The sequence below is a fragment of the Falco cherrug genome, chromosome 7, assembly GCF_023634085.1.
Source record: "Falco cherrug isolate bFalChe1 chromosome 7, bFalChe1.pri, whole genome shotgun sequence".
NCBI classification, from domain to species: Eukaryota; Metazoa; Chordata; class Aves; order Falconiformes; family Falconidae; genus Falco; species Falco cherrug.
This window is the reverse complement of record NC_073703.1, coordinates 71653739-71716585: the sequence shown is the minus strand read 5'-3', so window position 1 is coordinate 71716585 and position 62847 is coordinate 71653739. Positions and strand designations below refer to the sequence as shown.

The 62847-nt window shown below is 49.3% G+C and overlaps 2 protein-coding genes across 2 annotated transcripts; both read right to left on the bottom strand.

The window, feature by feature from the left end:
• Positions 1-3838: 3838 nt before the first annotated feature.
• CHAC1 (ChaC glutathione specific gamma-glutamylcyclotransferase 1) lies at positions 3839-6159 on the bottom strand. The gene is made up of 3 exons (XM_055717173.1): positions 5881-6159; positions 5748-5783; positions 3839-5639 (listed from the first exon to the last, which is right to left on the bottom strand). The coding sequence occupies exons 1-3, from the start codon at positions 6127-6129 to the stop codon at positions 5202-5204; spliced, it is 723 nt and encodes a 240-aa protein (XP_055573148.1). The 5' UTR covers positions 6130-6159; the 3' UTR covers positions 3839-5201.
• Positions 6160-34561: 28402 nt separating this feature from the next.
• Positions 34562-46824, bottom strand: DLL4 (delta like canonical Notch ligand 4). The gene is made up of 11 exons (XM_055716758.1): positions 45931-46824; positions 45526-45789; positions 44952-45009; positions 44076-44345; positions 42995-43055; positions 42756-42886; positions 41167-41336; positions 39881-40100; positions 38700-39408; positions 37883-37991; positions 34562-36445 (listed from the first exon to the last, which is right to left on the bottom strand). Exons 1-11 carry the CDS (start codon positions 46396-46398, stop codon positions 36440-36442), a joined length of 2466 nt encoding a protein of 821 aa, XP_055572733.1. The 5' UTR covers positions 46399-46824; the 3' UTR covers positions 34562-36439.
• Between the last annotated feature and the right edge of the window lie 16023 nt (positions 46825-62847).

Here is a 62847-nt window from a genome sequence, read left to right as displayed (position 1 = left end):
CCTTCCGCCCTCCCTGCCCTCCCTGGCCCGAGGCTCTTCCAAAGCCGTACGGGCTTCTCTCATAACTCTAATACAGTGTGTAAATTAGGGAGGTTTTCCCTTAAGCCAAGGCAACTTGTTAGCAGGAAACCCCAAGGTCTGCTGAGCAGCTGCTGGGTTTGCTGCAAGTGTAGTTTTTCCATAGCTTGACTGTAAATCTGGGGGTTTATCCCCTCCTGTTCCTCCCGTGTGCAGGGAAACGTGCTGGGCTGGGCTGCGCACCGGTGGCACGGCGCTGGGACTGCGCTTACTTTATGTTGCATCTGCCCTTGAGTTCTGAACAAAACACTCTCTGGACTTGGTGCTGATGACGTATGTGCCGTGTCGTGACAACTGGCAGTACCAAAGTCAGAAGTCTGACTCGGGGGAGGGGGGGGGGCGTGAAATCTCCCACCCGAATTCTGCTCGTTTGTTTTCCCCTCTGCCTTTGGGATGAGGTTATTGCACTGAAGGTGATACCTGATTTAGAGTTTCACGAAGGACTTCCAGGCCCAGATTGACTCCCAGGATTTGTGGTGCGCTGGCAGTGCTACCATTCTTGCACCTGAACTGGAACATGTTATATGGGGAAGCACCAAAGCGCGCAGGTGCCCATGGCCATGTGTGTTGTGCCGGGTGGGTTCTGCACAGTCAGTCTTGCTTGTCCTGGTGCAGCTGTACACCCAGTGCACCCTCTGTCCTTCCCCTGCTTCACCATCCAGTCCTTCCTGGTAGCAGGAGCAGAACACGAGCTGCTACCCAGCCAGAAGTGGTTTCTGGACACATCTTCTCTGCACAGCGCGCACAATCCCCTTCACTGCAGAGGGGAGCACTTGCCAGAGCGCAGCCTTTGCAGGCTCCGTAGCCGAGCAGCACCAGCTGCTCTCGCTTGCACCAGCCAGGCAGCCCGTGTAGGGCTGTCCAGGAGCAGCGATAAGTATTTTTGGGGTTTTTTTTATCTTTTGCTTTTCCTCTGCCTGTGAAACATCTGTAGGTAATTAAATCCACATTTCAGCCTGTCTCTGGAGCGGCAAGCAGACACATACGGAATACCACATGTGCTCTGTACAACCAGCTGCAGCTCCTGTGACAGCTGCTACACCCAGGTGTGCCGTCCCAGCCGCCACTTGCACGTCGCCTGTGAGCCTCTCCCAGCCGCACGTGGCAGAGCCCCAGGACCCCAGGCCGTGGGCACGCACGGGAGCTGCGCCTCCCCCTTCAGCTTCTCCAGGGGCTGAGATGCCACGTGGGCTCCTCGATAGCCTTCAACGCCTGCGCTGGCCCCGCTTTCTGGATGCTCCAACGTACATTCTGCTGAGGTGGGCTCATGCGAGGCGTTGGCTGCTTTCGCAGCCAGCTGGGGAATATGGCCTGTTCCTACCCCTCTGCCCGGCCACTGTCCCCTCCAACCACCTCCCTCCCTCCCTCCCTCAGCTGCGTGCCTGTATCACCAGCAACCACAAGTACCAGCTTGGTCTCACTGGCTTTCTGACCCGGCACCTCCTCTAGAAAAGCACAGCAAGCACAGGTAAGTTCACAAATTGGTGACACTGTATTTCAACTACATTTTTACTAAAGACAGAATCACCTTGGTGGAGATTTACCTGTGAGAAGTCTCCTCAGTTCTCTCTGCCTTGAAACCGAGATGATACCGTAGCACCTGAGAACCAGAGACTTTTTTGTCTGGTTTTGTCTCCTCTGAATCCTTTTAACATTGCTGAGTATCTTTATCCTGCCTGATCAAGGACCACGTGCCCTCGGGAGCACTTCACGCATGTGGAGGGCAGGGCTGGGTTACCTGCTGCCAGCTCTGTATTCAGCTGTCTGTGCCACTGCAAAGCAGCTGGGCAGGTCCAGCCCTGATGTACTCAAGGAAGCAGCAACCCAGGGCTGTGTGGGAACTGCTGGGCAGGAAAATGGAAAAGGGACTGAAATAATGTAAATTGTGCTGCTTTTAGACTCGGAGAGTATGTGATTGATAGTGCTTGTAAACATGTTTCTATTGCAGCCAGTTTCTAATGTGAGGTGACCTGATAGGCATGAGCTTGTTGCAGGGAAGTCAGAGAAGAGAAAACAGACGTGCAAGAGGAAGCCACTGGACAGGGAAGCATCTCCAGTGGTGTCTGGCAGATGAGGGTGGCTGTCCCACCCTCTGATGAGGTGAACACTCTTTCCCAGGCCAGCCGTAGAGTGACCAGAAGCAGGAGCTGTGCCCACAGCCAGCTGCTTCACCTGGGCTGGCACACCATGGTGTAGGGAGAGGAAGTCTGTAATGAAACCTGCAGGGGGTTGGACACTGTCACCACTGGCCTTGCACTCCCAAGTGCCATGGTTGTGTGACCACATCCGAGCAGTAATTCTCTTCCTCACATCTGGTTCGCCAGAGGCAAGCCACTGTGCAGCACAAATGCAAGCCTGGGCATACAGCAAATGTTGCAGGGTGCCACCTCCCCTCACTCACATGGCCAGAGTTCTATCTGGGGGGTTAACCTTTTAAACTCATCAACTGACCAAAACGTGGCCAGTTCCCCGACTCACAGGGCACAATAAAAGCCTCAGCAGAACGAACCAATGTGATACCTCATTGCCTTAGTGACTGGAGGGCATGGTCATGGGATGACAGCAGCAAGCTGCAATGTTCACCGCTCCTAGAAAGGAAACAGGGTCCGTCCTTTTTTTTTTTCTCTCGCCCTTTTTTTCTTTTTGTTGGAAGTCTGCTGCAAAGAACTCATTGGGAAAAAGAAATAGCAACTGAAGGAACATTCCTAGTGCTGATGGGTTGTTTGCAAGCGCTTGCCACTTGTCTTTTGCCAGTGACATGGAAGATCATGGGGCCAGCCCAGGCTGAATGAAGGCAGCAGCTGTCCATGCAGGTTGCTTACTACACATCAACTGTTAATTCCCATCAGTGGCATCTTTGTGCCTTCAGAAATGTGAAAGGTGTGAAGATGATTTTGCTTTATCTGGAGCTGGTTTGGTATCTGACCCCAGTCATGTACATACTAGTAAGGGAGCATTTCCCTGTAGGTAAGTTGATTCTTTAACCCTTTGATTTTCAGCTGGGGGGAACTAGCCCCCATGGGAAGACACTGCCGCTCAGTCAAAGTTAGAGCCTCCAAGGAATAGGGAAAACATAGTTTTTAGTCTGTTATCCCTGAAACATGCACCTGCCTTTCATTAGTGGTAAATTCAGTTGTTTCCATTAGTTTTCACTCCATCACTCAAATCTTGAGGCAGATAATACTGGTAGGTACAGTGTACAGTGATTTGCTGAGGCAGCTGGTAACTAGAAGAATCAGAAGGGCAGCTGCACGTTACCCCTGTACACAGCACATTGCAGAAGAGAAATAACTGGCTGCAGACAGCAGATCTGGCTACGGCAGCAGTTTCTTGTCCTTCCACTATTACTTCTTGGAAACAGCAATGCCAAGTTACACTTGGAACAACAATCCTGCTGCCTGCCAAGGGAGAATTACATTTCTGTGCCTGCCCTGTACAGTCAGGTGGGCTGGCTAGTGGTGTCAGCACTAACACTCCAGAGTCAACAAGAGCTGGAAAGAGAAAGTTACTGAATCCCCTTTTCTCAAAGGGGAAGAGTCAATGGGTGTCTTCCTGTAAATCCAGCAAAGGCAAGCTGCTCAGCAGCAAGGTGGCTGGGTTTTTAACAACAAAAACAAAAATCACAAAACCAAACCCATAGGAACTACAGCAGCAGGTTGTTAAAAATAAAAAAAAAAGCAACACCAAACAACAGAAAAAAATTAAAAAGAAAAATCAGCTTGAACTTTAAGTCAGTAATGAAAATAAGCCAACACCAAAGTACAAAAGACTAACTTTGTCAGTTTGTTTTATTACTGGGCACAGCACAGTACCACTTCATATACATACAAGCCACAGTAATACAAACAGTCCCCATCGTTGGTTTGGTTTTTTTTTTTAATAATTAATAAAACACATGGCACTGGGGAGAATTCCAATGTCCCAGCTCTCACAAGCTATTTTGCTGCAGTCGTAGCGCTTTTTTTATAAAATACTATGGGTTATCATGCTGTTAATACATGGAGCTGAAAAGTCTGAGCTTGCAGCAGCGCCTCTGCTTAACACTATCAAGGCAGGCTTCTCAGTACTCAGAGGCTTACAAGTCTGCTCTCAGCCATGGTCCTCTGCAGTCAAGTAACAGTCTACCAGACAGACACCCTGGTATGGAACTAGAACCTTCAAATGCTTCTACAGAAACCCACGTCATCCTGAAGCACCAGAGATTACATCCAGCACAGGGCTGGTTAAAATGCTACTGCACCTGGGCAGCGTTCCTGCAGGCAGGACCATTTCTTAAAGAGTCTGTTAAGTCTGTAGCAGCACAAGGTCAGCGAAGCTTGGAGAAAAGCTTCTGTCGTTAAAGCAGGCTTAGCTCCTCAGAAAACTGATTTAAAACTAGAAGGCACAAATGCAAGGTTGAATGTGGGCTGCATACCCCTGTGGCATGTGAGCAGTTTAGATACCCCTCCAAAGGGGAAACACAACACATAATGAGTACAGTATTACATTTTAGAAAATAAGTGCATTACCATGATCCTTCACAACATAAGGAAGGAGGATCCACAGGAGCCTACAGAGGCCAGTTCACTTAATATTGCACAGTAGTCCTGAAATCTAGTGTCAGGTCATGGTACTGGAGGTGGGACATGGCAGGGGGGGCAAACAAAAACCAAAAAAAGTCTTATTTAGCAGAATCTGCCCAACTCTCCACCACCACACAAACAGCTTTTTGCCAGCCTGAGGTAGAATTACATACATACTGCTTAAATCCAGTCAAGTCCTGCTCAACTAGTCTTTAAAGGGAAAAAAAAAAAAAAAGGTGCATGGAATAGATGAGCCTCTTTCTTCTCTAAAGAAAGTGATGCTTCAGGTTTGAAGCAAGCCTTACAGAGCAAAGTTCCAGCAAAGATCCCTGCTCCCCACACAGAAAGCAGCGATGGCTGTCATGGTGCTACAGGTAGGGAGTGTAACAGGTACTAATTGCAAGTCTTATAGCAAGCGTGTTTTGCTCCACTCCACCCCTCCCCTACCACTTGCCAATTCTCCCTTTATTCACTCAGTCCAGTATATTTTATCAGAGTTAAGATTGTCCCCGTTGCTTTCTCCCTTATGTTCGTTCTGTTGGGACCCCTCAAAAAAGTAACCTATTTCAGCCCTTGGACTTCCAAGGGACACTTGGCAGTTTCTTCTAGAGACTCCTCTGTGTAGTATAGACAGGGAAGGATGGAAACAAGAGCCTCTTCGATGGAGAAGAGATGTTTATCCTCTGCTTGAGGACAGAAGTAGCGCATAAAGTCTGCCAGCCTCAGCAAGTACTCAATGTTATGACCAGCACAACCGCTTGATACGATGATCTGAGCCGCAATGTCTTCTTCAGATGCCGGGCCGAGGTAAGAGGGGTTCTGGGGCGTTGCAATGTAAACCAGAGCCAGGATGGGCTCCTCCGCGTCTTTCTCCTGCGGGTGGAACGTCACCAGCTTGGTGTCGTAGCCTCCCAGGACCGCTTCCCGCACGTTGAGGTACTGCAGCGACGCGGCGATCTGCTCCCCGCGCACCTCGTAGGCGACCCCCCACGTGCAGGCCTGGAGGGGCAGAGCGGGGTTACGGGCCGCGAACGCCTCAGGCGGCCGGGGAGCCCGGCCCGGCCGGTACCGGGGAGAGGAGCCCCCCGCCCTCCGCCCCGCACTCACCCCGCGCTCCTCCTGCAGCGTCACCACCCGGCCGGGCTGTGGAGAGAGCAAGGGGAGAGCCGTTAGCAGCCGGGCCCGGCCCCCGGCCCGCCGGCCCCCGGCCCGCCACCCCCCGGCCCGGCCCGGCCCTTACCATCCTCTCGCTGCCGCGGTGGAACGTGTCCCCCTGCCAGAAGCGGCGGCTGTACCCGCGGATGAAGCCCACCTTGCGCGAGGTGAACTCGAAGCCCGGCCTCCACACCAGCGAGCCGTACCCGAAGATCCACACCGGCGGCGGCGGCTCGGCGCCCTCCGCCTCCCCCGGCGGCTCGGGGGTGCTCGGGGCCGGCTGCGGCTCGGCCCGGCTCGGCCGCTCCTCGGGGCGCTGCGGGTCGCGCTTCATGGCGGCGGAGGGGCGCGGCGCTCGTGGGGCCGCCCGCGCGCAGCCCGCGCTTTAAAGGGCCGCGCGCCCCGCCCCCGGCGCCGGGTGATGCAACGGGGGCGGGAGGTTTCGCCGCGCGTGGGGCAAAGCGGGGCGCGGGTTGCGTCAGGCGCGCGGGGGCGGCCGTTAGCCGGGGCTCGCGCGGGGGCGGGGCCGCCGGCCCTGAGGAGACCCCGGGCCGCCCCGAGGGGACCGCGGCCCGGCCCGTCGGCACGGCAGGAGGTATCCGCAGTGGGAGGCGGGGACCGGTGGGCGCTGAGGGAGCGCAGGGTGACGCAGAATCAGAGGGAACCCCCGAGCGACCGGCGCGGGCGGGCAGTGCCCCCCGAGCCCCCATCCCCATCCCCCCCCGCAGGCTCTCCCCGCAGGCTGCACCATGGCCCCGCAGAAGGAGCCTCCCCAGCCGCTCTGGGCAGCCCGGCCCAGCGCCCCGCCACCCGCCAGGGACACACGTTCTCCCTCCTGCTCAGAGGGAACCGGCCGTGTGGCGGTTTGTGCCCGGTGCCCCTCGTCCCGCCGCTGGGCACCGCTGGGAAGAGCCTGGCCCCGTCCTCTGGGCACCCGCCCTGGGATACCTGCAGCCATGGGTGACATCCCCTCTCGGCTGCTCCTCTCCAGGCTGAACAGCCCCCGCCCGCTCAGCCCTTCCTCCCCGGGGAGATGCTCCAGCCCCTCACCCCCTTCGCAGCCCCCGCCGGCCCCTCCCCAGCAGCTCCCTGTCCCTCTGGAACTGGGAAGCCCAGCACTGGGCCCAGCACTGCACGTGTGCCTCACCAGGGCAGGGGAGAGGGGGCTGCTCTGTCAGCACTCAGTGAAAGCTGCCAGGGAAACAGCCTCATCTGCAAGATTCCTGCCAGGTGATCCCAGGGGATCACCCACTGTCAGACTCCCTGTGCGCAGGGGTGAATAGCTGCTCACCCCTGGCGAGCTGCCTGGCCGCTGCCACAATCCTGGGGTGGATGGAGCAGAGCATGCCATGCCCCAAAGGGAGGCGCTGGGGTGGAATAAGCGGGGAAGCCCTCCTCAGGAGCTTGCCCTGCTATCCCCAGTTTGGCTTCATCCATGAATGTGAGCAGGTGCATTGGAAAACCAAGAAGTTAATATTAAACTGGCTGAAGCAACAGCCTGATGTCAACAGCGCTGAGGCGTAAGTCATATAAGCGAAACAGAGCAATAATATCCACACAAATGCAAGGAAATGCTGCTGAATCTGGCCAGTTGAGTGCCTTTTCCCTTGTACTGAATCCAAACTGGAGTGTGGGCTTGTGATACGTACCATGTGTTACATAGGCAAGTCTGAGAAGTGTCTGTGTATGAGATGCAGACCCAACTGTAAGTCACCTTTAAGCAGGTTGTGGTGGCTCAAGAGCTGGGCTAAAGACGTGGGCTTAAATTGCCAGGTTGTTCTATTTTAGTAGCAGAAGAGAGAAGGGACGGAAAGAATGAGAAGCAAAACCACTGAGGTGTTTTCACAGAGATATTTCTCATTATTGTTCTTGTCCCCTGCATCTAATCACTCCAAACAGTCTATTTACAGTCTTTTCTTTAGTTTCCTGTTGGGTCCCATCCAGCACCCACTCTTCCATTCCACATAACAGGGTGTTGCAGCTACAAGGCACACAGACTGTGGTGGCCGTTCCCGGTACCTTGGCACACTCACCATGGGTGACATCAACAGCTTCTATGGCTTTCACATCTGTCCTGTCGTGCCGTGCCATATGCAGCATGCCCTTCTCTTCTGCCACGATGACTGGCTCACCCTTTACTTGTCGACCTTGGATGGCTCTTCGCAAGGTCAGCTTTAACATAGCCCAAAGCTTCTTAATTTTTCTCTCCACTTGTGCTTTTCCCAGTCACCTTCTCTGTCTTACTCAGGCTCAAAGGTATGGGGTCAGCACTGCATTCTCCCAGCCCTTCACGCCGCACACCCATGCTGTTACGGGCTTGCAGCCTCTTACTCCTTCCCCACCCGTCCCTTTCCATAGGCAGAATGTGAATTCAACCCCCATTTGTACAGCTGCCATACTTGGAGGCCTCAGTGGCAGACAAGAAAGTGCTCCAGAAAGTGTTCTTACAACTGTTTGTATCAAAGCTCTGCTTGGCAAAGCAAGAAATCAATCTCTAGTCTTACATTTTTGGTCTTGCAGATCCTGGCTCCTAAGATACAAGACTCCTGCCTTAGCTGTACAGTTTTTCAATGTTAAAATAATGTGACATTTCGATCAAATGAAACCGGTTTTATGTGGGAGTTAAACCAGTCCTCTGTGTCCCATTGCAGCAAGCACGTATTTTTCATGTTTAGTTCTTCAGGTTTTTTCCTGCTAAAATCAAGGAAATTTGAGCAAAACCCTAATATGTAGTTAATAAAAGCAGTAAAACGTTTGGCTGTAGCTGCATCATCTTTATCAAGCAAGGTCACAAACAGTGACAGACAAATTGGTGTCTAAAAGATGAGCTGAAGAAACTCTTTCCTAGGTTCTGGTCTTAGTGATACCAGTAAAAAAGATCTAGCCTCTTTCTTCAGCTTTCCCCAGGATGAGAAGTTTCACCATTTAAGAAACGTGCTAATTATGCATATCTTGCAAATGAAGATTAGTTTAACTGCTAATAGAAGCAAAGGAAAATTGGATCAAGAAATAAAAAAATATGCTACTGGGAAGTGACTGTATGCTTGCTGATGGGGGAGAAAAATTGCTGCTTTCCGTTGCAGAGCTGCCTCAGCTGTATTTCTTGGCCAAAAGGCTCTGCCACACAGCCAGGCCAGGTTTGCAATGGAGAGTCAATGCCTAAAGCAAAAGCCTTAGGGGACCAGCTTCAGATCCTGCACCAGTTAAACCCCACAAATCTCTGCTCCCTTCAGTGCTGTTACACCCAGATCAATTAGGTATGAGGTTAGAAACACCTTTTGAAGTCAAATCACCCTGATTTTCTGGTGTAAAGACACTGGGATATTGCTCCATCATTAAAAGCGCAGCCCGGGGGCAGGCTGTTGTTGAAGTTGTGGCATACACAGGAAGAGGTTAAGAATTTTTTTTTTGTTTCAAGCTTTCATTATTCCATTTCTTGTTACTGACTGTACCTTCATTGTACTTTGGTTAAATAACTCAAAGGGCAGGAGGATCATCGGGGTGAATAGATGAGCAGAAGAGCTGTCTTGCAGATGGTATAGGCATGGCTATGCAGGTAAAGCAGGTGAATACTAAGGAGAGGATTTAGTGTCTGTCAGTGTTGTTGGAGCTTGTGTTCGTAAGAACAGCCTGCCAACCAGAACCACAGGAATGCACAAACAGGTGCAAGGGAGGATGTGGAGGGCAATGGAGTTATCTGTTAAGGAACACAACGTAGATTCAGGGCTACAAGAGGAGGTGGGAAAAAAAATAGGACTTTCAACAGTTTAAAAGTGACTAGGGGAAAAAGGAATGGAAGATAATGGTCATATTCTGTTAATTATATTTTTTACCAAAAAAAAGTTTAACAGCAATAAAAAAATTTATTTTGGCCTGAGAACCAGTTAAGAAAGGAGAAAAAGACAATTGTAGCTTTATTTGTTACATCCTGAAACTAGTTTTTCCAGGTTTCGGGAAAAGGGGGAGCTAGTTTCTCTTTAGCAGTATATGCTCTGCTTCCCCATAGCGAGCATTCCCATGTTAGTGCTGGGTGACTAAGTGCCAGAGCTGCCTGTTTTTCAGGATGGTGGTGAATCACCTCGGAGCCAGAAGGACCAACAACAGGGCTGGCATGACACGTAGCAGTGAACTGAAACTGTCATTAGCTTTGTCTTGTGTTTCAGGCTTGTATTTGCTTCAATAAGCTGAAGGCACACACTAGGTTTTACCAAAAGTTGTTCTATGTGGAAAATATTGACCAGGGGTGGGAGGATTGCCAGTTAATTTCCAAGTACCACCACATCTTCCTCCAACAGCTTGGCATTGCTTTTCTCTATATATAGTGAGCAGAAGAGAGAATCTGAAAAATAAATCTGCCCTTTTTCCCTCAGGCTTCAGTAAAGATTACAGCCCCTGCAACTGGAAGTGAGGTTCAAACAATGCCACAGACATTTTAAAATTATGTAAATCAGTACTGTTCCCCTGATATTTATGATGCCATATCCATGTGCACTTCTGTGTTTGAATCCAGTTCTTACGGCATTTACCAGTCTCCTCCAGATGCGAACACTTACAATGTAAAAACGCAGTCACCCTTGTTTCAAACATGGAAATACAGAAGTGGCATTGTCAAAGCTTCCATATTAAAGCTTGGGGATCAGGAATGATGTGTGGAATAGTGGGCAGGGGTCTACTGGGATTTGTTTGCTACATCCAACGGGAATGCGTTTACATTGTTAAATGCTTTAACTCATGGCGTTAAATACAGTCCCGATCAAAGAGAAGAAAAAATGACAAAGGACACACCAGTACTTTAAAGAGAACAACCCTAAACTCTAGTGGATAGGGTACTGTAAGGACACCAGACCAAAAAACAAAAGTCTGTGTTATCTGGGACAACAAGGAAACTGCATACAAAGCACCATTCAGGTGGAAAGCAAACAAGGCAGGGAAGCCAGTCTCCACATTTAGGTGGCCTGCACCTAATGTGGTGACATGTCAAAACTAGTAATAGGATTCATAGTTTGGGGGATTCTCCAGCAGGACAGGGCTTAAGCTGATGCTGACGCACTCCACGGTCAGTCTGTTCACCCTTATGGCTGCTACAGCTCTGACTGTTGTCAGCTGTGTTGGTAGTTTTTGCAGCGTGCTCAGGTCATATCCCAAAGCCTACTGAACGCCCACGGATGGGAATGACAAACCTGACTGAGGCATGAATTAGTTATGTGAGGGGGGAAAAAAACCCAACCAAAACATAGATCCAAAGAGTATTTAACATGCCACCAGTCCCCAGTGGCCTGGTAGTTGACTGAGAAGTCCTCTGAAGAAAACTCAGCATTATCTTTTCGGCTTTTGAGTCTCATACACCGAAGTGATCTGCTGCACTATGCTTTTTGCCGACCTCCTCTCCTGTTCTCACTTCAAGGTGGTGGGTAGTTTTGAGCATGCTGCCTGGAGCTGGCCTCAGTCGCTCTGGTCAGCCTACCCCTCTGTCACATTCCATGTTGCTGACTGATACTGAGGTCCCCCCAGCACTGGTCAATAAACAATTTCTCCATAAAGAATCAGGACTCCTATTTCAGATTGGATTTTATCTTGGTTAAAGGCAGACATAGGGAGCAGAGGCTAAGGAGAGAGTGTGGAGGGTTGCAGTAGGAGCTGGGGGAATTTTGTCTTTTCTTCCTTTAAGGTAGGAAAGAAACCGAAACACCTCCTACTAGCACAGCTTGAGGGATGAGCAAATTGACTACAGAATACAAAAGCTGCACGTAGACATGCCGGAAGCCCCTTTTGCTGGAGCACATAGCATCCCAAGCCTGGGAGCATATCTGAGTGCCAGGCTGTGAGCTGTGAACGAGACTGGCTCATCCTTTGGTGCAGTTTGACACCCTGCTCTTCACTCCCCACAGCCTTACTCTGCTGCCCAGAACTACACTGACAGCTAGAAGGGCATTTTGAGGAGTCAGGTGGATGTCCACATTGGCAGCTTTAAGATGAGACACAGGTGGAGGAGGCGTGGGCTCACATGGCTTGGGCTGGGAACCTCAGCCTTGATTGTAAATGTCAGCGCCTTATCCAGGCTGGTTTAGTGTTGTCATTTAGTTTCACTTCAGGAGATGATTTAATTTCACTTCCTGTATAAAAAGAAGAACAGGTTTATAGCTAAAGTTTTAACAAAGTGGATTTGAGAAAAACCTGAAGGAACTGTTTGATACAAGCTGGTAGACTGAAGAGTCCAAAGACAGAGATGTAGAAGACCCTCAGAATTTTAAGTCAAAGGTAGAAAGCAATCTACAACTTGCATCCTAAGCAGGGAAGGAAAACATTTAGGAAAGTAACCAGCTGATTTCAAAAAGGGTTTAAGAAATAATAGGGAGCTCATACAGGTTGGGCAAGGAACAATGCAACAGAGAAACCTCTGTTGTGGCACTTTGCTATGGCATGAAGCAAGAGCTGCAGAATTTAGAGCTAATTTACACATTGCAGAGAGTTTAAAACTCAGTAAGAAGCTTTCTAGTCAAAAGGAGGATCAAGAAAGAAGTGAGATAACAAGCAGAAATATGACTGTCAAGACTAGAGATAGCTTAGATGCAAACTGATAAAAGAGAGGATGGTGACTGTTATGAGGCTTTTTAAAAAATTACCACATCTGAAGCAAAAGCACAGTTCTAAGAACTCCTGGTGCTGGTGTCAAGGGATATGAAAGAACAGACACAAACCAGGAGTTTATTAGCAAGGAATGTAAATATATCTAAGTGGGGCAGGTGCCACATAACTAGAAAATAGCAACCAGTGCCTGTATTTGAGACATAAAAAATAAAATGCAATGTAGGCATGTTAGCCTGACCTCAATAACACACAAATCTTTCTATTATTTGCTTTGACAGAAGGAAGAACTCAGGATGCAAATACAGTTGAAATATACAGTGGGCTTAGCAAAACACTTCACTGCGGACTAAATTCACAGCTGTCTTCAATAATTGACTTTTGCAGAGAAGAGACTGTGCAGATGTAGTTCGTCCAGGCTCCAGCAAAGTATTTAATAGGGTAATGCGTGACAAGTTATGAGGTGAGATGCAGACAGGAACTGTTAAAGGGGAGATGACTGCACTGGATAAGAGAGAAAAATTGGCGGGTATTAACTGGGTACTGTTAATCTGAGACACACCAGTGTGGTTCCGGACTGCACGAGGGGAACACCTGCCAAATCAACAAGAGTTAATGCTGTTGCACAATACCCTGCTGAAGCTGCCACTGAAAGACTGTTTACAGTGCAGAAGAAAGATGAAAGCATGGAGAAAACAGGGAAGAGCTATTAGGCTGATCGAGGGGATGAAGAGCTCTCCCTCCCAGAGGATGTGGGACTTGCTTGGTCTGGCCATATGTAAACAGGGAAATAGGATTGGTTTACATCAGGGTTTTATCCTGGTGACTGGGGGAAAGAAAAGGGAGCTGTTATTCAAGCTCAAATTGCTCATTCAATTGGCACAAAAGCGTATGATTAACTGGACATGAATGGCATAGCCCAAAGATTGAAAAGAACATGCTGACCTGCAAAGCAGCAAGTTTTTAAAATTGCACCCCTCACTCCTCCAGATGAGGAACAAAAAACAGCAAAATAACTACTTTATGTCAGTTTAACTCCAACAATGATCATGTGATGTCATTACATCTATTGCCTACAGTGCCTTTCCATCTAATGCTCTTGTTTGAAGAGCAGAAAGTCTCCATTTCAGGAGCATCACAGGAAATAGCCATAGTATAGCCTCAGTCAGTTGGAGCCAAGCTGCAGAATTTCCACAGATTTGTGGTGCTTGAAAGGCTTCATCAGTTTGCAATGATAAGGTTCTGTCCTGACTTGCTTTCAGCTGTTCTTGCCCATGTCATCTTCATAACAAGCATTGCTTCTCTGTGGCCTAGATGTTATGAATTCATTTCCTACTAAGCTTAAAGACAGAGCTAGCTAGAGGATGGCCACAAAGCCCCAAGCAAGCACAAACTGAGAGTTCTGAAATATCTGACTGATGTACTAACAGCAAAGCAAGAGCTACAGAACAAATGCAAACCCTGAAGCACCATTCCATTGCCTGACTACTGAGAAGCCCCAAATAAGGTGACATTACAGCATCATCTGGAATTTTGAAGAGTGGAAGGAGGTTGAAATTTTCATGTTCTACTTGCCAGCAGAGAGCTACAAGGTCTGTCATCAAGCTTTAAGAAAGGACTAGAACTAGCTGGCACGTTTTCTGAAGACAAGAAGCAGCAGGTTCCCAAGTGTGATAACGGCACAGGAGGCTTGTCCTTGGGAGCAAAGCCCATAAACCACACAGCTAAAGAGAAGTGAGAAGGGCCTATAAAAAGAGAGTAAGGATGAAGTCTGGAACAAGACTAAGCAGTACAAAGTAGAAGGAAATCCTCCCTCTACCCAGCCAGCTGGTAAAGCCCAGCATGCCCTACTGTAAGGGAAGCAGCCAGTCCCCCAGCAGCCCTCCCCATCCTGGCTGTGACCAGAGGGATGGGTTACACCTGCAGCAGCCCCTAACAGCCTTCATCTGAGAGAGAAAGGAAACCCACCTGCCACCCAATCATCCAAATCCTCATTGAGGCAAAAAGGAGGGTAGTAACAGTGCTTCTGTTTAGACTCTTGATTGCTCCAGGGCAGGAAGACAGGTGTGTGTTGACTGTCCAATCAAAGCAATAAAGCGACCACTCGCCATGTGGGACTTACGGATCAGTGTGGAGAAAGAGAGATAAGTACTGTCTTGATAAGAAGCTGCTCTTTCACTAGGTCCTTTCTCCTCTTTCTCCGTTAGAAACTTCTAATGTGTATGTATGCCTCACTTATATTGCATTTCACTCTTTTGAATATTTGAGTGTTGCTGCAAACAACTGAGGTAGCTAACATGATGCTTAATGCGGCAGAAGACAAAATGTTTTATGCTATTGCATCAGAAAATGAGATTTGCTTATTTCCAGAATTACTAAAAGTCTGGTTTCTGTGACAAAAAAAAACCACAACACCTAAATGGTCTTGAAATTGTGGCTTATACCAAGCGGGTTATTGTTAGTGACAAATACTGAAAGGCTTTGCTTTAAACATGGCCATACTGGGCACAATTTTGTGTTCTGATGTTAAGATTAAGTTTCCATATGAAGGGAGTTTGCAGTCCTGGGGAGAATTCCTATAATAAACACCTGAAAATATTTGTCTTTATATTTTAGTACCTCTGGCACCTATTTTGAGAACTGTTTGAGAAATAGCTGTAGATGTGTAGTATGTGAGCTAACATGTTTCACTTTGTGGTATTAATAGGACAGATTCTGGCTCAACAATAACTCTGCTTCTTTTGTGATTTCCTAAATCATGTGCACTCGGGTTTGGGGCCCTTAGTTCTTAGCTGTCTCAAAAAAAAACCCTGCTTTCGACTCCCTTTGGTTTGGTAACCTAGGTCTGCAGTTTCCCTAGCTGAATCTTTTTGTGATTAGCCCAGCAGATCTTGGCTTTTCTCAAAGATGAGGAGCAGAAAGCGTTAGTGATCACCACCTTCCTTAAAGCACAATGCTATTGATTTAGAACAAAATGTTATGGAAAAAACACTTAATAAGCCAAGAAATGACTCGCACACCTGCTAAGCGTTGCCTGTCTTCCTTGTGGTGCCCTGGCAAATATGATAAGCAAGTTCTGCCAGCTCTTTAATTCAGAGAGAGCATCTGTGTGTCAGATCAGGCTGTCTCTCTGCCCCAGAAGACAAAGCTGAGTGCCAGGATAACAGGCACGGAGGACTTGTGTGAATACATGCAGGTTCCACAGACACACTTTCATTCAGCCTGGAGCACAAATGTGTGAGTAACGTGTGCTGCCCAGACCATCCTTTCCGTTTTCCACAGCTCCTGCCTGTAACCTGGGTGCCAGTCATGCTGCTCTGTGTGAACTCAAGTGCCTGCTGCATTCTTGCATGTGGGGACAGCAAGAACTTCCATGGTTGGACAGCTGGGAGCACTCGGAAGTAATCAGTAGCTGTTGGAGCTTCTGTATGGCCAGTAAAGGGCATTGTCCTCCTACACTCAAACACATGCAAGATCAAAACAGGAAAAGCACTTGCCTGCACAGAGCTGTGTTGTGCATTGGCTGTGACTTGTCCTAGGTGACTGTGGTGCATTCCATGCTTCATAACCTTTGTTGCAGTTAACCACAGCAGCATTTGAAAGGTTGGTGTTATCACTTCCAGTACGGGGATATCATGACTCCTAAATATTTAAAAACTATTATAGATGACGAAGAGAAAATTATTTCAGCATTAAACCTCTTTCAGTTCAGTTTGGGAGATATGATGCTTCCAAGCCCTCTGGAATGATAGGTCAGTGCAGCTTTAGCCCATGTGGGAACAGAATTTTTCTAGTGAAATAAAATGGATTCTGTTTTTAGGAGAAGTCATGATTTTTATGGTCTGTTACCCGACTGCCAGTGCCTCTCATTGCAGCCTTTCTGAAGTCTGGGTTTAGCTTTGAAAACAGTCATACATGTGTCTTGCTGTGCTCTTTTTGGGGTGGGAAAGTTTCCTTTCTGCCCTGTATGAAAAAGCTGGCCCATGTGGCAGAATGATTGTGCTGTCCCGTGCTAAGCTGGAAACAGAAGGCTCGTGAAGGCATATTGCACCAAGTCACAAGCTGTGGTGGTAACAGAAGGCAGGTAGGAGGAACACCAGTGACCAGGCTTGAGGTACTTGACTGCCCGGCCAAGACTACTGTTGTAGAGGCTGCAAAGAGAAAGACTGATCAACAGGGTGACTCAGAGCATTAAGATAAATTGGGGTGAATTCCCTGTGGCTGCACTGTGCAAGGGGGTGTGTTCTGGGGAAGCTGACTCCTGGCACGTACAAAGGCTGGGAGCCACTGGGCTGCTCCACCTCTACTGCTCGTGACTCATGGCATTGTCAGTGCAAAGAGCCTTGAACTGCGCAGCTGTACCAGCTGGGCTTACTTTAACCTGCCCCAGCTTTGTGTCATCTAGACATGCCTGTACCTGGAGGCTCTGACTTCGCATCCCTTCTCCAGGCAGAAACAAGAAGTCACTACCCAGAGGCAGTGTCCTTTGCTTTTGTTCCCTGGACATCATAAGGCAGGGGTGCATTTTGCGTGACATGGTGGCTGTGTTGCCATGCTGTGCCTGAATGCCTAAGCAAGTAGGGCTCCTGCAGCCCTGAACAGCCGGTCTGTTAACCAGTTACAGCTCCCCTGCTCCCGGTGCACATGTGAGAAGGGTGCTGCCAGCCTTTTGATTGAATGCATGGTAAGGAAGGGTAAGTCAACAGCTCTTTTAGGTGCTGGGAAGATGTTCCCACTTCATCTCCGCACTATGTAAGCTGTGTGTGGGAAGTGTTGACAGTGCAGTTCTGTGGTCCATGCTCCTAATTGGGAGGAACAGGAAAGTGACTTATGTGACACTGCATCCCCTTCTGCGCAGGGAACATGGTGAGTCGAGGAACAGGCACTGGGTCACACCGTAGCTGTGAGATTGACAGCAAAATGATACAGGCTGGCAGTGACCAAGTTCTTGGCTGGTTAAGATCACTAGTGCAAGCATTTGAAGTCCGCTTAGGAGTTCCTTGGCTATCAATGAGAGCCTGCTGTGGGCACCAGCAAGTAGAGTTCTGCCTCATCAAGAGCTGTTGTACTTTGCCAGTATTTTAATTCCTGTGGCCAAAACCAGCATCCAGTGTTGACAGAACAAGGTATTTCCTGTTAACCTGTTCTCATGTCTGCTTGGGTAACTCCGTGCATGTAGCTGCAGTGGCATAGTCTGAACTTTTTCTTGCACTTGCTGACCATATCCTGATGTTGCTTCTCTCTTGGCTTACTCTTACCTATCAATATTCCCTATGAAATTGTTTTTCTCCATCTGCTCTGCTGTTGATCCTGACCTGATACTAACCTTTTCCAGCTCTGCCATAACATCTCTCCATTGCAGACTCTAATTCTTCTCATGTTCCTAACCTTGTCTTATCTCAGACCCTGCTACATGCTGAGCTTTTTGGAACTGACCTAAGAGCAGAAGCTAAACTTAGCCATGCTGAATTCAGGAGCTTCATCTATTTATACCAAGGCCAGAGTTTCCCTTGTCACTCTTTTTCCTCTGATGGCAGCTCTTAGGTAGTTCGAGGTGCTGTGGTAACTTCCAGTGCCAAATGCCCTGCCTAGTTATGTCTGTCTGTGCATGGTGACAGTGACAATGTCACCAGATTAGAATGTCAATGCAGTTTACCTCCCTTGGCCAGAGTAAAGTGTAGCATGGGTGCGGGGATATGGATATCTGAGCTTATTTGGCTCTTGAAAAACAATGGGACTTCTTTGAGGGGAGGTGGAAAAGAGGGAGAAACAAGGCTGATGTGGCTTGCATGCTTTTTACAAGTAATTTTAAGTAAAATTAATCCAATCTGAATTCCACCTGTATCTGGGTACCTCATCTGTAGCACTCGTCCCCCAGAGCCACACAGCCAGTTATCCAAACTACATCGCCCTTCATCCTGTGTTGTTATAAAGCTGGATGCAGATTTTACCAGGGCACCCACCCTCTTTCATGGCCAGCGTGAGATCTGGCAGTGAGCTGTACAGTGCTGACTATGGAGAATCTTCTCCTCAGACAGACTAAAGCTGCAGGCACTCTAGTCGCACGGCCGCTGGAGGCTGATGACTGGTGTGTCAGTGGAATATCAAAGTCATAACCTGAGTGATTGGTACATGATGTAATGATTGGACTGGAATGCTGTACACAAGCAGAGGCATCGTCACCGCCTGTTTACTAACTCTGCTGTTACACATGGCCTGAGGTTACATCAGGCTAAGGTGAGCACAGCCAGATTTTTGTGAGGTGGGAACGCTAGGCTGGTGCCAGGACAACAGCTGACAATGTCAGCTTTTTTTGATCGGTATCTTCCTCCTCTCATTTCAAGGAAAAGCCTTCAGATATTCCCTCAATGGTACCCTTGGTGTGAGATTTCACAACTCTCAGCTAAGACCTGTATTTCAAACCCTCAGAGATGTGTGAACCCCACCTTGGTACAGATTGCACTGTTGAGGAGAGTCTCTCTGTCCTATTATCTGTGTGTATTGGACAGAAACCAATTCCTTGAGTCCATCTTTCCCGTAAGAAAATACACAAACTCTTATGGCAAAGCCCCCAGACATTTATAACAAAGTGGTTGCACAGCTGCTTGCATTCCAGATTCTGATGAATGTGGAATTGCTCTTGGCAGTGCTGGGACATGCACAGCCTGTTCTTAACTTCGTGGGGTACACATACACGTCATGTTGCAGTACAGTGGGGGGTTTCCTATATATTTTAGTCTTCTCTAGTAGAAGTCCCATTCTAGGAAATCTGTGCCAGCTAAAATAAGGCAGCTGCCTTATGGCTCTTTAAGAGGCTAATGATTCTTTAGGATTATTGTTTTCTTTTCTTTTCTTTTTTTTTTTTTTTTTAAATCACCCTCTAGTCTTACAGCCTCCAGCCACACAGAGCTTGGCTACAACCTGCCAAGAGCCCAGCCTTTAGCAGCAGGAAGCTTGCAACGTCAGCTGGAGCACCTGGGCTCTGTCTGAGGGAGAGAGGCTTAATGCGGAGGTGTATGCAGGGTGAGGGGACAGTAGTGTTCTGCTCTCTAGAATTTTGGTTGGCAGAGGCTTATTCGTAAAGGCTCACTGCAGGCTAATGCCAAAATCTTTAGCTTTATTCCATATTCTGCTGCTTCAAACAGGAATGGACAGTCACAGTGCTGCCCACTCATGGGCCGACTATCTGCATGTATAATGTTATGATCAGACCCTGTTGAGTTTTAAAGCTTACACAAGAAAATAAGGATCTTGCCAAAGCAAGACTCAATTACAATTATCAGAGGTTCCTGGGTGAAGACTGTTAAGAATGTGTTCAAATTACTTGGTGCTGAACTTAATCATTAAGCAGTTAGTGATTCCTTTAATTTGACTCCGAGTCTATGCATAACAGTTGCCTTCAGAGTCAGAGGTATGAAGAATCCCTCTAAATCTGCCAGTGCCTTTTCTCTCCAGTCCTGCAGATGGCTGAAGTGATCAAACTGTTCTCCAGGGACTGTTTAATACTGCATCTCTAGTTGAATCATTGGCCACCTATTCCTCTCCTGTCCCCCACATCGTTACCTTCTGTGCTGAAATGGGAGCCTGTAATACAAAATCTCCTTCACCGAAGGCTGTGGATGGCTGTTCTTTTCCACATCTGGCAAGTGGGAAATTCCACTACTCTCTGTCTGTCCCAGGTTTTTCTCGCTGCCCTTCTAGGCGTGCGGTCAGGGTTGCGTGTATACATTTTAGCCTAAATGAGCAGGGCAAGTAAACTGCTATTCAACAGGTTAAGCTAACATCTAATGGCACAGCAGTTTAGAGTGCATGGCCACGTCTAAGCATTCCTCCTTCCCTTTAGCTGCCTCATTAAACTGGCTTTCCAAGTATGCACTGCCACATTGCCCAAAGCAGCACAGTGGAGCCCTGGGATATCTTAGCCCTTGGATTTCCATGGGTGAGCAGACAGCTGTTGCATGTCAAGGGATTTGCTATGAATGAGTAATTGTGGGTGGATACATGGGTAGGCAGGTTAAATCCTTGCTGCTGTTGCACTTAAATTTTGCTGCAAGATGATGTAGTGGCCCAAAGTGGTGATGGATGTAGCTGAAGAAGGATCTGTTAATCTAACACAAAGCCTATGTACTGTGCTTCTTGCGGTCAAGCAGTACAAATATGAGAGGCAAAATCTAAGCCAGGAACTGCATCTCTTCTCTTTCTCTCTTCAGGCCAGGGTGATTTGGTGTATGTTGAACATAAATATAGTTCTACCATGCATCATCTTTCAAACATCAGCAGATGTGAGGTCTTCTAGTTCCGTCATGATAATGAGTTCCACACCAAAGAAGAATCAAAACTTAACTCCACAGCATCCTCTGTGAAACCTTCAGCCTGAGAAGTAATCCTTCTGTCAAACTTCAGCTACTTTCCCATGACAGAACTCGCCTGTTCTCTTTGAGCTATTTTTGGCTGTTCTTTAAATATATACATGGTAGAGGAAGATTATGAGGGCAATTAAAAAGGAATTGCGAGATGCCGTGCTGGAGGTAATGGAAGAAAGGCGTCATGGTATGGTTGTGCAATAGCTTCATGTTTGCCACATTGCTCATGCCGGAATGCACCATGAGGCGAGAGGACTCAGTACTTGAGCGGAAGGGTCATTGTGGCATGTTACAGTATTGGTGATGTGTGTAGCAATGGTTGCATCAGATGGCTGAGCATTAGCAGTAAAGAACATCTGCAGACCCCTGAAATGGCAGAAATCCATGTAGAAAGGCAAGCTGGTGGCTATGTGTGCCTTTTCCCAGAAGACATCAGACCAAAATAGTTACAAGCTGAATCCCTTGGTTTTTCTGTGCTGTTTGCTGAGACCCTAGTGCACCGGGTTTGAAAACAAATAATTTAATACTCTGTGACCAGGCTAGTAACAAAAAGCAGCTATAAATGGGGAAGAACGGCAGAGCAGAAACCAGTGTTGGGCTCTCAATGTGAGCATTTAAATTGAAAAAAGGCTGGCATAGATTTCATAAACAAGGGAACTGGGAAACAACACAGTTTGAAAGCGTTGTTGGCTTCATCAAATTTTTATTAACAAATCTTTTTCCTGGTATGTTGTCTCTGTATGAGAGAAATTAAAGCAACTACTTAGATACTGTTATTTGTCAAATATTGTACTATGGATCTTCTAAGAAAACTGAGCGGGCAAATTGCTCCTCTTTCCATGCAGGGTTCTCACTTTACCATGGGGTTTTTTTTGTCTGCTGATCCCTCATTCTCCTCATACATTTCTGAGGGCCCTAAGCAGAATCATTTGCCTCTCGGCACACTCTAATCTATATATGGAGAGATGATACGAAAGATAGATGCTGATAATCATGACGCCTGAAATAATTTTATGCCATCAGTAGACCACAAGTACCATGGAACCATAGCATTGACCTTGCTGTATTCATTGCCTCTAGCCTAAGCATACTTCTTGCCTGAGCAGGCTCAGACATTGCATCAGTGTCCTCTAGTAATGCGCAGAACTCCTCTTACACCAGCTAATTGAGTCTAACTATCCCTATCAGAGGCAGATGAGTAAACATTAGCCCCACTTTACACCTGGGGAAAGTGGCTTGCCCAGGTTTCAGTGGCAACTGGTGAGCAGTGCAGTACACTGTTTGCCTGCACCTGAGCCCTGTGCATGCTAGATTGTAAAGTTCTTTACGAAATACAGGAGAATAGTTAAGCATTGGGCCATCCCTTCTGTGTTAGATATTGTATTGCTTGCTGGGTGCTAGGTGATGTATTGAGAAAGGCGTGAGGGAGCAGGCTCAGAGGCACAAGTTGCACTGCCAAGCAGAATTAACAGCACTAGTGACATGGTGGCAACAGGCTTGCACTGGCAGGACAGCCTGGGTAGTCTGATGGCAAAAGGGATGCTCAACTGCTCAGTCTGGCTGCATCAGTGCCCTGGTTGGTATTTCCTTCCTTCTTCTCTAGAGAAAAGACAAGATAATTTGAAGCACAAAGCCAAGACTTTGCCCTCTGGAGGGATTCCAGGGTTGCAGATGGACTGGGCTCTTCACAGTGCTGCTGGAAAGCAATTACATTTGCAGTTCAGGGGAAGGGAAGAGGAGGAGGGAGAGTCACTGAACTGACAGCAGGGATAAGAAGGTAGCTCATTAGCACATCATCTTTTCTGCACCCTTCTGTGTGGGAGCAGATCTCCATATGATGACATTCAGAGTCTGGCAGGAATCTTACCCTGAGCTGGTAGGAATTTCTCCGCAAGAAAGTGCGAGTGGGCAGGTTTAAAGAGGTCAAAAGTGAGCTCCTCTGTGCTGCAGAGAGCATAAAGGTTCATCCTTCATGGTTGTTCTCAAACTTCACCACCAGCTGCTGGTCTGGAATGTGAAGAGAAAGCATGGAAGTAGTGAGGTATTCTTTAAAAAGAAAACAAACAAACAAAAAAACCCTTCTGCTGCACATCTCATCCACTTTTTGTGCTCCAGCCTTGGAGTGCACTCCAGGAAGTACCTATTTGTTGCACTGTGTCTTTGGTAAATCATAGCTGGGAAAGATGGTGTCTCCATTCACTCTAGGAACGTCCTCTATGGCAGATGAATTTTCAAGTGAACGTTAGAAGTAGAGAGCTGATTATGTACTGAGCAGTGACTTATGCTTGGAGGATTCAAGCAGGAGCTGTACAGGAGACCTTGCTGTCTCTGTATGGCACTCATAATTTGGAGAGCTGAGTCCTGTGGCAGTGACAATGGCCCGCTGGAAACCCCACGGTACACTGGTAATAAAGATATAATACACTTAATTATGAGCTGAAGGGTGAATTCCTTACAGGCTTATTGAAAGACCCATGTGGCTGTTTAACAGCACTAAGGTGTACGTTCTCTCATCCTCTGAGCAGTCCCCACGGCCCCAGAGGAAAACGTTGGTGAAAGCACAGCTTAAACTGTTCCCTAAAGGAGGTAGTGGTGAATGGGGAATGTGTGCATCTCACCTGCCCAGCAGGCACAAACGGCTATGTGCCAAAACAGTCCTCCATGACACAGCTCATGTCTCTATTTTTTGTGAAGATGTCTGTGTTACATGTGAAAAAGGATCTTGAGTCCTTTTGTTGAGATGAGGGGAGGAAGGGGCAAAAACCAAACCCACGTTGAAACCTTTTGAACCCAGCGGACACCAACTAAAGACCAACCCTTCTTATTTTCTCTTAATTCTTCTGTCTCCTCAGTATAAATGCTTTTCAGCTCAGAGTAGGGGAGCTAGGGTGCCCGCAGGACCTACAGCGCCGTGGTGTGGTAACACCTCTATCCAGACAAGCCGTCAGTCCTGGCAGTCCAGTTTTGCAGCCAAAAGGAAACTCTTCAGGATTGCCTTCAGCTTGTGCCAGTGTAGAAACCGTGCCTTTGCCTGGGCAGGTCCTGCAAAGTGTTAGTGACAGCAAGGTGGAGGGCAGAACTGAAGAGAGGCATTGGTCTTTAACGGTAGCGCAGCCTCCATGAACACTTTAGTAACCTACAGTGGAGATAACTACCTGACGGAGAATGTGAGGTTCAGAGGAAGAGGGTGAATGCTGCAGAGAGCAGCTGCAGACCCTGTAGAGCAGTAGGAGCTGGGAGAGCAGAGAGGGAATAGATACCTCACTCTGAATTCCTGTGATCCTGATTTACGCCCATGTAACTCCACTAGAGTCAGTGCAACTACGTTAGTAGGAAAGGTGGCTGAGAAATAAAAAAATGAGCTCCATGTCTCTTCAACAGTTTTTCCTTGTACTATTTCTTCTGGAGCTTTCTTCACGCTCCAGAACACATTCCATCCAGCTTATAGGAAATTGCATGCCACAACTGCTCAGCAATGCTTTATATATATATATATATACACATATTTTTTAAAAAGTAGCAAAAAAGAGAGCACAAGACATGTGCATCAAACACCGCACAGGTTAATGCGACGGTATTTTGCACCTAGTCACCTAGCCCTAGAAAGTTACAGACAGGGCTATTCAGCACCCTCAAGGCAATAGCATGCCTGCATGGAGAGGTGTTCCCTTTCATTTGGCAACTGCAACCCAGTAGCATTAACTGCCACAGGACACAGCAGGGTGGCCGGACTAACAGCCTTAAGATGAAGGTGGTGTTTACGGAAGTGAACTATAAAGGATGGCATCAACGCTTCTGGGAAATGGCTGATCTCTGCAGGTCTGGGATGGGGTCTTCTCTGCGGTATCCTGTGTGATTGTGCCATGGTGCCTTGAATGCCGCTGGCTCTCTGGAAAATGACTCAGGCTGGAGAGCTGCAGTTAGTTGTTCTCAGGAAGGAGGTGGCAGGGCCTGGAGAAATGAAATGAGCTGGAGTGAAAGAAAAGCAGAGGTAGACTGTGGGGAGTCCTTTTCAAAGTAAGCGTGCACAGTGCAGCTACTTGCCGTGACATGCTGATGCCTTTTGCTGTAGGCTTACAAATACCCCTTAAAGTACTCTAACTGCCTCTTTGCCAGTTTAATGTCCAGTGTGTGTGTGAGCCTGAGAAAAAGAAAGCAAAAGCCAACCAGCCATACCCCAAAACATCAATGTTGAGGAAGTGACCAACTGCACCAGTCCCTGAGGGGACATGGTGACATTTTTAACCAAACCTAAAGAAGCATGCTCTCCCCACCTGCTTCTGGGCTGCCTTGGGAGGCTGGCTTTGGAGCCTGCGGTCCCGCTGACAGGTGTGCTCCTCTCCTGCAAACCTTACAACAGCCTGTGCTCCTCAGCCCCTCTTCCTTTGTGCCCTAGTGAGAATGATTAAATATTGATACGTTAATGAGCTTCTGACAACAAACACAATGCTGCACAGCCTAGGATGCCATTTTGGGGGGCTGGAGCTGGTCCCTGAGAGCTCCCAGCAGTACCAGGGACCCCAGTGCTGCTGCTGAGCCAGGTGTACAGGTGTTCCCTAAGGCAAAGGGACAACGGAGACAACCAGAAAGCTTCCCACCTTCCCAAGGCATAAACCAGAGTGTGGCCTTTAGTTCAGCTATTTTCAGCCAGTTTTGTGACAGCAGGCTGGGGAGAGATGCAGCTTGCTGTCTCCCACACAAACCTCTTCCTCTGTTAGCTTGTCTGCTGTCGCTGAAGGACTCCTCCTGGTGCTACAGCTGTAGCCCTAGGATCCTGCTTGTGGCCCCGGGGAGCACAGTGGAGGGTCCTGGGGCAGGAATGTGCTGCTGAGGGGAAATGATGCTGTTTGCTTTCTCCCCACACTTGCTGCTCTGCAGTAATGCTCCTTGTGCAGGCCTGTGGTCTGAAACTGAAACCTGAGCAGCGACTGGGAGAGATGCCCTTCCTGGCCCTGCACGCTGGTGCTGAATTAATGTGCGTTACCTGCTGTGCTGCATCGGCTGCCACACGGCAGTAAGTCACTGACGGCCCACGTATAAATTCCCCAGCCCCTGTGGGTTTCTCAGAAGTTAAGAGTTTGTTTGGCCTCTTACAGCTTTGGGAGAGGGCATTAGCTTTCAGACTCATTGAAAATGCCTGAGTTGCCTCCCCCTGGCTGCAGGCACCCCTCCTGATACCTTGTCCATACTGCAGTGTGGGTTCCGGTGCTGCACACCCTCTCCCCATGACTCCAGCTTGGCACCACCTTTCCTTGAAGACAGCCTTTTGCAATGCCTCAGTGCACTTCCCATGGTGATACAGACTTCTTATTTACAGGGTCACTTGTGATCTTGCTGTTGCAGTCCCAGAGCTGTGCAAAACCTTCTGACGCTGTTAAAAAAAGCACTTTGGCCAGGCATCTTCAATCTGTGACCATGCAATGATGCACTGTACTCCTGATATTAATAAGCCAATCCTGCAGCCACAAATCTTGCTTGTGGCCGTGCAGCACAGAGGACTTTGCTCTCTAGGATTTTGCTAGCTAGAGTAGCTAGCCCTGCTACTCTAATCGCTCTGAACCAGAGCGCACAGCAACAGAGCACTACTGTGTCTTCAGTTGCAAAAGACCCTACAGTTCTACTCAGTTAAGGTGCCTCTCGTGACAGGCAGACCTCATCTGCCACCTACTCGGAGCCTTCACAGCCTCAGAGATGCAGTCTCAGGCTGCGGCTACTCTACAGACCTCTGCTGGCTAAAGTGTGCCGGTCAGGGATGCTGTATTTCTGGCTCCTGAGCGACTGCGAGACTGCCTGTGCATGCATGTGTGTGAGGCTTTTGGAAATGGTGCAAATACTTGCTCCCTTTTCCTGCTACTCTCCCTGCCCTCCAGCACAGATGAACCTACTCAGCTTTCCAAAGACCAAATGTGAGTGTGATAGCTGGTACGTAGTGAAGAGCTCCTTCAACACCAGAGCTCTCACCACTCCCACGTGCTGCCAGCTTGGATTCCCATGGTACGATCTGTTCCTCTCCAGCCTGTTCCCAGCAGCGTGCCTCACAGTTACCTGTGGTGGCATGGTCCACAATGAAGGTAATATACAGGAAAAGCCCTGATACCTTTGCCTGCTCTGATTTCTGACAGCAGTGATCAATGGAATAGCCACAAAGCTCTACACTGCAACGGGACCGCTCATAGTGGTGCAGTCTTATTTCTGTGTGTTTTAGTAAGAAAACAACTAGTTCAAGGCATGCATATGTCGTATTCATTGAGGGTCAGATAGGGAAACCAGCTTTTCGTTTTATGTTGTGGAGCAGTTACTGCCACTTTGATGTCTTCATTCTGCAGTTCAGGATGTCCGGGGTCTTTCCTGTGCCACATCTCAGAAGCACCTGAATACTGTGAAATCTGCAGCAAAGGACAGTTCCTTCCTCAAATAGTTTACAGTTTAAATAGGCAGGGCAGGCAGAAGTTGAAGGAACAGGGATGCTTTTTTTGGGGGGGGGGGGGGTCGGGGGCCTACTATAGGCAAGATGTGAAGAAATAAAAGTGCCAGCTTATGGTTTGACTGGCACCCTGCTAGGCTTAAATGGGCATGTGCCTCCGGTGCAGGTCTGCAAAAGCAATTTATTTTTCTTCATGTTTGAAAGGTGTTGACCCAACATAGTAAGTAACTGGCCATGTATATTAGCTGGGTCAGGCCCTGAACTGGGTACTGGATGCTAAAGAGGATTCAGTTAATGTAGTTGTGACAGGTCATTGCTGCTGTGACTGCTGGAGAGCAGGCAAATGCACAGACAAGAGCAACATAACAGCTCCTAGGAGGCTTCTGTGTCCTTTAGTGTGAACTGGTATTAAGTAACTGGTATTAACCATGTGTCCCTACCACCCCAGACCCTTAAAAATCAGAACTGCAGAGTGTTTGCTTTCTGCCAGCAGCCTCCCTGTCTCTGAGAGATCTCCAGGATCCTGTTAGGGCTCAGATAAACCATCAGGTGACTGGTGAGAAGACATCACTCCTCTGGGGCTTTGGGAAAAGGACCCCTGCTGAGGTCCATGTGGTCCTTGGCTGCTTAAACAAGGGTGTAGAGAGCAGGAGCAGGAAGGTGTTCTTCCCATCTGAGCCAGGGGGCTCACCTCAGTGTTAGAGGCTGCGACACTCAGGGAGAGACTGAAGGGGCTCATGCCTCAGGTGCTAAATCAGGACTGGGGACATCACTTGATTATAGGTGCTCTAAATATAGTAGAGAAAGGCATAACCAGAGGTGGGGGTATGCTGAAAGCAAATTCAGCTACAGAAGTGGAAGCGTTTCTACCATGGGGGTGATTACCTGCTAGGGACCACATTAATCCCCCATACTCTGACTCCTTAATGTGCTTTCCTGCAGCATTTGCTTTAGTCGTCTCAGTGCCAGGTTGCTGAGTGAACAGAAAGCCCTGTAACACACAGGGTGTCTGAAGAGGTGAGTCCCTAGGCTTGCCACCTTCTGCATCCAGCTGACTCAGACACCTTGCAGGGCACCTTGCTGCCTTGCACTTGCTTGCAGTAAAACCCTGGGAGTGACCAGCACCTCATTTCTTTTGTTCCACTTTATGGGATGTGTGAGACTTGCTGCTTTAGCCTGGGACTGGGTGCCTGAGCAGGCAGGGAGAGGCAAGGTGCCGGTGGGGGGAGAGGGCTGTGCTTCACACGCCAGCCAGCAGCATGGTGGTATTTCTATGTGAGCTGAAACGAGGGGCGCTGGGAAGCTGGTGCAGGCTTGGGAAAAACAGTTGGCACTGTCATAATGGGGCAGGAAACGGTGTCATGAGGTAACAAACAGGAAGGGATGATGGCAGTGCAGTGCACCCGCCTTGGGCTTAAACTCAAGGGAAGCGTTCCTCTGCTGTGAAGGATGTGGCGGGAGCATCGCCGCCTCCACAAGTCCACGTACTGCTGCTTGGTTTGCCCAGATGCTCGTTACACTGAGCAGCCATTTAAACAATAGGACAAGACCAGTAAAGGTTTATTTGCGTTTCCACAGCCGCGAGGAATCTGAAGGATATGAATGAGCCCTCACAGCGTTAACACCTCGTGTGTCAGGAGAGGGGAATGGGCAGCCATTGAAAGGCTTTCTCAAGGACATGTAAGTGTTAAACGTCCACATCTGGCTCCCTTCAGAGAAGCATTGCCTGCTCCTCAAATTCATGCCTAAGGATGCCTGTTGCACAGCCTGAACTGTCTTAAAAGTAGTTGTCAGGTTTCAGTTAATGGTGTTGACCCTTCCAAGAGTCAGCCTTTGCTCCCAGTTATTTCAGATGCCTCCCCAGGGGAGGATGCTGGAAGGGTTTACCTTTCTCTGTGAACCCTAGATAAGCCCCATGGTTGGCTTAAACTAGACGCTTCACGCTTGGATGGCTGTGGTGAGGTGAGATGAACCTGCAGCTGCTGGAGATGACTGAGAGCAGATTGCAGAGCAACTGCCAGAACCCGTATGTGAAAATATGTGAATCTGGTGTAAGAGCTTCTTAACCATGCTGTCTCCATGAAAAAGGAGCTTTTAATAATTACAAGCACATGGACATTTCTACCTGTTCCTGGGATGTAAGTGAACTCTGTCTCCAGAAACCTGGCCATGCATTGTATCTAGAGTTTTGGAGAACTTCAAAAACCTCCTCCTAAACAACTTATGACAAGTGTAAATACCATTAATAAAGTGAAAATGGGTGTAATTGTCATGAAGGGAGGGGGTCTAGAGGAAGAAAAGAGCCTCTGTGCTCTTTACATGAGCCTCTGTGCTCGAAGACATGAGAGGAGGAGAAGCTATTGATGAAGAAGCTAGCACCAGGACCTGGTGGCCTGAATTGAAAGAGGGGATTAGAGCAGGGCCATTTCTTTTGTAATAATCACACTTTTATCCTGTGTGGGTTTTTCCCCAAAAAATACATTTTGTTCAGATTGTCTTGTGTTTCTTTGCTGACAATCTTCCAAAGAACAAATGACTTTACGGGCAGGAACAAAAAATGCTTTGGCAATATTAAACGGTGTTCAAAGAAAAGTAATTGCAAATGCACAGTGGTTCATATCTGCATCAGGAATTTCGACCCTGCTCACAAACAGTCATGGGAGCTGTCTGCCCAAGTACAGGGATCATCAGAGCTCCTGGATGGTGCTAGGAACAGTTAAATCCTGTTCTGACTGGTGGTGGCCTCTCCAGCTATAAACCTAACTCTCAGCAGATCAGTTTGGATGTTAAATATGAGTTGGTTTAATTAAATTTATAAAAACAAACATGGTGCCTCTGTGACGTTCTAGGCAGTTACTGAAAAACATAATCAACAAAACCATTGTGAAGCCTGCCACAGCTCAACAAGTCATAAAGACAGATTAAAAGACGTTATCACCAAACAGCCTCTCCTCAAACTGCATGTTCTCATTTATCTGTGTATTTGCAAAACATGACTATGATCAAGGTGCTGTTTTGTACCTTGGGACTCTTCCTGGGATCAACCTGGTCTCCGCACAGAGCAGCCTGCAGGGTGGGTTGGCTGCAGGGATAGGTGGACTCTGAGTACTCTCTCCATCTTGGCTGGCAGGAGGAAAGACATGATGCTGGTAGAGGGAATGAAGAAGGATTAAGCCCTTCTCTGGTAGTTACATACTACACTGCTACCTGTGTGGGAGACCAGTCCTTCACTGTTCTACACTCTGAGGAAGAGATTAAGTAATTGGGGGATCATCTGTGTTATGCAGGTGACGTAACATCCAGGGTTATGCTATCTCCAGGCGTGGAGTACTCTATTTGACTTAGCTGTCAGGTCTCCCCTCTCACAACACATGCCAGCTGGAAGCCTGAGTGACCCTATCAGAGGGGAGGACAATGAGGCAGAGACTCAGGGAACAGAAGTCATTTTCCAGTCCACTCCAAGTCCTGCGCTTTTAAACTTTACCTGGTCTTCTTCCTGCCTAGGGGTGCAGTCCCACAGTGTGGAGAGTTGCATGGAGCCTGTCACCACTGAGTCCCTTGGGGACTGTGTGGAGGATTGCTGGAAGGCAGTGAAGACCTCTGGGTGGTAGCGACTGCTGGATGAGCCTTGTGAGCAGGTCAGCATTGTGCCTCTTCCCCCTTGCAGCTACCAGGAGTTGAGCAGCTCCTTGGACTGAACAGCTGATCTACCTGTGGGGAAGGGAGCACCTCTGGGAAAGGTGATGGTCTGCCACCAAGGTTTAAAAGGGAAGGGACAAAGGCCTCCCAGATCAAGTGCTGTGCATGGAACAATTGCTCTGGCACCTGAAACTATTGCTCTGTGCAGACAGTTATCTGGTGAGTCAGAGTTCTGTCGTAACCCTGCAGTGTGACAGACCACTGTGCTACAGAAGTACACTCCAAAGCCTCCCAGGGGAAGAGGAGCGAGGAGGGTGGTGGTGGTAAGACCAGCAGAGGGAGGAGAAAGAGAAGGGTAATTTTATGGTGCTGAGTCATGCTGTTTCCCAGAGGAGATCTGACAGCAGAGTAGGCAGGGTTAGAGCAGGTGCAAGAGTGATCAAGGAGACCTCTCGCTGCTTTGGGTGTCACCGGCAGCAAGGTCACTACCTGCGAGCTCTGGGAGCTAAGCTGGCAGAACTTAAACAGAGAGAGGGTGGAAAGGGGGAAGTCTTGATGTAGACTCTCCAGAGAGGCTGTAAAATTTAAGTTATGAAAATAGTGAAGCATGGCAGAGGGCCACTGAGTTATGGCTCTCCACAACCAGAGTTTGGATTGTGAGCAAAATGTGCTGGGAGTGTCATATCTGCTGGGTAAAATCAATATGTATTTATGGATCAGGTGTGTGAGATAAGGGAATGACAGGCAAACACAGAAACTTAACTGTCATTTAAGCCACTATAGTACAGGGGTTTTAGTGACCTGCTGCGCCTTTCTTGTTTTAGCATGAACTGAAAAAAGACTGAGGATCAATGAAAACACATGAAATGCGTTTTTACAGAGATGGTTTCATCTGTCGGACTAGACGGTTGCAACTGCACAATAACTAATTTAGGCTTTCTCAGCAGCTCTTCCTAGGCTGAGAGCTGTTGCTGGACAAGGATCGTGCATAAAAAAAATGCATTCTCTTATCCCATTTTAGGCATGCCATTTCAAATTTCTGCAAGCATGCCTCATCTACACTAACTTCACTGAACTCCGTGCCCTGTGCCGTGTTCGCATCAGCACAGTCCTGCTGCATGTTGTCTCAGCACCAGTGGGTGCTGTAGTTACGGGTATATCCCAGGATCTGTTTCCCTTGATCAGCGGGCTGTTTAAAGAGGTAAATGATGAAAGTCTGGAGCCAAAGCTGAACATGGAACAACTCACGTGAAGCGCTGCACAGAGCAGCACCCCACTTGTTCAATCCAGCTCCGAAATTGTTTAGACTGAAGGGCTCTGCATGGCTGTGAAATAGTTTCTATCAGGTGCTAATACAAGCAAACACCAAATTATTTCTCAGAGTCGGGAGTCCATTCTTAAAATTGTTGTTTTGTGACACCGCTTTTAAGTGAGTTTGTGCAGTCTTTTGAAACTGAAAGCCAAGTCTCAGGGCAGTCCTTGAGCCAAACCCATAATCTTGCCATAGCTGGTGCAAATTACACTGAATTTAGTTTATACAGTCGGGTCTGAGAAATCTGTAAGCTTCTTGAGAGAAAAAGCATTATTTATTGGTACATTTACAGTCCTGGCATCATCTGTAGTCCTCTAGAGGAATCTTTGAAATTCAGGTTGAGTCTTTACAGCCCCGAAGGCTCCCAGAGCTCCTCCTAGTGAGTTCCTACAGTGGCTCGGAGATGCAGTCACCTGGGTGGGGGCTGGCTGGTGAGCAGTCAGGGCACAGCAGCCCTTGGCAAGGAAATCTTTGCCAAAGGTGTGGGTTAAATTCAGGTTATATTATGTGTTCAGCTAATTTGTTTGTAGTTTCTTTGGCAAGGACTTGGGGATGTGCACACGTGCACAGATTCACATATGCTTTCCATCTCCTCCTGCGTGGAAGCAGGCACCGCTCCTGTTTTTCCTGTGTAGGATCTATGATCTATTCTGGTAGCTGCATAGTGCAGTACTGCCTCCAGTAAATATTCACAGATTTCCTTGTAAGCTGATGCTTTTTTTTCTTTCCTCTCTCCTGTGTGGATACACAAAGGCATGTGTTGTACCTGCTTTACCCTGTGGGATCTACATAATCAGGTCCACGGGTTTTAATGGATTTCAACTCCCTTCTGTCTATGGATACAGTTTCCTGTCTTGTTTCGAACAGGAAGAGCCAAGTCTTTTTTGGTCTTAGCATTCCTGCTAGCCTAGGCTTTGGGAAGAGTTCTCTGGCTATTTTCCTGTTTGATTTTTGTGTGTGTTTTGTTTTAAGCAGGACAGAGTGCATGTGTGTATGTAATCCATGTGCTCAATTAAGAGAGGCATCTGTTGGGTTTATTTCACATTGCCAAGGAAGGACTGCAAGCAGGGAGCATCTGCTCGGCTTTTTGTCAATGGCTTGTTTTTCATAATTTGCTCTACAGGGTGAATGTTTGGGGAGGGGGAGGTGGCTTTTTATTGCTGAGTTTCATCTTAAATTTATTTTTATGGTAGCTGGGGAAATTGGCTGGGCTTTGAAAGTTAATTTCACTAAGAAAAGAACTGAAGAGGGAGAAACAAAACCATCCAAAGTAAATACTATTTATGTAACCTTAATAATACACTCAGAAGGGCCCTTATAAACCATTATTTGTTGTATTTTAATGACAAAGTGAAAGTAATATGTTATGGTGCTTTTTTAATGCCGCAAGGTGGGGGGGCTTGTTTTGTCGTTTTTAAAAAAACTAGCAAATTTTGGTTAGATTTTATTTTGGGGAAAGATGGGAAAGGCATCCAACACCAAGATGCTTTTTTGGCAATTTGTCAACAACAACAACAAAAATGTCTGGTTTTAAAATAGAGCAGCAGTGGTTTCCTGTTCTTACAGGTTTTGCTTTTGTGCATTCAGATGTTGGCTGTATTACACCTAGCGGATCTAGCGAGAGATTTCATTGTCTGTAATGTACGTGCTTCAAAGGCTACTAAACCTGCTGGGAGTGTTTTGTACAAGTGTGCTTTTTACACTTTTTTGCGGAAATGTCCTCCAAAAGGGCTGTGGAGGATAATGACTTTGTGATGTCCTGGGAGGACACAGCTGCTGGTGCAGCATAGGGAACTCGGGGGGGAGAAAGTCTGAAACTCCCCTTAATCCCACAAGTGAAAGACAAATCTCACCCATTGCAATCAAACAAACCAGGATACAGTCCTGCAAGTGTAGATGCTGCGCAAGAGTAACCTGTGGGCAAGATTTGGGTCTTACTGAAAGTATTTAAAGCAATGGGATTTAAAAAAATAGTAATTTTATCTTGTACTGTCAGTGAACCCCCAAGCCAGCACATTTATTAAACCACTCTGAAATGGTATTAAATCTCTATCTTCCATGCCACAAGTTGTCATGGAAAAGGAAGAGTGAAGCATTAATAAAAATAACTTTCCTGACAGTTCAGTCCCACTCCGTAGCAAGAGAAAATATGTGTGTCTACGTATATATATATATAATTTAAACATTATATAATGTATCACAAGATAAATATAACTTTTCTGTCAGATGAATGCCATTCAGCTGAAAATCTTTGTTGACATCAGTCAACGGTACAACCATTTTATAAAAAGCAGGGGACAGCAGTTGGTGTGCAAAATGTAAATGTAGGGCTGACTGTAGGGAGCAGGCAGATGAGCTTACTTCTGGGGCTTCAAGTAACCTTGGCTGTCGCAGAATCATGGGACCTGAAGTGTAAAAGGACAAACCACAATAAACTTCATAATAGCAGGAAAGTATTTTCATTGCTTGAAAAAAAAAAATAAAATTCAAACTTTGTCATCACATTAAAAACATTACATGAGAAGTAATAAACATATTTACACTTCTGTTTTGATTATAAATATACATTATATACAAAATAATGTTATAAAACGTAGAAAGTTCAGTGCTTCTGATTTTTTTAAATTACTGAAATACTAGTCTTTAAAATAAACTACAAACAGACAAACTAAAACCCATATTATTGATTTCTGAAGGTCATCTTCAAAATGGTCCTATGTGGTCAGAGCAGAAGGTCAGTAGTGGACATTACGAAGGGGTCTTGTCTGCACAGTTCAAGGCAGTAGATGGGCTAGTCCGACAACAGGATTTACAAGGGCAGGAATATTGCTGTCTGAGAGAGAGCACAGTCCAGGTTTCTTGGAAGAGATCTTGTTTCCTCCCTCCTCATTCTGCCCCACCTCACAGTCTCATCAGTTATTGCAGCACTTTCCACTGGGGTGGCCGGTGTTGTTGCTGTATGTATATAAGAAAAGAGCTTCTGCACGCCTCTGGTTTCCAGGGGCAGGCTTCCCCTTTTCCGTGTATCAGTGGGTGCGTATGAGTGAAACAGGATGAGCCTAGAACTTTCTAACTCTAACCTCCTCCTGTCTTGGCAGAGGGCATGTCAGTGGGTGCTTCACTGTTGGGCATCTGGAACCAAGATGAAGGACAGGAGTTGGGGCTTCACAACCAGCTGGAGCAATGTGGGGGGGTGGTGTGTGTCACACTGCTGCTTCTCCTTCAGAATGTAACAGCTGCAATTTTGAGACTATTCACTGTAGAAGGTGGCACCTAATTCAGAAACATGACATAAACCCCCGAATTTGTGTCAAAATAAGGCAGGGGGGAAGAGAATGAGGAAGGAGAAGAAAAAAGTAACGTCTATTCACAATCACTGGTAGTGCAAAGGGCATGAAAACAGCTGAGACAGCTCAGCACATAAAGAGGTTCTAGGAGCTGATTGATTTTAAACGCATTTCTAAGGCTTTAAATAGAGCTGGGATCACGCCTCATCCGTATTGATGGGAAAGAGGCAGTACACATTCCTTATCACAACTTTTCCTTCTCAAATGTTTAAATCCACAAAAATCCTGTCCCATATTGTGGCTTGGGTCAATCAGTTCTCCAAAGCATCACCCAATGAGATGACAGGTAAATTTGGTATTCCTCTTTCCTTCCTCCTCTCGCCCCTTACAGTCTCCAGTACACGCAGCAGGAGAGAGGAGACGCAAATAGATGTGTAGCAGGAAGTATCCACCACCCCTACCCAATACTGTTTAGGTAACTGCAAAAGAGCAGTCAAGTCTCTGTTTGGGCTTGTTAGGTTCTCTTGACACATTTTAGGCACTTTTAAACCCAGAAAAAAATGGAGACCTCGTTTATACTGTATCCATTATCTGCATAGCAATGTGTCTTCACACCTTCCGTGGCAACATCTGTGATAGTTAAGTGCCTCCTCATCTACCGGCACCTCCCATAACCAGAGTTCTGGAAAGCCAGGGGTCTGTCCATGAGGAGCTGGCCTCAGTATCTTTTGAAAACAAATGAAAACAACAACACTTCAACCCCCTCTCTCTTCCCTCTGCCTCCCCTCTTCTATAGCCAATGAGATTCCTGGTATCAAACTTCAAACAAGGGCAGTAAGAACAAAAAGGTGTATTGCATCTTTCAGTAAATTCACAGTCTGTCCAGTTCACCCAGTTCCATCCTCCGCCTGAGAGCAGCAAGTTGCATGTAATTAAAAACAGTCCAATCCAGTTCTGAATTGTAAACAATGCAGCAGGAACGTCCATCTACTGGCATTACCAAATCTGAGGTGCAAATGGGCTGATCTTCAGTCTTATACCTGTCAGGATATAAAATAATACCAGGAATGAGAAGGAAGGACAGTGTACAGAATACTGCAGCACTAACAAATTGTAATTCAGGTATGTAATTTAAACCAAAGCAATTTAAGCCAGACATTACTGCAGTTTAACTATCACGCTCAGTGTTTTTACTGGGTCCAGAGACAAAGGATCACCAGCAAAAAGAGTCATCTGTATGATGAGCAGCCCCCTCTGCCTGGACTGAGGGGAAGAATGCTTGCAAGTCTGGGTGCTTAACATTAGGTCTCTGTAAAAAGCATATGGTATAGGTAAATAGCTTGTGTCAGAAGCATTAAGCTTCAATGATGCAGTGAGATGTTTCAACAGCTGTCATTCTGAAAATAAAAATGCTTCTGGAGATGACCGATGTAAGTGTGGGAGTCTAGCTTTGATCAGAGAGATCTTCAAAGGAAGACACAGCATTTAGGTCAGTTAATGGGAATGAAGCATCTAGCTGTCATTTGTATATTTGAAAATCCTTTCGCTTAGTCTTAAACTTTTAGTATTATTGGTTGGCTTGTGTTCCAGCTTGCCTTCAAGAGGAAATCTGACATCCACCCTGGCAAGGGAGACAGAACCCCGCAGATCTGAATTCACAGATTGCTGCTATATGCCACAGCAAGCTTCTCTTTCCTGGAGGCTGAAACAAGTCCCAGAGATGGCTACCCTGAAGAAGGTGGGTATGGGCTAATATCAAACTGCCTTTAACTTCCATTCCGCTCCAAAGGGTCAGTAATTCTTCAGGAACTGGTTGGTTCCTCAACAGCTGCTTTTTAAAGCCTTCAAAGTTCAGTGCTAGGCCCTTCCTCTTTCACATATCTGTCTGCTGACTTTTCAGTGTCACATCAAAATCTAGATGTGTTTACCAATAATAGCATTAACTTCTGTTAGAGAAGATATAGCTGGAACTTAAACACCAAGAGGCTGGAAAATACCTTACTACAGACTTTGTAAATACTGTTATGCCTATGCACTAACACATTCAGCTACCTTCTATCTTCTGCTGGAAATGTATAGCTTTGCCTCTTTCCACAGAACACAGATTATCCATTGTGGTCATGGGAAAAAACTGTGGCTTTACATCAATGGGTCTATGAACGATTATTATTTCAATTTTTGCTGACTGCCTATTTAAGGGAAAATAAACCTACAATGTGCTGAATTTTTATGGGCTGATGTTCTGTGCTTTCACCCCCTGCTGACTCATCTAAGCTCAAAATCTTTGGCTTAATAACATCAGAGCTTCTAATGGCTTTATCTTCCATGCTCTATGGTCTGTGTGGCCACAGAAGAGGGGAGTGAATGCTGGGAAGCATTGGGATCCCTGGAAATAGAGTAACCTTCTCAGATGCAATTCTAAAGGACAATCTACCTCTTTACTTTGTGAATTTATGCCTGTCCGCCTGTGTACTTACCTCTGTGGCTATGATGCACTCATTCCTTTCTTCTGTTATCACAAAGACGGACTGGTACATTGAATCCCTTGGAGAGCATATCGCTGATATCCTACATTCTGGCTTTTCACTAAAGCAGGGCAGAGAGAGAAGAACATTAGTTGACTACTAACAAGCCTGACTCAAAATCTACCATGAATATGGAGGGATGGAATGAGATAGCCGTGAAGGTGTGGGAGGGAAGTGCAGAGGATGAAGTTTCACACATACTATATGATGGCAGGACATTCCGCTAGAGAAGTGGAAGTAAGGAATAGCTACTGTCCTCCTATGCTTCTGCCACGTCCAACCTAATAGCGTCCTCCTTGGATCCCTCAGTGTAGCAGCCACAAGCAGATCCCAGATAAGACTTACAGCACATGTACCAGCCCAGGCAGTACCTGCCCTTTTCTTTTTTTGAAAAATATTTTGCCTTCTTAACAAGTGAAATACTTGTTATTTTAATTCCTATGTGCCTTAACTGTTGGTCCTCCAAGATCTGTTGAGGAAGGAAAGACACTTCTTTCTTTCACCGCAGACCTAGTCTCTCCCATTCCCCTTCACAGTACCCATACTACCAGCACCCTGCACGAACACTCAGTTTAATTGACTTAGCTAAGGATACTACTTGGCTGTGACACAAATACTGCAGTGTGAAGATTCCTGGCTTTGCTCTGGCTTGTTTTGCATATTATCTGCTTGAGGCTTCTTTCTTGCCCTGTATTTTCTCATCTGCTTTTAGACAGGTATGAAGATGAGGGGTCTTAAGAAAGACTAAAAAGGAAGACCGCATTCTCACCTGTGTAGTCGGAGGGGAGACTTTTCTCCTAAACACTTTTCACTTTTGTAGTATTTATCCTCCTGCGTCCCTCTGCTTGTCAGGTCTTTTACCAGATTGTAGTCCAGTTTATGATTCTTGGGTTTGTAGTTTGATTTCTCCAGCCCACAGTCTACCTCAAGGTCTTTATTTTTGTTGGTGTTTTTGAGCTGGGAAGCTGGAATGAGATTGTCCTTCTGGAAGTCAGAAAGGTTGTTCATTGTCTCCAAGTCCTGCTCTGGGTGCATCCTCATCTGCCTGATGACCATTGCTATCATGCAGAATAGTATGAGCAAAGCCACCAGCCCCACCCCCATGGATATAGCAATCCAGGGGACTGGTTTAGGCGGAAGCGTAACGGGCACTGAATAAACTGGCAATTCACAACGGTTGCCCATGAAGCCAGAAGGACAGTAGCAGACAAAGTTGGCACTGTAAAGTCCGCTGTAGCATGTGCCTCCATTCTCACATGGCCCAGAAGCACATTCATCTCGGGTTTTGATGTCACAGTTCCTGCCACTGTAGCCTGGCAAGCATGTGCAGGTGTAATCATTGATCAGGTCGTGACAAGTTCCCCCATTGGAACATGGATTTCTGGCACAATCATTGATGTTTATCTCACATTTCTGACCAGAGAAACCAGCCCGACAACGACACACACGAATCTGACCAAGGTAAAAGCAATTACCGTCTGAGGAAAAAGAAGGAAAATAAAAAGAAAAATATTAGTCTGCAGTGCGCTTCACTCAGAAACCTAAACCTCTCCCCGGCTAGCGTTTTACACTATCTCAAGAAGAGGGAGGTTATTTTACAAAACAACTGCACGTCTAAAAGTTCCTTCTAGTTTACCTAGTTGTACCTCCATGCCTTAAAATTATGCCCCTTCTAAGAGTGTAATAAAGTTAATTTCATTTACTTAATTTTGGCATCTTCCCCATCACACGACAAACCTTGTACATTGTTCTGTTGCATAGAAAATGCTGGTGAAAGCCCCCCCTCTCCCCAAGCAAGAGACTAAAATCAGGGTAGACGTAGGATACAGTGGGGGAGAGGGACTAATGTATTAGAGGAAGAGTAGAGGTCAGATTGGATTTCTATCACTTCTGCACTGAAAAGCACAAACAAGTCAGAGACACGAGATATTTTTTTATAAAAAGACTCACCGTTTGCACACGGGTTGCTTGTGCACCTGTCTACTTTTTTTTCACAGTTTGACCCTGTGAAACCGAAAGGGCAAACACAAGTGTAGCTGGCCCCCTGTTCTTTTTCCAAGCACGTGCCGCCGTTAAAGCATGGAGAATCTATACACGTCAAAGCGCTGTGCTCGCAGTGAGTGCCATAGTAGCCAGGAGGGCACAGGCAGTGATAAGCATTCTCCATATCCTGCAAAACACAACATTAGGCCACCGTTACTTGATGGCACCAAACGATAGCTGCTGGCTTGTTGGCAGCAAGCACTGTTCGCTCCCTTCTCATCCACGCTCCGATGTGGCAAAGCAGCATCGGGAGAGTAAAGAACTGTGGGCTGGACTGAGAGGGATAGCTGTGAGTCAGCCGGACTGGGCGCATAGGAGTCATCATGCAGCTACACAAGCAGAGCAGATGCAGACATGGGGAGCCTACAGGCAGCCAGAGAAAAACATTACTGTCTAATGGGGTCCCCGAGGTCGTTCCAGAGCAGACTGGCATGTGTCAACCTACAAAGCTGTGATCAGGCCATTTATCCTCAACCTGAGAGCCCTTTTTTTCTTCACAAGGGCTTACGTTTCTTTGCCATGGATAAGCCCCACCGCTTAGATCACAAGTAAACTGTTTCTTCTTTCCAAGTACTCTGCGTCCAAGGCCTTGGAGGAAGGGAGCTAGGGTCTTGCACCATTACTTTAATCTAAACATGCATCAGGATTACATTTGATATCTAACATCGATCAGTCTTTATCAACAGGTAGAATCAATCATTGAGTGCATCCGAAAACACACTGAAACACTAGACTGCAGGAAACTGAAAATGCAGAACACTGCTTCACAGAAAGTGTTTCAGCTGATTGCCCACATGTTGTCTGACACTAGACTCCCATAGCAGAAAGCAGAAGTTTTCTTTACCTGCTATTAAAATACAGGCTTGGTGCATGCTTCTGTACAGACTTTGGTTTGAGAAGCTTATTCTTTACAGATCTGCTCCCTCACCAGCCTTGGCTCTTGCCAGGCTCTTATAATGGCTGCCACAGAAACCTAAGGATCAGTTGACTAGTTCTAATCTAGATGATACATCTCCTCCTGTAACAGACTTCCTCCCCTGACACCTCTCGGGAAGGGTTCAGTATGATAGTTGTGAGCGTCAGTAATGAACCTGTGTACTATCAAATTCCCATTATGTTGTCACAGAACCATTTCTGAAAAGGTATACCAGGGCTTGCTTCACACAAAGCCTTTACATTTAAAATGCCCTTACCGTGCAACTGCCGCCATTCCTGCAGGGGTTGCTGTCACACTCGCTGATCTCATGTTCGCAGTCAACGCCAGTAAAGCCAGGTTTGCACGAACACGTGTAGCTGCCCTGGCCAGTGTTCATGCAAGTCGCTCCGTTTTTGCATGGTCTGTGGTGAGTGCAGTAGTTCAGATCTGCAAAGATACCACAAGTTAAAGAAAACCTCTTTGAGAGCTGCAAAGAGACGTTCATACAAAACCCATCTTTTAGTCAACAAAAAGACAGAATTTTCAATGAAGCGTTTCATTTTGCTGTCACTAGGAATACTGGAGATGATTATCCAGGTTATTAACTGTAATAATCTGATGTTTCAGGTTACCATCGGTTTTAGGTATTTTCTCCATATCCATAGCTGTAATAGGTGATCTCTGAATTTTGAAAGACCTGGTAAAAATTTAGCTTTCTTAGTGCTTTGGTGTACTCTTCCTTTTTTGTGTGCTTAAACCCGTTAGCTGCAATGGGATTTAGATGCCAAGTTGGAGAACGTACTTCAGAAGCATGCGTTCTCTGAAAGACACATCACAGCGCTATAGATGCTTTGTGCACAACACGTCATGTACTAAAATGGTGAGCCCCATCTTTAAAAGGTGTGCTCCGAGGCATGTTCGGGGAGGCAGGGAGGAAACACGTTTTGGCTTAGACATTTGAACGGATACTAGAAATCTTTTATAGTTCATTTACCATGCTCTCTTGTTCTGAATGTTAGTAGTTTAAACTATCTAAATGCTCTGCCAAGCCTGATGGTCCTGGGTTTTTTTTCCTTTAAATTTGAGATAGAGGTTAAGCACACAAATTCACAGGACATAAGTAGAAAATCTTTATTATCTCTACAAATACCATAGAATAATCAGAATACAACTGGTTAATAGGTGAACACAAACAGAAAAAAACCTGCAACTTTGCTTTTCCTGCGCAATTCCAACTTTGCCATCTTAATCTTGTAACTGCCTTGAAAACACTTTGCTTGCTTTGAGCACTTAATGATCTCAGTGCCAGCAGTGCATATACGGCCTTGAGGACATGACTGCTCAGCTGGCTACGGTTCAGTGATTCAATGGGTTGAATAGGTGGAAGTGGTCTGGTGTACCTTAAAATGGAACCTGTACTTTTCATTCTTGCTTACATGATTTTTCTCTCATGCTCCAGACTTATCACATGAGTTAACTTCCTTGTATGCAAAATAAGGAAGGCCTAAATTATGGTGTTTACCTCTGTGGAAATGGTTTAGTAAATTGTTATAGTTGTACAGGGAATAAGTTAAACTTGGCTTGAGTGGGCAGAAAACTTCTCTGTTCAACACTCAGCCAGGTTGTTGTTTTGGTGGGGTTTTTTCCCCCCCAAGAGAAAAACTGCAGCTACCAAAAAGGTTTGCTTGTTTTCACACAAAATTACTACAAATACAAGATTTGGTATCTAAGACAGCAGCAGTACAAACTGATGCCTATGAACATGTACCTTGCAGAAATTTAATTCTAGATCCAGTGGGTCAAATTCCTTAGTCCAGTACTGAGGACTAGCCAGTCCCAACCACAAGCACAACCTTCAGGACTAACCTTGATCACAGAAGAGGCCACCCCACCCTTCATCACATATGCACTGCCATTGTGTTTTACAAGTCCCGTGGCGGCAGCCTATATGGGGAATGCATTCATCGCAGTAGCGTCCTTGCCAACCAGGACGACAGCTAAAAGAAAAGTCAAATTAAAACATTAATGACATGGAAAAGAGCTTAAGTTTCTATTACAAGGTGACGTTTTAACTGAAGTTCAGATTGCAATTGCCATCTACTCACATGCACTCTCCAGGCTTGTTGCAATATCCATTCTGTTCGGTACATCCAGACAGGCAGATGGCTGTAAAGAGAACATAAAAAAGCAGAAATGTTTAGGTAAATACACATGGCACTACAGAACACACTTTTAAAAGGGCATATGTCAGCTTTTAAAAAAGTACTTTGAAAAAAGAGTTTTGCGCGTTCAAAGCTTGCTTTCTTTTAAACATTCTTGGGACAGGGAGTTCTGGAGCAGGAGGAAGTGAACAAGGAGAGCCAACATTTGACCAGTCGTCCTTTAGTGTTTCTGTTTATACAACAAATGCAAACTCTTGCAGCTCTTGCTAGAAAAGGTGCAAGAGGAAGCAACATTGGCCTGTGCTAATGAAAGGCTGAAAAAATCCAACGGGACCCCAAGCCCAGAGTGAAGGATTCCCGCTACTGCGCCGCAACACCTGCCTCCCTCCTCTGGCAGCAGGAGCAGTGGAGGCGTTCGGGTGGGTGAGCTGCTTGTGCTTTAACTTGGCATAGACAGCGCTGACTGAGGACGTTGGCCAGACCCCTTCCTCTGCTAGCTGGCTCTCTGCTGCTAACGCTCGCAGAAGGGAAGCACAGCGTCAGTAGCTGCAGCCAAAGGGGGCAAAGTCCTCAGCATGCAACTTTATCTCTCCAGAGCAGGGAGCAGAAAGGTCGGCAGGAAAACATGGCCCCAGGTGTCTGCCATGCACAGCGTCTTGTTATGGCGCTGTCACAACGCCTTGTTGTGGCATTGTTTTAAGGAGCGATGGCAAAGGCGGATACAACCAGGCTCGGGCCAGCTGATGGAACTGGACAAGGGATGAGCATTTGGGTCCTGTGTCCCTTCATCCAACTCCCCAGGGGGGTTGTGTTTCCTCAAAGGCCTCTCAGGCGCCGTCCCTACCCCACGCTAGAGCTAACGCCAGTTAGCACAGATGTGGGCTGCAGGGAGCCAAAGCGGGTGATTCTCCCTACCGCGCTGGGGCATCTGTCAGCCTGGCAGGCATGCCTGGTGCCCGTGGCAGCCCCAGTTCGGCCCCGGGGAGCCAGGGGGGGCACCGTCGCTTGCCAGCGGGCCACTTACGCTCGGTGCAGTACTCGCCGGTCCAGCCGGGCAGGCAGGCCAGGCTGCCGTCCGCCTCGCAGACATAGTGCCCGAAGCGGTCGTCGCGGCGCTTGCAGAGGCGGGAGCAGCTTTCGCCATAGTAGTTCTCACTGCAGACCACCCGGTAGGAGTAGCGTAGCTGGGTCTGGGGGCTGCTCTGCACATCCTGCGACCAGTCCTCGCCCACTGACAGCGACCGCTGGATCGACATCTGGCTGATGAGCCAGTCCTCGGAGGGCGGCCGGGAGCCTGCGGGAGAGCAGCCCCGCGTCAGCGGCCAGCGGGCGCTGCCCCACACGCCCCCCGACCCAAAACCCGCCCCCAAACCCGGCAGTACGGACACACACACGTACAGGGTGCGTCTGCGGGGGGTGCAAGGGCGCGCGCAGGGGTGGCCAGTGGGGCGGGGGTGCTGGCCTGGGCCGAGGGGGGCTCAGCTGAGGGGCCTTTGAAAGCGAGGGCTGCCGTGAAATATCCTTTTCCTCTCTGCTCAGAAAAACATCCCAAAGCCATTATTCCTTTCCAAAGGGCGGAATTCGAGCAAGGTGTAAAATACAGGAAAAGGCGGCCGGGCTCGCTGGCAGCCTCCCGGCGTTCTCACCGCAGCCCGCCTCGCTTTCCCACGCCAAAAATAACCCGGAGGAAACGCAATTGTGTTGGGAGATTGGGCCGGGGCAGAATCAAAGCGGCCCCTGATGGATATCGTTGGGGGCCCGGCTGCCGGCGCTGGCAGAAGGCGGCCCCGCAGCTGTGGGGTAAACAGCCGAGCCCGCCCCGCCGCGGCCGGGGGGGGAGGGGTGAAGGGGGGGGGGGTGTCCCGTCGCGAGGGCGCCCCCTGCCGGCGCGCGCGGTCACCTTCCGGCAGGTAGTTAGCGGGCGCGTGCCAGGCCTGGATGATCAGCGAGAAGGTCCCCTGCGGAGCGGGGAGAAACCAGCGTCAGCCCGGCACCCCCCGGTACCCCCCGGCCCGCTCCGCGCTTCCCTCGCTCCCTCCCGCAAGCTGCCGGTCCCACCACCCCCGCCCTCGCTTTTATTTCTCTTAATAACATTTAGTGTCCCGACTGCTTCTGGGCTGGATGCGCTGTTTCATCGCGCTTCCCCCTCCCTTTTTAGCTTTTTTCCTCCCCCTTTTTTTGCCTTTTTTTTTCTTTGCCTTTTTTCTTTTTTCCTCATTTTTTGCCTTCCCCCCCTTTTTTTGCCTTTATCCCCCTCATTACCTTCCCCCCCTTCTTTTCCTTCTCCCCCTTTACAGCCTTCCCCCCTCTTTTTTTGCCTCCCCCCCCCCCCCCCCCCCATTTAAAGGAAGTTCTGCCCGTAAGTCTGAAGGCGCAGGCAGTTTGTTTACCCTGGGGCTGGAGCGCGCTGCCGCCCGCCTGCCCCACCGCCCTCCCGCCCCTCCGCCGCCAGCGGCTTTAAAGCGGAATCTCACCGGCCACGTGAAGTTAAAGGGCAACTTAATGGGGCTGTCAAATCTCTCCGTATCCTTGATGCTGAAGGTGTTTATTCCTAGAACCGGGGTGATGATGCTGCCGAAAGTGCAGGAGCCCGGGGAGACTACTGCCTGAAAATGCTTCAAGCACACGCGAAAGAAGGTCCTGCAGTGGGGGGAGCAGGGCTTCCCGCTGGCCAGGGACCCGTGGCTGTTCACGAATTCGTGCAGCTCCAGCTGGAAGACGCCAGAGCCGGACACCCTCTGCACAAAGGGGAGACACACAAAACAGCCCAATCACACCTTACCCCGGCTTTGCCATGCAAACTTGCTGCCATCACCCACTTTACATTTCGCGAACCCTTTTTTTTTTTTTTTTTTTTTTTTTTTGCCATGTGCCATTACCTGCTGCAAAATCATTAACAGAAACGTCAAGCCAAAGGTGCGCCAGGCTGTCATCCTTGTGTTATTCAAGCTTCCAGTTCTTAGTGCGTTTAGTTTTCCTCCTGTATTCCTCAAATGGTCCAAGCGAGCGCTTCTCGTGCGAGGGCGAAAGACAGGCGTCGCGGTGGCTCCCCTGGAGCAACCTGCTCTTCCAAATACTCCCCGGGCACCAGCAGATATCGGAAGGTAAAATCCAGGTGGCGATCCGTCCCCCTTCTGGGAATTAATCCTGCAGCCGGCCGCCGACCTCCGATCGCTGCCGTCGCCTTTATAAACTCCGGAGCCGGGTGGGCTCGGCGAGGGGCGCGAAGGGGGGGTGGGGTGGGGTGTGTGCTTGTGCGGGACCGCTCCTCCTTTCGCCGGAGCTGGCGGCGCGCAGTCAATGGGAAACTTGCTCCGCTCCGAGCTGTTTATATAGTTGCCTCGCATCCTCACCAGCTCATTATGTAAACTGTCAGTCAGCCTCCCGGGCGAGCCCTCCCCTTTTCCATCTTTCCTTTCTGGAAAAAAAGAACCAAATGTTGCGGAGAGCCCTCATATCCCGAATTAATACCCTGCCGCTGCCGCCGCTGCCGCGCTGCCCGCCGAGGAGCCGAGCTGATTACCAGCAAGCCCAGCATCTGTTGAGATATTTACTGGGAGAGTTCCCTCGAAAATCAGACGCCCCTCCGCAGAGCAGCTTTCCGCGGCGGCTGAACAATAGAAGATGAAATGTGTCAAAAACACGCTTGTTAGTGCGTTCGCTCGCCCCTCGCCCCCCGGGGTGGCCGTGCGGCTCTCCGGGGCCCGCGGCAGAACCTGCCCTGCCCGCCGGGGGCTGGCCCTGGCCCTGGCCCGAAAGCAAAAGTAAAACGGCGCTGGCCCGACGGGCGGGCACCCGGGACGGCCCCGCCGCCGCTCCGGGGCACAGCGCCCTGCCCGGGGGTGGGGGGGTGGGGGGTGGGGGGGCAGGCCCCGCCGTTATCCCTAATCGTGCTCCGGGACACGCCGGAGAAGGGGGGGGGGGGCAGGTGATGTATGGTTGGCAGGGGGGCGGGCATCCGCGGGAGCACGGTCGCCCTTCTGAAGCCGGTGGCAAACGAGCGCGGAAGCGAGGTGGCCGGGGACGGAGCCCGGCTTTCCTGCTGCTGCCCTGGCCCCCAGAAACAGGGGCAAGGGGCGGGGGGGGGTGGGGGGTGGGGGGCGCTGGCAGGCAAGCAGGGCCCGCGGGCCGTGTCAAGCTGCTTGGCAGTGGCCGGTGCCGGGCTGCGGTCTGGCGTGTGCCAGCAAAGCCTTTGGCCTGATTGCAGCGGGCGCTCATTGTTGGGTCGCGTGTCCCTCATTAAAGCCAAGCACAGAGGCGGCCTTTCATGTGGCTTTTTATTTCAGCTTGTTAAATGGATGGGAGGCCGGAGGGGGGGGGGGGGGGGGGGGAGATAAACCCTCAGCTGTATGATAATGAGGTCTTGCCACCTTTATGCCAGCGCCCGGCTCGCAGGGCTGCGGACTTTGCCGCGTGGATCACCTGGGGAGCAGCGCTGCGGCCCCGGAGCTCTCCCGGAGGGTCCCCTCTGGCAGCGTGGGTTCCCCAGTCCGAGCTCTCTCGGGGAGGGGGCCATAAAGAGGGAAAGTGGGGGACCTGGCTCGTCGGGGGGCGAGGTGGCGTGGGGAGGGCGCACCCCAGCTAAACCTCTCCGGCCGTCCCGCTTCCCCGCGCGTTCCCAACAACCCGGCCGCTTTTCCGGGAAGCCAGCTCGGGTCCGGGATGCGCCCAGGGCCACCTGCGGCCAAACGCCCGGGCTGGGGCCGGGGGGACACGGCACGGCTCCCACCGAGCGGCGGCGGAGCTTGGCGCGGGGGAGAGCCACGGGTACAGCCGCCGCCGTGAGCGGTGCCACCGCACCGACACGTGTGGGTTGCGGACAGGTCCGAAGAGGGGGCCAGGCCCGGAATCGGGGTCGCGGCCAAAAGGGGATTAAAACTCCTCCTGGTGCCCGCTGCGCCAGGGAAAGCCGGTGTGTGTGTGTGTGCGTGTGGCACAAGCGCTGGCAGCGTCGGGGCCCGCACCCAGGGCTGCGTGTCCGTGCGTGTGCGTGGGCACGGGCGGGAGCCGTGTCCGTGATGGAGATGCAGCGCAGGGCAGAGGAGCTCTTTTGTCTCGGCCTCGTAAACAAGTGGGAAGGAGGAATGTGTCGCCGCTGATGAACTCGGAATTTTGCAGCGATCCGCCCGGCCAGATCCCGGCTTTACCAGCAGCAGCGTCAACTGTCAAAATCAAATCTGATGCTAATAGCTTCGGTACTAAATAAAATGAGAGGCCAGATAACATCAGTGCTTGATAAATGGTAATGAGTGTCTAACCTAGGGGAACAGAAGGGCTGTGGGGCTCTTTAATTCAGTATTGAAAGGCTAGCTGGGTACGGCAGGCTCTAGCAGATGTTAGTATGTGTGTGTTTTGATTTTTGACTTGTATTGGACGTTTATTAGGCTAACCAGAGCCACCCCACGCATGGCCACTTGGTCCAGGCACCATCTGGCACAAGCAGGGCGGCGTGCAAGAATAGGGGCTCGCTTTGGTGCTGAGGATCCACAGGCAGCATCTACCATATGGACCCGGAGCTAATGTAGGTTAAAGCAAGACAAGCTGACCGCCGCTTTTCACAGCTCCGCCAAAGCTCTCTGCCATCCTGGCGGCGTGCACCTTGGCGGGGGGGGGGCTTTCACCCCCGCCCCCCAACCTGCTCGGAGGGGTGCGGGCCCCCCGCCCTTGGGTGGCCGCTCTTTGCCGGCCCAACTTCGCACCGAGTTTTTCTTGTTCCAGGCAGAAGCAAAAGTCGCTCCGGCTCTCCACGTGCCGTCCCGTCCGCGCCCCCCCCCCCCCCATATATTTAGAAGCTCGAATGAGTGGTGCAAAACAGACATAAAATCCTCCTCGAAACTCCGGGGCATTATTTTGATTGCAGCTATAAAAAGAGCCCGCAATAAAATAATAACCGGGGAATAAACCACCTGCTGCATGTTGACACACACGCACACGGAGTTCAGATAACAACAACAACAACAAAAAAAAAAAAAAAAAAAAAAAAACAACAAAACAAAAAGTTGCATTAATAGCATCAAGCAGCTGAGCCTGAAAGTCGACCGGGAGCAGATGAGACGGGCAACCCCTGCCAGTCTCCCCGCGTCCAACGCGCCACCCCGGGCCACTCGGGCGAACAAGAGCGCAGCGACCCCCAGGAGCCTCGGCTGGTGCCGCGGGGCGGGGGCCGGGCCGAGGGGCGGGGGCCCGCGGAGCTCTGCCGAGGGGCGACAGCGGGGTGCTGCCCGTCGCCCCCCTGCCCGGCTCTGCCGCTCGCTTGCTGGAGGTCAGGGCGCTGTGTGTGCCCCCCTCCTTCGCGCCCCATTTGCTGCTGGTTTATCTCCAGGCGTACGCGTCGCCAGGCCAAACGCATCTCGCTAACGAGACAACGTTAATTAATTCCGGGCGGGTGAAAGTTGCCAGCCTGCCCAAGCCTTCCCTCCCCCCGAAGCCCCCGTGCCAGGCTGCCCTCCTCCGTTCCCGGGGCGGCGGAACGACGACGTCCAGCGCTCCCCCCCACCCCGGGATGTGCCCGAGCACCCCCCGTGTGCTCGCAGGCTGCAGAGCCCGGGGGGCTGCGAAGGGCTCGGCATCGCCCGCACAAACCCAGCCGGGGCACCTGCGTCGCCCCCCTACGCCACCAGCCCCGCCGTTCTCTGTGACAGCCGGTGTTTTCCCACCCGCCCCACGGGAGGAAGCCCCCGCGGGGGTGGGCCCGTGCGTGGGGGGCTCCCGCCAGTGTCGCAGCCACCGGGCTGCTCTGGAGGTCCTGCCGCTGCAGAGCACCTGTGCCCGCGGCCAGGGCCGGTCCGGCGCTCCGGCCAGCCGCGGTGCCACGGGGCTTGGGGAGGGGAAGGCTGCCCCTGCCCCCCCCCGGTGGCGCCCCCCCGGTGGCGCCCCCCCGGTGGCCCTAAGGCAGCCCGCAGCCTGGCCGCTCTTGCTGCCCGGCCGGTCAAGCTTGGCGGGGGAGGGTCCCGCGGCTTCCCCTACCCCGGAGGAAGAGCCTTCCCCGTGCCGGGAAGGGTGCGGGTGCCCGGCCCCCTCCGCCCTCGGCGCGGACCCCTCCGGCGCGGCTGGGGGCCGCAGGGGCAGCACCCGGCACTTTGGTGCCCCGCAGCCCCGGGGCTGCCCCGCGCCTTCCCCCCCGCGCCGGGCGGCTCAGCACCCCCGGCCCCTGGCGCGCCTTGCGCGGGCGCGCTCCTCCTTTGCTGCCTCTGCCGTCGGGGCTGGCTCCGCCGGTCGCCTCTCTGGTGCCTCAGTTAGCCACACGCCCGTTTATCCGCTGCGCGCCAGCCCCTCCGTGTGCGCAGCCCCACTTTGTGAGCCGGGTTCCCCGGTGGCTTTTAAACGCCTTAGCTAGAAAGTTGCGCGTCGGTTCAGCGCTGGCACGTGCCGAGAGCCTTTAAGAAAAAACAAAAGAAAAACAAAAGAGAAAAGAAAAAGAAAAAAAAAGAAAAGAAAAAGAAAAGAAAAAAGAAAAAAGAGTAAAGAAAAAATAGAAAAACAAAATAAAAAGGGAAAAGAAAAAGGAGAAAAAGGAAAAAAGAGAAAAGAAAAGGAAAAATAAGAAAGAGAAAATAAATTAAAAAAAAACCAAAAAGAGAACAAAAAAGGAAAAAGAAAAAAGGGGGAAAGGAAACAGAGAAAAGAAATAATATAGAAAAGAGGAAAGAAACGAAAGAGAATAGAAGAAAAAAGAACCGAAAAAGGGGAAAAGAAAAGAAGGGGAAAAGAAAAAAGAGAAAAGAAAATAGAGAATAAAAGAAAAAAGAGGAAAGAAAAGGAAAAAAGAGAAAAGGGAAAAAAGAAAGAAAAGAGAAACGAAACGAAAAGAAAAGGGGAAAAAAGAGAGAAGAAAAGGAAAGGGGAAAAAAGAGAAAAGGAAAGAAATCCCCCTTGCTTGTTTTGTTTCTGCCTAAATGTCCATGGCGCGGCGCATCCCTCCGGGGAGCGCGGCTCCGAGGGGTGTTAATGTGGTCGATTTGGGGTACAAATGTTTGGAAATGTTTCCCGGTTGGCACAGAAGGAGGGGGGATTTGCAAACTGTTGCTGCCACATGGCCCCTCCAGCCTGCCCATTCTCATTGTAATGAGGCCGGCGCGTGCCTCATCTGCCGCGGGCGCTGCACGGGCCGGCCCCGCCGCGGGACAGCGGACCGGCCCCGCCACGCACCGCCCGCCGCGGCGCCCGGGGGGGAGCCCGGGGGGGAGCCGGGGGGGAGCCGGGGGGGGGAGCCCGGGGGGGAGCCCGGGGGGGAGCCCGCGGTGGGAGCCCGCGGTGGGAGCCCGGGGTGCGGCCCCGCGCCCAGCCCCGCCGCGCCGTGCCCGGGCCGTTAGCGCGACCGCGGCCGGCAGCGCGCCTCCCGCCGCAAATCGATGGCTTCTTTTCCATACAAATGCCTGCTTACGCCTTTCTGTTCTCCATCTGTTTGTAGCTAACACCTGCCATTCAATAAATCGATTTGGCCATTTAATGTAACAGCTTCCCGGGACATTTCTTCGTGCCAGATGCCACAGCAGCTCCAAACCTCCACCCAGCCCGGCGCCCCGCGGCACAGCCACCTAGCCCGGGGCGGCAGCAATCCTCCGCCGGGCGTGGAGCGGGGCTGAAAGTAAAGAAAACATTAAAAAGTACTTTTTTTGGAAAAAAAAAATTAAAACTGACCGCAGCAATCTCATCTTCTTCTGTAATGCTGCAGTTCCCAAACACCTGGGAGTGACATCCCGGCTGCCCCGTGGCCCACGGCACTGGGATTCCTGTGGGTCATAAGCCTCAGGGCAGACTGTCACATTTTGGGTTCCCTTTTATTTCACTTTAATTTATATACTCGAAGTATATTTACAGATACTTTGCATGTTTGAAGGCCTCAAAGATGCTCTGCCCGCAGGGTTTATCACCCCGCAGCGCAAAGCACTGCTGCCTTGGGCCTCCCTTACACGGACCTTGTGTGATGAGGGGCCCCACCCTTCCAATTGGGGGGGGGGGGCACGCTGCGGTCCCCGACAGCAAGAGCGAAGAAAGGTGAGTTCTTCCCGTGAGCTGCTCTGCCCCACGCTGGGGCGAACCTTGGCTTTCCCTTCAGCTGCTCCACGAGGGCTCAGCTGTGGGGGAAAGGTGGATCTCTCTAGATGTCACCCCACGGGGCTCAGGGGAGGGAAAACAGCATCCTCGGGGGTGTGAGAGAGTGGCGTATGGGGAGGTTACAGGGCAGTTTCCCTATGGAGGAAGGGAGCAGCCCCAGGCTGGCCGAGTTCCTCCTCCAGAGCCAATTTTGGTACTGCTGGGATTTTGTTTAACAGCGTTTGTTGGATCATTTATTGTGCTGAGAGTGCCCAAGGCCTTTGAAAGGTACCTTTATTGCTTTAAATCTGAATAAATTAATAAATGCATAAAATGAAACATATAATACAAAAACGCAGTTATAGTTATATACATATTTTGGCTACGTGGGTCTGTTTCCTCAATTAATTCGGCACAGGCCACGGATACCATTTGCGAGTGCACCTGCCTGTAAAAGCCTCATTTCCTTTGAAAGTCAGCAAGAAAGGCGTGCAGGCATCTGGCACATTTACCTGCGATAGCAGGGTGAAATTGGGATTTCTCATAAAATGCACCCCTGGAAGCTACGGCTGGAGCCAAGAGTAGGTACCTGGGGGATGACCACATCTTTCTCTTTTCTTGAACCTCAGCATTGCAGGTGTGATTGGCAGGGGAGAGGGTGGAGGTGTCTCGCTTGGAGCAGAGGTTCCCACGTTGCTGTTCACATGCAAGGCATGTACGGGTCAGCATTCATGGGTGGGACACTGGCCTGAAGCAGCACAGAAAAGCAAGTACAGGCTGGCTTCTTAAAGGGGGAAAATTCCCTTTGCAGGCTCCGTAGCAAACGTCCCATGGGGCCAGGCTTTGGGAACTCCTGCATCACAAAGTCTGTGTCTTCAAACAGATGGCCGGGCAGCCCTCAGCTACTTAGAATATGTTTGGAGCTATATTATATAGCGCTGAGTAAAGAGATCTGTCACAGAAAAACAGTAAAAGGCAGTTTTAACCCTTCCCCCGGGGAGTGGCGTGGATCCACGCTCCGCCTGTGTGACCAGTCCCTCCTCTCCCGTCCCCAATGCCGAGACCACGGGATGTTTGGTAGGGGCCCAGCATTGTGGCGTTTGCTTCAGACACTCGGAGGAAGATGCCTCAGACCTCTGGCATGTGAGATTTGGCAGAGCAAATCCTGGCGTCAGATGTGTATGGCCTCAGCGCAGCCGCTGTGCGGGCTGGCTCGGTGGGGCAGGACCGGGAGGAGAGCGGCGCGGTGGTGTTGGGAAGCAGCTCTGGAGCAGCTGGAGGTGCACGGCATCCCACCCGGTGCACAGGGGAGGTCGGTGACACGCCATCACCCTGGCGTGACCTACCTGTGCCGAGCTGGCGCTGCCTAGCAGGGGCTGCGCTGCCATCCGGGGTGATGGCAGCACCGGGTTCTTGCTGAGCTCTGCTTTCCTTGCTCTCCTGGCTGCCAAGGGTTGGGCAAGAGATGCTGAATGCCCAGGACTGAATTTCTGGGGAGATGTGGAGGCCGATGCTGGCAGGAGGTGGTCTGGGGGCCTTGGCGGAGTTGCACCTGCTCATGCACCAGGATAAGCTGCAGTTGTCACTTCTCAGAGCTGCACGCTGGTAAAAGTTAAAGGTATTTAAAGTGCAGCCGGCCACTTCAGTAAGAAAATTAATTTTAAAATCCCTTCACTGGAGGTAAAACTTGCTAACAACTGAAGAGGGAGAAAGACCATCCTAACTTCCTATCCGTAGCATTTATATTTATTTCTAGTAAAAAAGATTTTAACCAGGACCAGCTGCGTCCACAGCCCATCAAAAGCAATCCTAGATTGTCCAGATGGAGTCACTCAAGACAGAGACATGAGCGAGGGCTGCCACCGGCTCCAGGATTTCTGGGTTTGTCCTATTTTAAGAAGATCTCACATCCTGCAAACGCTGCTTATGGGAAATGATTGGGTGCAGAAATCCTAGTGGGGGCCCATGAGGCAACCTCATGTGGAGATGTGGTGATGTGGCATGCTGACATTTTGACATAACATGGTGATGGTTTTATGCTAGCTAGCATCAGCCCTCCAAGAGGAAAGTAAATATGTGACATATTGTTCAGGGAAACAAAACAAACCAGACAATGAGGTCCTGTGCCCAGTGACTGATGTAGCTTCTGCAGGCCCATGCAAAACCTCTTTTCCTTTGTGATCTGGGGATGCTGGGAAAATGAGTGCATCAGGGTATCCAATACCCATCCCTGGCCCATCCAGCCCTCCTCGCTTTTTGTCTTTGTGTGCGGCCATGCAGGCAGCAAACACAGAGCACCCGCTGTGTTTCTATTGTTTCTCCTGTCTAATGGCCCTACTTAGCCATGGAGGAGCGGGATGGATTTGTGCCTTGCGCACATTGTTCTTGGGGTTCAAAAGAATACTTAAACTAGAGCAGTAGTTAGTATGACAATGGAATAGAAATGAACATTCACTCCAGTGGCTGTGGATGGCACAGGGGCTTAGATAATAGGACAAGGGAGGAGAAAATTAATGAATCTGTCTGTATGTCTGTTGACCCATCAGCATAAATATCTTGTCAGTCACATGTGACAGCAGCCCTCGTTGGCTGGTAAGAGCCACGCTTGCCCAGGCTCCCAGCTGTATTCTTTAAATCAAAAGTTTCATCAGGTAATTTAGCAGACTGAAGAAAGCTGGTGCTTGACCACATAGTGAGCCTCCAATGGATGGGCAATAAATGCTTCCTTCGTGAGTGTTAAATGATGCGAAACAATGTTGTACCGAGGGCACGGGTACTGGCTCCTTCCGCTCTGTGCCCATGGACGGCCATGGAGACGCTCCTTCGCAGCCTACGCCAAGAAGCCTTCTGTCACCAGGTGCCCTTTGTCAGACGCTGCTTAAGGGGGGCAACTCCTAAAGATTCCCTGGCTGACCAGATCACCTGTGGGAGGGCAGGCAGCAGCGTCCACCCAGTCCTGCAGGGGATGGAGCTGTCACGATGGAGCGGTTGAGCAGTTGGGTAAGGCTGTTTTGTTTAAAAGCCCAGGGTGAGGTGTGGGCCCATTCTGTGTGGTTCTTGCTGTATGTACATACACAAACCCAGAGTGGGAAACCCTCCTCGGAGCTTAGGATGGGATTTGTTTCCACCTTCCTTTAGCTGTGTAATAGGTACATAGGCCTCAGTACTTAGCTCCATTCCTCTTTAGCCAAGGCTGAGGGATGGGACCATATGGCTCATTCTGGGAGGGGACTCTGTGCTAGGCAGGGTGAATCATCATCTGCAGAAACCCTTCTCCCTCTGTTGACTCCAGAGGAACCTGTGTGAATAGATCAGATGAGACCCCTAATTTTTAGAAAGCTAAAGTGAGGTGAGATTAATTCTTTCCTTAGTGCCCGAGTACAGCAGGGATGACATGGTTTGCCCCGATGTGGAGCAGCCTGTGGCAGAGCTGGGAGCAAAGGGTGGCATTGAACATCAGCTGCTGGCCGGTGCTTGGAATGTCTGGCTGAGATTAGGATTGGGGGTGCTTGGAATGTCTGGCTGAGATTAGGATTATAGGATTGGGGTGTGGGGGTGTGGGAGTGTGGGGGTGTGTGTGTCCCAGTTCCGGCAAGAGCACAACCCTTGTGACAAAACCTGCAGAACTAGCTACAAGGTATAAAGAAATACAGCCTCATAGGCTGCTTGCATTTTGACAATCTTCCCATCGAATCCTTCCTTATGCCGCAGCAGGACACCTGAGTAAAAGGCGTCATTACAACCCAGAAAGGGTGCAAGCTGGGATATATGGATTAAGCCAGGGATCTGTACCATAGGCATGATGCTCAACGGATTAATTGGTAAAATCAGGTTGTGCCCTGGGGATCAGATTTTATGCACCCTTTTGACTTCGGGGGAACAGAGTCTAACACAAGGTTCTGATTTAGGCCCATTCCTCACAAAATCCAAAGTGTTGCGGTAAGGGTAGAGGAAGGGATGGACACCACAACTCACAAACCCTCTGTAGGTTACAAAGCATTCCCATCTTACTGTTTATACATTCAGAATGCTCCAAAATAGATACTGTGATGAATCAATAGCTTTTAAAATATGTCTGGGTTTTATTAATTCATTAGGGGATCTCATAGTTAACCCTTAAATAATCAGCTTAAAAGCAGAAGGCAGATTTACTGGCATACGGTTTTACATGGACATTTTGCTGGTCAAATGCCAGGATATATAACAATTTAGATGTCCGGTGTGTTTATTATCTAGGATCTAGCAGAGGCTTTATCCTTCAGTCTTGAAACGTACACAGAGGCAGCTCAAGTCTATGGAGAATATCACCAAACTGGGATGCTTTATCTCATGTACTGGGAAAAGTTCTGGTCTGCCCATGATGGATTGTCCAGTGAAGGCACTTTACACAATATGTTGTACAACAGCTTATTTTGGTGCCTGCTTGTTTTTCTGTTTAAGACTTTTGGCCACATTTTCTTGTTGTGTTTCATTTCATGCTTGCTGCCACCCCCCCTGCAGCCGAGTGCTGCTTCTTGTCTCTTTTTAGAAACAATTCACAGCTGATTAATTTCTGCTAACTTTTCAAATTGATGAAAACAGTGAGAATTCATTTGCAAGGACTAATCCCAGCTTTAAAGTATTCCTAGATATAGCTTTTTTTATTCAAGATTTTTGGCAAGCCCTTTTTGAGCCTTTTTCCTGGTCATTTCCCACTCCTCTCATCAGACATGGCAGCAGGAGTTGGAAGAGGAGGGTCGTCTACGTCCTGTCGCCTTGAATTCTAAGCATGGTATCTGCTTTTTCTCAGACCAAGTGTAGATGACAGGGCACAAAAATCACCAGGGACAGTTTCCCCTACGTTAGCTCTCTAGCAGTGGAGCTGTAGCAGGGAGGCAATGAGAGAAGATGCTGGAGATAAAACTCTGGCAGGGATATGACTGCTAGCGTCAATTCTACTTGCGCCCTCCTGCCTGCTCTTCTTGCCTGGGGATGGGACCCGGTTCACTGACACACTTAGGGAGAGTGGCACAGGAGCCATCTAATGCCACAAAATACCCTCCCTGATGGACCTGTTTCAAAGTATCTCTTCATCCTGCAAACAGCAGGGAAATGGTTAAAGGCAGGAAATACATCCACCTGCTAATGTAATTCTGTAGTTCTTAGGAGGCTTTTAATGAAGGTGGCATCACTAGGCTCACCTGAGGCAAGGCAGCCCTGCCAGGAAGCTCTTCCCAAGCCCAGGTGCAGGTGTTCCTCATGATGGAAAACACTGCACCCACCTGAGCTCTGTTGTTAGCCAGCACCACAGCAGGGGGAGAGTGGTGGGTTGGGGGGAGATGAGCTGTGATCAGGCAGGAGTTTGTCTTTGGCTTGCTGCTGGTACCATTTTCTTGGAGTTTGCAGCTGAGGTCAGAGACTGTGGGATGTGCTGGATGTTCAAGGGAAGAATAAGCACTGGATAGTTGCCTGTAAAGATTTCAGCATAAAGAATGAAGGAAAACTGAAAAAGGATGTAAAAACAGGAAAAAGAGAAAAAGCATGGAGGTACTTTCTTTGTACGGTGCAGAGATGGAGGTGGGACAGAGGGCAGGGGGCTGGGTTTAAAAAGGTGCCCAGGAAGCCTGCTTTAGTACACAGACCTGTGATACTCAGACATGGGCATATCTGCTCCTCTGAAGGCAATGGTTTTGGGGGGGGAAATGCCCAACAGCCATGTGGCTCTGCTGTGTCTTGGCTGGCATCAGTTCTTGGGGCAGGTTTTTAGCTCTGACTCTTGTTTCTCTTCTTATTTACCAGGTAGGCAAGTAGGTGAAATCAAGCTCAATCTTAAAATTGCTATTCATGTCACTTCTAACTGAGCAGTTGTTCAGAGGCAGCCAGCAAGGGTGATTAGAAGGTTCACAGAAATTGCCATGCTCTGGGTGACTGCAGCCTGGCTGAGGAAATACCAACAAAAGTGGCTGTACAAGTACAGCGCTTAAAGAACGCCTTTCTTAGTAAAACGTAGCAATGGTCACAGTATGGTTGAGGTTTGTGGTGTATTAACACTAAAGTGGTTTCAGTTTGTTCCTAAAGTAACAGAGAGCGGTGAGTTTTGCTGCTTAGAAATCTGCTGAGTCTAAGCCTTGTATTGCTGCGGACTCCAAAGCGCCTCTAACAACAGATTCGGTACTGCCGTATTTTTTGCCGTGCTTTGTGTGGAGCTTAGCTAGCCTGGAAGCGTGCTGCCTGTAATCCTATCAGATACTGTTAAACCATCGAAAGCAGCCACCAGATTCTGTGTCAGTGGGTCACAGTTCAGACCAGGTTCCTGTGATACCCCCAACTCATTCTTCTTGAATTCTCTGCTGCTGTGTGACTTCAGACATGCGGCTTTACAGGCTGGTATTTTCTCTGACAAATGGCTCCAGCACAAGCAGCAGCATGAGCTATTCTGTGCTGCTCATCTAATGTTCCTTCATGCCAATGTGGAAAGGTAGTCGGTAGCGTTAGAAGGTTCATACTACGCCCATGAGAAAAGGTGCTTGCAGGCTTTGTGTGTGGATCGATAGCCATTGGTAGTGATGCAGAAACCGTCCAATTCACTGTGTGCAAGATGGGTAGTACGTATAGGTGGCAGTGGCTTTTGGCCTCTAACCGTGTTGGGTGGTGGCCTGGAGAGAAGCCACGAGGCGCAGCAGGCTCCCTGAGCCAGCAGACCCTTTGCCGGAGACTGTGAGTTGCTGATTTCGAGCAGCGGTTAGGCTTGGGGGCTGCACTCCCGAAAGCCTCAGGGCTGGATGAAATGCAGACCTCTCGGTTGCTAACCCGTGAAAGGGAATTTATGTTGCCTTTACCTGAAGGTTAGTAAGTTGTGGAAGTCACTGCTGTGTTAGAAGTCCTTGAAGTGCGGAGTGCAAAGTTTGCATCCGTACCTACGCAGAGTCGCGTAGGGATAGTCAGAGGGTGCCTGACTCTCCTCCTTTCTGGAGCCGTTGTCCCTATCCTGCCCTAATGCAGTGCCACAGTAATGGGAAGATGTGCCTTGGTGGAGCTCGGGGTGGTGTTTCCCATTGGGATTTGCCCTCTTATGTCCTATTACGCTCCTCTCCTCCATCTCGGTGAGATCTTGCTGTGTTTGGGGTGCTGGGCTGCCGTTGTCTGCTATGGGGACACCTGCAGAGCAACAGGGAGCAGAGCAGCACCAAGCAGGATGTGAGCCGAATACGAATATGCAAATTGTGATTGATGCTTTGTGTTGATCAGAGGTTGTTTTTTTGAGGTTTGGAAGAAGTTTTCCATAGGGACCTAGCTCTCCTGTGGCTGTGAGTAAGTGCTGAAAGCTGGTCTGGTGAAGGAAGCAATTTCTGTGGAGGTGAGATAACAGCTGACCATTTGTGCCAGCTCTTTTGTCAGGAAAGCAGCTCACAAACCAGCGAAAAATGAAGTATGAAAATCTGGGAGCAATGACTGCCTTGCTGTGGCCGTTTCCCTGGAAATTGGGCATGTGGATGTGTGGGAGCATGCGTGCTAGCACTCAGATAAGATTTCTTGATTATACCTATCATTAGTGTATGCTTTCTCTCTCCCCAAACAACAGAGTTGCTTTAGTAATTTGTCAGAGGTTTATAGATATGTGCTGATTGCTGTGGAGTTTGGTTGTGAGCCTGCTGGTAACACCTGAGCATCTGCCTCTTCTCGGTGCCCTCTCACTCCAAGTGCGTGCAGAGACCCTCGCTGCATCGATGCCCGTACATACCTGCACTGCAGCCTCACTCCTCTCCCGGGGCACCGCTGGGTGCTGCGGGGTTATAAAAGTCCTGCCCTGGCTGCATGCACAGGCAGGGCCTGAACCCCAGGTGATGATGGCTCCGCACTGTGCAAGAAGTCACCCACTAGGTGTGTGACGCCTTCGACAGACCCGGCGCTCTCATGTGCGCTGTCATTGTTGCACCTCCCCTTGTGAAGGAGCAGGTGGAATAGCTGGAGATCTTAGGATGGGGATTGGGGGTGGAACTCAACTGCCTGCAACTTGTATCTGCAGTGCTGTCATCTCTGGAGCTCTGCAGGGGACTCTGGTCTTTCCACCCATAGAAAAGGGCCACAAAATGTTTGAGGACAGGGAGCGGTGGTTCTATGCTCACCTACCAGCAGTAGGGTGAGGGACCTGGGGGAACACACGCTCTGCCAAAGACAAGGCTTGAACAATGCAGTTACTGGATATATATGTGACCTTGGACTGATACGATGAGACAAGACTGTTCGGTTAGTTCGGTGGTGTATTTTCCAAGTAAGGAGTAAACGGATGTTTAACCAGAGTTGTATCTTTGTTGCTTCTGTCCATCCAGACATAAAAAAATGTAGGAAACCACTGGAATAAACAAGAGCTGCCCATTTCCTTGGTGCATTGCCACCCACATGTCTCTACACCCACATGCAGTCATAGGCTATTCATCTTTACAGCAAGTTCCCTCTCACTCCCCACCTACGAACCCTCTCATTCAGCCCACCAGGCGGATTTCTTCGCATCCTGCTTGTGGCATGATACAGCTATTTTGAGAATAGCTGTTAAAGAGCCAGTGTCACCTTGAGATTCTGGATGTGTTCTTCTCTGGTGAGCCCAAGGCAGTTAACTGCAGCATGACTTCGAGGAACTGAAAGTGGGCTGTGGGCACTCCTCTACGGTAAAGGAGAAATTTGCTGAAAAAAAGGTGGGTCACCTGTGAGTCAACACCTTTACCTGCTGTCCTGGTGTGTCATACGCATACTGTCCTGTGTGTGGGAGGGGCTGCATCGGTGATCCCCTTATGCTGAGAGCTGCCAGCAGGCTGGGGGTGCTGAGGCCTGTGCCTCGCTTGGCTGTGACCCTTGCCTGTGTGATGGTACGTGGCAGGGCTACGGGAGCCGGGGCAGTGCCTCCCGGCCACCCGCGCTCGGCAGCACCACTGCCCCTACCCCTGCCCGGGGTCCGGGTGCCCCAGAGCTGCAGGCTTTCCTGCTTTGCCTCAGGTCGGGAGTGTTGACCTAGCGATGCTTTTCTGAAAACCTGAGGGAACAGCCGGATGCATAAGCAGGACTGCACAGCGTATGTCCTGTAACGTGTCCCGTGGCCAGAGGCAAGCCACAGCGTGCAGCTTGCTTTGGTCTCTGGGGATAGGTACGTGTCCACCAGCCCGAAAAACTGGGTGCTGCTGCACCCTCAGCCCTGGCCCGCAGCGCAGCTTTTGGGGGAGATGAGCTGTTGCACATCAGCCATACAAAGAGGGTCATGCTGCTTTACTGGGAGCACAGAAACGGTGACACTTGTACAGGGGATCAATAGGTGCACGGTAACCTTTTCTGCTTTCTAGCATCACCTCCAAGGAGAAAATTGATGCTTTTCTTTTTGTAGTTGAAGAAATGCAGCTGGCTCAGCCAGGGCCCATCGGAGTATGGTTTTGTTGACTCAAGATTATTCATTTAGCAGATTTCCGTTGGGGCTGCTCACAAATGTGGGAATTGCTGGGATAATCTTTGCAAAAGATAGAGAAATTGGCAGCAGAAGGAATTTTTGAAAAAGCAAATTAAAGTAAAGGAAAGAAGCGGGTGTGAAGTAAATTATTTGCAGCAGAGTGTTTTCCTTTCTGAGCTCGCAGAGAATGTAAGGGTATTTCCTGGGGAGAAGAATGTCACATTTAGAGGTGTCCTTCCTTTGCTAATAGAGAGGTGAAAATCCCTAACAGTTAAACGTTTCCAGCTCAGACATGCCCATTACTGGCAGAAGAGACTTTGTGCTCGGTATTTGCTGGCCCTTTGGGCCTTCAGTTTAGCTCCCACAGACATTTAACTGGCCGTGAAGAACAAAGTTGCAGTACGAATGATCAAGGAAGTTTTTCCAAATCATGTTATTGTTTTGCATGTGCCTCAGTAATTCCTGTGAAGAAGGAAACATGGACTAATGTAACTTATTTATCGCACGGCTCAGAGAATGCTGTGGCTGTTGCCAGAGAAGATTTCTGTTCATAAACCTGCCTATTGGATTTTTCACATAAGAAAAGATTTTTTTTCTAGGTGGCAAGTCAGTTCAGCGCCCTGTCCCTCAGTGCCACCCTGAGAGCGGCTGAGCTCCAGCAGGCCCTGGGGAACAGAGTGTGCTGCGCTGCAGGTTCTTCATGCTACAGCAGGAGCTTTGGGTCCCAAAGGATAAAGCTGATGTGAAACTTCTGGAGGGAAAGGGTCAATGACATATGAAAGGAAAACAGATCCGTGGATCTCTGTCATCCCCAGGCTGAGCAACTAGGTCAGGGCACAGTCTGTTTGGTGGATTCTTTCATTCTGGTAGACCCCTAGGTGCCTGCTGTGCCTCTTCATCCCTTAGGATGCAAGCAGAAACCCCTGCTTTTTTTTTTTTTTTTTTTTTTTTTTTCTTCTGTCATTATAACAACATTCAGCTCAGAACTGGCTTCAGGACCAGGAGGAAGAGATGCAAGGAGGTTCTTTGGGCATCTCCCAGACATAGCCGGTCCACTTACTTGAAGAGGGCAGACGCACATTGAAGAAGGGGTTTAGACCTTCTGGCTTTGACTGCTGCAGACAGCTGCTCTTGCTGGTGGGCTTGGACAAGCCTACCCTCAGCTTAGTTTCAAGTGTAATTTACAAAGAAAGGGCAAAATACTTGCTGTTTTCCTTAAGAAGAAGGTCCTGTACGTTCCTAGGTTCCTCGTGTCTTGCAGGGGGTCTGGCTTTGCTAGCATCAGAGTCTTGAGAGATGGCCTTAGGCAACCTGGAATGATGCTGCTTGAGAAATGTTTCCTACGTGA

Excerpts from the sequence above, each read along its gene's own strand:
- CHAC1 (XM_055717173.1), bottom strand. The coding sequence starts at position 6,129 with ATGAAGCGCGACCCGCAGCGCCCCGAGGAGCGGCCGAGCCGGGCCGAG. Across the intron at positions 5,784-5,880 it reads ACCGCGGCAGCGAGAGGATG|CCCGGCCGGGTGGTGACGCT; the intron begins GTAAGGGCCGGG and ends CTCTCTCCACAG. Across the intron at positions 5,640-5,747 it reads CGCTGCAGGAGGAGCGCGGG|GCCTGCACGTGGGGGGTCGC; the intron begins GTGAGTGCGGGG and ends CTGCCCCTCCAG.
- DLL4 (XM_055716758.1), bottom strand. The coding sequence starts at position 46,398 with ATGCGAGGCAACTATATAAACAGCTCGGAGCGGAGCAAGTTTCCCATT. Across the intron at positions 41,337-42,755 it reads TGGCCTCTTCTGTGATCAAG|ATCTGAACTACTGCACTCAC; the intron begins GTTAGTCCTGAA and ends GTATCTTTGCAG. Across the intron at positions 40,101-41,166 it reads GGAATGGCGGCAGTTGCACG|GATATGGAGAATGCTTATCA; the intron begins GTAAGGGCATTT and ends TGTGTTTTGCAG.